The sequence below is a fragment of the Nelumbo lutea genome, chromosome 5, assembly GCF_056320005.1.
Source record: "Nelumbo lutea isolate HS-2025 chromosome 5, American lotus-T2T, whole genome shotgun sequence".
NCBI lineage: Eukaryota > Viridiplantae > Streptophyta > Magnoliopsida > Proteales > Nelumbonaceae > Nelumbo > Nelumbo lutea.
In genome coordinates, this window is record NC_142688.1 from 55,420,388 (window position 1) to 55,492,476 (window position 72,089).

The 72,089-nt window shown below is 36.9% G+C and overlaps 2 protein-coding genes, 2 non-coding genes and 1 pseudogene across 4 annotated transcripts; 4 read left to right on the plus strand and 1 right to left on the minus strand.

Annotated features, from left to right (window-relative positions):
- Positions 1–9,456: 9,456 nt before the first annotated feature.
- On the plus strand, positions 9,457–12,111 carry LOC148852518 (NAC domain-containing protein 30-like). Its single transcript, XM_088946977.1, has 4 exons — positions 9,457–9,583; positions 10,639–10,817; positions 10,928–11,199; positions 11,292–12,111. The coding sequence occupies exons 2-4, from the start codon at positions 10,658–10,660 to the stop codon at positions 11,799–11,801; spliced, it is 942 nt and encodes a 313-aa protein (XP_088803103.1). The 5' UTR covers positions 9,457–9,583; positions 10,639–10,657; the 3' UTR covers positions 11,802–12,111.
- A 25,415-nt stretch (positions 12,112–37,526) lies between these two features.
- On the plus strand, positions 37,527–38,453 carry LOC148852519 (25S ribosomal RNA; annotated as a pseudogene; the record flags this gene model as incomplete).
- A 7,546-nt stretch (positions 38,454–45,999) lies between these two features.
- On the plus strand, positions 46,000–46,660 carry LOC148852520 (large ribosomal subunit protein eL27x). Its single transcript, XM_088942506.1, has one exon. It carries the CDS (start codon positions 46,066–46,068, stop codon positions 46,471–46,473), a length of 408 nt encoding a protein of 135 aa, XP_088798632.1. The 5' UTR covers positions 46,000–46,065; the 3' UTR covers positions 46,474–46,660.
- A 1,901-nt stretch (positions 46,661–48,561) lies between these two features.
- Positions 48,562–48,715, plus strand: LOC148852521 (small nucleolar RNA snoR145). Its single transcript, XR_016100135.1, has one exon. It is a non-coding gene; the product is annotated as a small nucleolar RNA snoR145 (small nucleolar RNA).
- A 9,988-nt stretch (positions 48,716–58,703) lies between these two features.
- Positions 58,704–58,777, minus strand: TRNAI-AAU (transfer RNA isoleucine (anticodon AAU)). The gene has a single exon. It is a non-coding gene; the product is annotated as a tRNA-Ile (tRNA).
- Between the last annotated feature and the right edge of the window lie 13,312 nt (positions 58,778–72,089).

Sequence of the window (72,089 nt, forward strand, 5' to 3'; positions counted from 1 at the left end):
TTCAATATGAATATAATATCTTTAATTCTATTAATTAAATATTCGAATTATCCAAATTCAATTCGATTATGTCGAATCTCGAATTCAAAATTGTACTTTCGAATATCATTGACAATATGAGGTTTTAATCTTAGATAAAAAAAAGACACAAAAAACAAAGATCCCAACTTTTACCAATGGCTTAGTTGGTAGGTCCTCTGAGTTGTTGGAATAGAGACCTCAAATCAAATCCAACTAAGGGAGGGTATGGGCTACTCCCATTGTGTGGCCTCATGAAGTGAAAAAAAAGAACAATTGAATAACCCTCTCATAAATTTTATATATAAGAATTTCTAATATAATTTTCTTATTTTTCTATGCTTGACTTGAGATGAAGTTCAAGTCAAGAGCTCATTTATCACATTAATTTAATTACAAGCATCACAAGTATTTTTTTTATGCCATCACATGTATAAAATAGAGGAAGATAAAGTATGACTTCTCTAATTTTTTTTTTTACTTATAATTGTGTAATTTACTTGATAATTCTATATGTTTTCAAATTTTCCTTTTGGAATTATATTTTATAGTTTTTTTTTTGTTTTAAGATAAACAATCATTAAGGACAATTGTAAAGTGACATTCATTATTTTTTTTGTAGAAGTAGTGTGATTAATATGTTAAGAATTTTTCCTTATATTTGTATTTTGAAAATTTCCTTATATCTAGATCTTATTGTATGAAGATATTTTTTAATACAAGTTATATAACGACCCCACTGGCGAAAAAAAGAAAAAAAATAAAATTCTTGGCTGCTTCTCTGGCTCCGAGAAGAGCAATAATTGATACTTCTTTGATAGTAAGTAGGTATATGTATCTAAGCCATATGCTCAAGTGTTCATTGCGTCTGTTCGGCATTGATGCCATTGCTCCAGAAAAAGGCGATACATCAGCATGACATCGGAAAAAACTGTGATTCTAGAAACATTTGTTTGTTTGAAACCGTTTTTCCATAAAAAGCGGTGCTTTAAGTCATGTCTTGGAAATTGAGAAGGCATAGCTTGGAGCAATGCCAAATTTGACGTTTCCTGGAGCTAAATCTCATTGCTTCCAACATAGAAATGAGGTGACAGTGACAGAGACATGACGTGGCACTGGATAATAGGTACTAGTGTTAAAAAAACATTTCCTGGAGCATTGGTACCAAACAGAAACGTTGCTATTGCTCCAGGAAACGTCCTACCTAACAACAATGTTTCCAAACAAAAAAAAGACACTATTTTCTCAGAAAACGATACTTCCAACCCATACATGACACTAGATAATAAATATTAGTGCTAAAAACATTTCCTGAAACATTGATACCAAATAAAAAAACGTTGCTATTACTGTAGAAAACGTCCTACATAACAGCAACGTTTCTGAACAAAAACAAACACCGTTTTTTCAAAAAACGATACTGTATTAAAACGGTACTATATCTGAATCATCGATGCCAAATATATACTAGATTTATCAAACTGCTAAAGCCTCATCGAAATAATCGCAATAAGATACTAAAATCCTGGTATACCTGCTAGGTCGTTCTTCTGTGTGACACTTGTGACTCCATGGTAATTATGATTTCTCCAATAAGCATATAATTAATGAACCAACTAAAATTAGTTGTGTTAGTCACTAAGCCTAAAGTCATGAATAGCCTTTACTATATCTCTAAATAAGAGAAACTGTCAGCTGAATGTAGTCAATTTAAAATCAACCTTGTCTATCCTAAAATGACAACACATTGTTTTGGTAGGTTCTGTGCATGAGTTTTAAACCTAGTAAGCTTTGAACTTCACTTATTCAATTTGGACAGAACAGGAGCAATTGTTTTAATCCAACAACTTTCCATTTTTCTCTCTATCCTCAACGGGTGGGCCTACCCTCAAAATTGGGCTCGTTATGGATCTGGGCTACCTTCATCAGCTGCCAGGTGCCAGCACATAGAAGCCCACGCCATGATAAGTCTACATCAAGATCCATGATAGTGCAACCTACTATTGTGGTTTTATCAATCAGTTTGTGATTGGACCGATATTTGGTTTTGGAGCCTACGATGTGGGCCCTACCAAGTTGGGGAGACAACAAAGGGTTGGTTGAAGGGACAAGTCATTATCGAGACTAGTAAATCAAGCCTCTAGAAGCCTGAGATACAAAGCTTTAAAGCGTTGTTCACAAAAGTGCACAAATGGATATTATGAAAATGGTTAAAGATACCGTTAAATGTAGTGGGTCGGAGCAGACCTAGCCCCACAAACCGCCCAAGCCCCACTTACTTAAAACACACTATTGGTGCTTACAAAAGCAACCAATCCAGATAAAGCACCCACAATTCCATACACCCAAGCTCTATCGTCCTCCATTCACCCCACATAGAGACCACCCATTTAATATTTCCTACTCTTCTGGCCCACCCAAGAACTGACCCATTAATCGGAGGTCAGGATTAGTCTATCATCATCATATTGGAGAAGAAGGTTCATTGATGATGATGGGCCTGATGCTCACCATAATGTTCACATATGGATAGGGAAGTTGAGACATTACACTTATTCTGTCCCACCCAAGAACAAATCATCAAATGAAAGGTTAAGATTGGCTCATCATCTGACGTGGGGAGAAGGTTCATTGATGATGATGGGCTGAATGCTTACCATTCAATGCTTTATGCTTGTATATGGATAGAGAAGTAGAGACATTATAATACAGATTGCACGTCAAGGTCGAGCAGTCGCCTTTGGTCTATTTTGAGAATCCATCTAGATCCTATGAAACTCTTTTATCACGCGACTCATGAAAACGTGTCTTGTGTGCTAGCCAAATTTGGCTGCATTTTTTAGTTCCGGCCGGCTGCACTCAATGGCTTGAGTGCTTCCTTTTTATTTTATTCTCTCTATTGATCGATCTTCTTCTCCTAGTAATTTTTTTTTTTTGTTTCCATTCTCTTAATTGTTCTGTCATTTCGTAGTTGAATTATATGCTGTAGAATGATTATGTGGATTAATGTCTACTAAATAATGATTGTGCTTATCTGACCAGAGAGCTCCAAGTGTACACACCAAATTGGCTGTTTGGTTCCAAGTTTTACTTATTGATGAACAAATTGCAGCACCCTTGCCGTGCGGTGGCTTGACCCAGAACACTAAGAGGCTTTTCTTTTGGTCTGAGAAGGAAAAAGAAATAATAATAAATCAGCACATGAAAATTACAACTTACAATCCTCACATCCCTTCTTTCAGGCTTTTAGACCCCGTTTGGTTTGCGGGAATAGGGGTTTGGCTTTGTTTGGATAAAATTTTCCTTCTGAATTTTGGACTATGGGAATAAAAATGAGCCAAAAAGTGTTTTTTAGCGTTTGGTAGAAGTTGTTTTCAAAAGCAAGACAATTTAAAAGCTACCCCCGCCCCCTAAGAAAAAAAAAAGCAAAACTTTTAAGTTCTAAAATTAAAAGCCTAAGGGTCCTTTTGGGAGGGCTGAAGTATTGGTTGAACTGCTTTGGAGAAGCCACTAAAAGAAGCTTCAGTGAAAAGTCATGTTCAGATTTCAAACAATCATTTTGGGCTATTTGAAGTTTCACCAAACATGACTTATAGGCTGTTCAGGTGGGACTCACCTTGTAAAACTAAAAACCGCTGTGTAAAGACCTCCCAAACAGGCATTCAAGTTGGGGCTTAATTTGTGCTTTTGGGCTTTAAAAGCGCAAATGCCGATGAAGCAAATCCAAAGGAAACATAAAGATTTTTCTACTAATAACAACATTATCTAGGTACAACCTCAGCCCATCAGGGCCCAAATTTAGCAGGATCTTGTCTCATTCCATTTATCTCCCATTAATGGTGAAGAATACCATCTGGCTTTGTAGGATTGAGTGGCTAAATTGTGTTGAGCATGGTTTTTGAATCTCAGTTGGTTTGGACAATCGGATCACTCAGCCTGGAAACTGTTTACACAATTGATTCTGTTTTACCTTAAACCTGGTCCCTAGTAAAAAAACCATTAAATCAGTCACTGATCAGTTGGTTTGGGCGGTTAAACTGTCGGCCTATTGATTCATTCAACATTTTTTGACTGTTTTTTATTTTTTTGTCAAAACGGCCATTATTTAAACTGGACAGTTGAATCATTGGCCCGAAAACCAGTGGTCAAAATGATTTTATTTCTGGATATTTTTTAAAACCATAGTGTTGAATTCGTTATGAAGGCATAATACTTGTTATGGAATACACATCAAAATGCCTTGCATTAATTGCTTATGGGCAGCCAAACAAGGAATTTGCTTTCATGTTAGAGAATACATAATTCATTAAAAAAATCTGTTCCACTACTTTAAGATCAGCAACGCATGCCTACAGACAGAAACAGCGTGGAGACAGAGAGCCATAACAACCGCCTCAACTCCAATTTGTTCGTCTTAATTGGTTGAGAGATGTAAAGAATGCATAGTGAGACCAATGGAGCAAGTGGTCTACTACCGACCTACCGACCCAAATCAGTACTGAAGGGAAAGGAACGTTTTGTCATTTAACTAATTAAACATAGATGTAACGTGCCCTAAGTGGATTATTGTCAAAAGATTCCTAGGAAAATGACATGGTACCCATCTTATCTAATACATTTATTACTTCCAGTGGGCGGTGATTTGGGCAAACCTTGTTTTTGATAAATGAGCATACCCCTTGTTGAGAGACAAAAGATACCTCTGTTTATTATCAGACATAACTCTTGTATATGTAGCAGTGTGTGTACCCAAATCACAATCTTTACTTTCCTTATAACTTTCTCTTTACTTGCTTTTTCTAGAGGTTCTTAGGGTGGATCTCTGATACATTTAATTCCAATCTGATAAGAAGACAAAGACACATACGGTTTATCAGAAGTCCAGAACCATCTTTGTTATTAATTTATCTTATTGGCTCTAACTTGATACAACTTGATTATAATTCATAGGCAAATTAAGATTGTTAATAGTGTTCTTGTTTTCTCTTCTCAAATCGTATTATGTATACCTTATAAAGTTAGGAGTTCTAGACATCTTACTACATACTTACATGAAGTAATTATAGGTAAACCATAAAGAAGATATATAAAAAGTTTGGTATGCATGTTTATGTTTGTATGTATATATAGTCAGGTCTGGAATTCCACCCCAAACCCTAGAGATAGAGACTGATAAATGATAGTCATTAAGAACTACTCATTAAAATTTTATCAACAGTTTTCATGATATTTAGGTTCATTCTACATTTTATACTGTGTTTGGTTGCAGTGCACATTTATGTGCACTAGTACAAATATATGGGAGTGCAAATGAAAAAATGCAAATAAGAATTAATTTTGTTTTGGGTTTTACTTTATTCTGCTCTATGTATTTATTTATTTCATTTGTACTGAAATCAAACAAAATAAACTAAAATTTGAAACAAAAATAGGTCAAAATTTGCACTCAAATAATTTACACTGCCATAGGTTTGTTACAGTGCAAATTTATTTGCATTGCAACCAAACACAGCCTTAGGAAGTCATTCATAAACAAAATTGAACGGATAGAGCTTCAGCAAGTCCCTACCATTTTCTAATTATATTTCAATAAAAGTATTTGTGTATAAGGGGTTATTTGCCAATATGCAAGATTTTGCTTTTGAAAACAAAAACAAGTGTTATATTAGAAAAAAAACAAATTATTTTTTTATTTTTAAACAAAATCATGCATGTTGGAAAAAAAAACCTTATTTGTGTATGTATACCATACAACAATGAGAAGTAAAGAAGTAATTGATGACTTTTAAAACCTTAAATTAAATATTTATATTCTTTTCAACAATCTCAATAGATTTCCCTATTCCCTAGGAAGGTGTTGAACAATATCATCAAGAAACAGACAGTACTGTTTTATATTCTCTATGTTGACAGAAAAGAACAACTTTCAAAATGCCTAGCCATGAGCTTGCTGTAGAAGACAATATATTGTTCTATTTTCTCTTTAGGGTGGTTAGCTGAATTGCAAACCCTGTATAAAATACAAACATCTAGCTTTCTGTTTTGATAGAAAACCAGTCAGTTGAATAACTTGTCCTTTAATACAACACGGCTGAACTCTTTTAATAAACATTTATTTATTCTATGTCCTAGTGTGGCCTTAATCTATTAATATTTATACTGCATATATATATATGCTATACTGGCATGCTTATACTTGTCAAAGACTCAAAGATTTGCTGTGTCATAATTCATAACCATTTAGCCTGAAGTAGCTCCGAAGTATACCATCTATTGATTAACTTAGAGGGTGTTTGCCAACATGTATGATTTTGATTTTCTATATGAAAGCAACTATCACATTTTTAATAATAATAATAATAATAATAATAATAATAATAATAATAATAATAATAATAATAATAATAATAATAATAATAATAATAGTAAATAGTTTTGGTGAGGTATGTGGCGGTTGTTTTTGTTTGAAAAAAAAAACAAATCATTCGTATTGGTGAACAATTCCCAAGTTGACATTATTGACATTCTAATGGGTAGATTGGATTATCCTTGGAATTCTGTTTACATTTTGCATAGGATTAAAAACTTAGTGCAGAGAATGAATTTTAGGTGGACCCATATCTTACTAGAAGGAAATCGTTGTGTTGATCTCCTAGCTAACAAATGAATTGATGAAAGATGCACGCTTAAAGTGATCAATGGTAATTTTCAAATTCTTAGAGATTTGGTTCGTCTTATTCACGAAGATAATTTGGGTTTTCCTATCTTTAGAATTAATTAGGTTTTGCTAGGCCTTTTTTTTCTTTGGTGGGTCTGAGATGGTGAGGGAGAGCTATGTATGCTTGGGTAATGGGGCAAGGCGGGCGGCTAAGTCCTCCCCTGTTAATACAAAATTTCCTTTTGAAAATGGTTAATAAAATTTAAGATGATCGCCCCTCCACCGGGAGTAAAGTTTGGGGTTAAAAAAAAAATCCCAAGTAAACACATCACTTGATGGTACGTCTGGTAACAGTAGTACAGAACAGTAATGTGTTTATTTCTATTTTTGGCTGTAATTTTGTTTTTGGTTAAAGCCGTGAAAGTAAATCTTGAGGTCTACTTAATCAATGATCATTAATTTCATATAGGCATCTTCCTTTGGCACCATTTCAAGCAAACCTTCACCTACAAGCGCCTCACAAAATCTCTCTTTGTTAAGTGGAGAAGTTCTTGCAAGCATGATTGCCAAAACTAACTAAAAATGAAGAAGGATAAGTGGTAGTAAAAAGGGGTTGTCATAATTGTATGATCTGAATGGAAACATTCTCCTTTACTCTTCTTTAGTTTTTAAGGGGTGGGGAGAGTAGAGTGAGGCAAGCCTTTTATCTTCTTGAGCAATTCCTTTTCAATCACATATACTCTGTAGTTATAATAAATAAAAGCTAATGTCTATTATATTCCGAAGGAAGGGATTCTTTTATTACTTGCTTAAAGTAGAAACTTAATGATGTTATGTATATACAAATTAGATAAATAAAATATGTAATGTCTTTATACACATAGAATACACTACTCCAGTATATAATAATCAGCATAGAATTTCTTTAGCACATATGCTATTAGTTATATTTATATATCAGATAATAATGTAGTTAATTATAATCTGTGGAGTCAAGTTGGTACTTCAAAATAATATTAGATGTTAGGGGTTAGTTGTTTTTTTTTTTTAAATAGTAATCATAGAAATCCTGTGAGTTTCTTTTCTTTTCTTTGTTGTTTCTGTTATTAGAAAGGCTGGCATGCATGCATATACTGATACACAAGCCTTTGGTTCATTCCATTTCTTTATCTCTTCACTCCTTCATGAGTCGTATCCTTGAAACAAAGGGATTAATTTTCCTGATCAATTCCAACCTAGTGGGTATTGCATCAATTATCTTGATTGAATACATGTAGTTGGACCACAGCGTACCCTTGTTCTAACTTATTTACATTATCTTATAGAGAAAACAAAAGAAAGAATGAAAGAAAAAGGCCAAACACAAAATGTTTCTTTAGGCTATGTTTGGTTTATAAAGGTTTCCTTACCTTTTCTTTCCTTTTCTTACTTTTTCTTCAAACCAAACACAACTTTAGAGTTTAGGTTCCAAGTGCAACTTCATTTTAGGTTGATTATAATTTCTAGGGTTCAGATAAGCTGGTATCCTCCCCCTTCCAAACTCCAACTCCTCAATGGGGACGTAATTTGGTTTAAGAAAAGTTGGTAGACATTTTTGAATATTTGCCAACTATCATCGTCAGCATTCTTGGGCGTAATGGTAATTACTGTCCATAATTTCCATTCTATATGTTTTCATGGATTTAATCATTCAAAATCCGATACTTGTTATCCGGCCAAAAATGGGAAGCCATTATGTACAAAATTGCAAATGCTGAGACACAAGGACAGCTTCATGAGGAAGAGAAAAAGCTGACAAGGACATTAACTCAACTCAATTAATCCTTATTCCTCCAATTATATGGGGTTGGTTACATAAGTTGTGTTATGCCTTTCAGCCATTCCGCCCTGGCAAAGGATGGATGCACACTTTCTAAAAAAAAATTGCAGATATGGCATAGTAATTAACTTTGCTTGGATCTGCTACCAATATAGCTTCTAATATGATCTATAACCACACACACATCTCAAACATGTTTCGAACTTGTATGATGTAAATGATAGGGTTATACTTTTGAAATGGCAATCATGTTCGATTTGTGTGGCTATAGATCATGTTGGAAGCTGTGTTGGTAGCGTCTCGTTGATAGCAGATGTGGACTCTAATTAACTAGCCTACAGAATTTATAGTTGAAATATGTCACTATACTTACTTCAATGCATGCAGGAAAACTACATAAAACAGATATCTTATCTTTAATTTTCTATCCATTATTAACAGTTGCATGTGCACTCCCACTTGTATCATAAAAAAGGAAATTGTCATTTTATTAATTATTGGGATTTAATATTTCTAATCTTGCGGCGACTTTAGCCGAGCCGAGCGAAAAACTAAGCCTAGCCAAGCCATGTAAAAAGGGTGGTGCCTTTTGTGGGGTTCATGAGGGAACAAAAGAAGTAAACTTGACATGGGCAGAAATGATTGGGTGTATGATTTTGATGGGTGGAATTCTGACATGGCATCCAAGTGTCAAGTATCAGCGGGCAACACATGGCAGAGGGCGGCGCACCTAACTCAGAGGAGCTGGATTGTTGAGATGCTGTTGTGTAATTGTATGTGGATGGCCTCTGAATGTGGAAAACCTTGAGACACAAAATATCGGTGGAGGGTGGCGTGAAAATTTGGTGTCACGCCGTCCAAACAACCCTTTCCTTTCATCCTTGCCACCCCACGCGTAATTGATAACACCCTTTCATCTAGTCGTCCCCTCTCCCCTCTCTCTATATCTTGCGTTCACCTTAAAAGCCTCTCCCTCCATAACATAACAAATCAGGAAAGAACACCACAAAGTCACTCATATACTACAATTCTCTCTCTCTCTCTCTCTGAGGCAAGAAGAACATAGCTCGGCCATATTGAATCTTCGGGTCAGTACTATATTATTTGTATGATTTCTTATACTATTTAACATATTATCATTTATTAGTGATATCAAAGCTTTACTAGCTAGAAGAATACTAGTGAGTGGTATCTAATTTAACTTCTTTCTCTACTCTCTCCACGCTACCATGAGTTATAGGAGTTAGAACAAGCACTAGCTATACTAGTTAAGGTACTTTTGTTGGTCAGTAATTGAAGTTTTCATATAAGAATATATCCCATCCTATAGTTCAAAGGTTTCTAATGGAAGACTGTAACAATTGTTGATTGAACTCGTCCTTCAAATTATTGGGGATTCAGACCATTTACTCAAGACAAGAAAGGATTCTATGGGTGAGCAATCAATTGAACTCTTGTTCAAGTATTTCAATCAAGAGGTGGTTTTCAAATCCACCCAACTTCTCTAACCAAATGTTTGTTTGAAATCCTCTTCTCAATTCAAGGCCGGGTGTATCTGATCAAAGAACTTTGAGGTCATAGTCTAGGGTTAACACATAAATTTGGATAGTTCGGATTGGTGAGCTCAGAAAACATTAATTGTTTATTATTGTTAATGGGTTGTTGTTTTCTCTTACGAGCCTGAAATATTTTCCGGCTGTTGAGTGAGAGGTCGTGAAGTATGGTGGGTGGTGAAAATGGCTTCCACCACCATAGACAAGTCATGGAGTGCACTCCACTCAACAGAAAACAACTATGCCTGTGCTTTTTAAAGTCAATCTTTTCGGCCCCTCTCCCCCGTTCGATATATTTTAGGCTAAGCGTAGACAGCTAGAGGCAAGGTGCAATATTGCTGAATGCTGATATCCTTGACAGTTTTGTCATGGAGAAGTCTGTCCCTTTATTGGTGGGCCCCACTGACCGTCCTGCCAATTTACATATATATAGACCCAACATTGGTCCAGTTCAGATTTGAAACTTACAAGAGAATCAACAGAACTTTTACGTCATCTACTGTTAACAAGTTGATGAGTTAGTGACTGCCTCACTGGCACGGCACTCTCTCTCTCTCTAACATATATATTTTGTGGGCTTTGATTCTCAGCATCAGTGAACATCTAGAAATGGAACTGGAGTCGTGTGTCCCACCAGGTTTTAGATTCCACCCAACAGAAGAAGAGCTTGTGGGATACTATCTGAAGAGAAAGGTTAACTCCGAGAAGCTTGATATAGATGTTATCATGGATATTGACCTCTACAGAATAGAGCCATGGGACATCCAAGGTATTATTACTAGCTATGAGTTACACACACAACACACTGACACAGAAACATGTTCAAGCAAAGGTGGTTTCTGATCTCAGGCATGTGCTTTTAAATTTTAATCCCTACAGACAGATGCAAGCTTGGTTATGAAGAACGGAACGAATGGTACTTCTTCAGTCACAAGGACAAGAAATATCCAACTGGAACAAGGACCAACAGAGCTACTGCTGCTGGGTTCTGGAAGGCAACAGGAAGAGATAAGGCTGTGCTGTCCAAGAACAGAATTATTGGGATGAGGAAGACCCTAGTCTTCTACAAGGGTCGAGCACCCAATGGGAGAAAAACTGACTGGATCATGCATGAATATCGACTCCAAACATCTGAATTTGCACCTCCTCAGGCAAGCTCATCGTGCATCAGTTTCTGTACTTATTTTGACAAAATCACTATATCGATATTTCATTACTAATATTGGTTAGTTTGAGACTGCAGGAAGAGGGTTGGGTCGTGTGCCGTGCATTCAAGAAGCAGGGTCCAAGCAGCCACCCACAAAGCTTCCAGACGTGGAATCGCCCTTATTATGCAAAGGATCATGACAATATCGGAATTCGATCTTTCTATTCAGATATTACAGTTCCTACACGGGCAACTGAAGCTTATCAAGGAACCGATTTTCATTATCAGGCAGTTAGTTATGAGCAGGAATTTGGATCCAAGAGTGCTTATGTAGATCATCACCAACTCATAGAACTCCCACAGTTGGACAGTCCTACACTGTCCGCTGGTTTGGCTACCAAAGAAGGTCTGGAGAATATGACCAAAGATGACTATGATAATGACAGGAACAGTCATGGAGGGAATTTGGTTGACTGGAAGACTCTGGACAAATTACTGGCGTCACAACTGAGTGAGGCAACATCATATCAACAGTCAAATTTGGCACTATTGCCCCAAGATTATGATGTAGATGCTCCTCTCGTGGACTGCTTTCCTAACTTGTAGTGACATAAGGATGAACCTACCACAGTTTATTCTGGATTATCTACTGAAAATTAATGGTCTATATGAGAGGACCCAGTTTAATTTGCAGCTGGTGAAACATTTTGACTATCTAGAATTAGGGAAAAACTGATTCCAGAGTTGAAGAAAGATCTCTTTTGAAAGAATCTCCATTCAAACTTGGCTTTTAGGTGGAGTAATATCCCATTGTCCTTTGGTTTTTATGTCAGCCTTTCAATTGTAAATTGTTCATTGTCAGGCACATTTGTATCTTCGCTTTTTTTAATGGTCAATAACATGATATTTAGAAAATACTTCTTTCTTTCTTTCTTTTTTTATTTATCAGGTTGTCTAATACTGTAGTATTAAGGGCTGTTCGATATATAACGGATGAAGTGGCTGGATGAACTGGATGATTTTTACTTTGTCTTTCGAATAATAATTAAATATATATACAATAAAATATCTGGTGTATATTAATCAACCAGTTTCAGCTTCAGCAATTATATATGGAGCTTGCAGCCTCCTTAATAAGTCATTCAGTAAAAGACAAAAAGTAAGACATTCAGCTTCAGCCATCATAATATATTATACATATCTACCATGAGGCCTTGGCGAGCTTAATTACAACTCTGATTTATTTTTCATTTCTGGCACGCATAGAAACATTGCTATCAAGATCAATTGTAAAAATATTCCATTGTATAATGATCAATGGAAATATGTGGCTTGTTGTATTCACACCTGAGCCACGATGATAGGTTCTCTTTATTGGAGATAGAGATAGATAGATAAGAGAGAGAGAGAGAGAGAGAGAGAGAGAGAGAGAGAGAGAGAGAGAGAGAGAGAGAGAGAGAGAGAGAGAGAGAGAGAGAGAGAGAGAGAGAGAGAGAGTGCAGTTTCTCATGCCCAACCATATATTTTTAGGTCTTCATTTCCCATGGACATACTATGCTTCATCCTAATTAAATTATTGGTTTAAAAAAGTGTAGTTTCAAACAAGACCTGAAAATAGTACTGTTTTAACTATCAAACAAACCACTTGTATGCATGGTTTAAACATCAAGGTGTTTGGTGAGTGAATCAACAAAGGGATCCTTACAATTGCATTCAATGACTTCTCAAAAGCCCAATAGTTTTCCCCTTTTGAAATCCCTTTCAATTTCCCCTGGGTCTTTTAGTAACCCTTCCAACATTTAAGCGGGTGTTGGCCAATGTATATGGTTTGTGTGTGTGCATGTTTTTTTAATCCCTTGAGCTCAGTTTGGAAGGAGTACAAATACAAATTCAAATACAAATTTGTACAATACAAAACCTTGAATTTTTTTTTTTTTATCTATTTGTATTTGTACTTCATCCAAATTGAGCTGTGGGCTGAGTTTGGAAGGAGTACAAATGCAAATATGTAGAGTGCAAAATCTTCTATTTTGTATGTATTTACACTGCACATATTTGAATTTGTACTCTTTCCAAACTGAGCCTTGGAAACAAATTAAAAACAACTTCCATATTTGCCAAACAACATCCAGACTATTTTGTTGATATGGCAGTTGATGTTGTTTTCAGAAATAAAATTAAACTAAACACAATGGCCAATATCCCTTAAATTTAGGGGTGTTCTACAACATGCATGTTTTTGCTTTTGAAATTGCCAAAAAACAAGAATGCATTCTTGAACCATTTTTTGTTTTGAAAATTAAAAATAAGTTGGTTTTGTTTAAAAAATAATACATGTTTTTGAAGCCATGTAAATAATGTTTTTCTAAAAACAAAAACAGACTTTACAGTATAGAAATTATATGATTTATAAAACTTGATATCAAATTAAAAATAAGTTGGTTTTGTTTCAGTTTTAGAAACCAAAAGCACACACATAACCAAGAACATGTTTTTTGTGATTTTGTTTTAAGTAACCAACTAGAGAATAACCTTGTACTAAGTACAAGTCTAGTATTCTGATTTTTTAATTCACTTTGTTTCATTTATTCTGAAAGTTTTTGTTTGACACTCATTTTTTTTGTTAAATAATTTAAGAGATTAAATCAAGTTTTATTACTAAATAATAACCCACTTTATGGATCTTAAATCATTTGAATTGAGATTTTTTTTTTCTTTTCAGTGGAGGTAATTACCATTAACCTTATTGAGAGTGGAGGTAACTACCATTGAAAGCTCATACTTTTTTTAATGGATCTGAGAGTGTTAATAACCACTTTTAAGGTGCTCTTTCTTGAGAACATAAGATGCCACTTGTTTGAATAAGGAATTATTTAATCTAATATATATTAAATTTTTTTCTAACCATTTGCTTGTTTTGTTTTGCTTTTGGACTAGCAACAAGAAAAACAATTCACATTGGTCAACACCTCCTTAGTGATTAAATAGATACCCTAAATAAATAGTATAGATCTACTACTACCAAAATACCACCAATACAATTTCCAAGATGATCTATAGCAGCACATGTCAAGCATGATTCCCATCTTGCCATGTAAAGGGGTGTTCAACAACATGGTAGGTTTTTGAAAACACAAAAACTTTCATATTAGAAAAAAGCAATAAAATTTGTTGATGTAGCTACTATTTTTTTTTTGGAAACAAAACCAGCCATGTTGTCAAACACCCCCTAAAAGTACTACCCTTCAATGACAAATATAAATACAAAACATGCTTGAATGTGCAACTACAGGTCACGTTTGAGTCTATCTTTGTAGCAGATCTAGTCTCCAATATATGCATACTAATGCATATTAATGGGAAGGATTTATATGGTGAGCAAACTATTTGAGCATAATGGCACTACTTCTACCCAATCATGGAAACAAAAACATTCAGCTAGCACTTGCTAGTTAGTTTAGTTTTTTTATTCAATTGCGAAACTAACCAGAACCCAAACAAAGTCTAGTGGTAAAGTCTCCCATAAGCACCCACTAACAACGATAAATCTATTTTCCTTGGGGGGACAAGTAAAGAGGCAAAACACAAATGGAAGAAAAGGAAGTGTTCGTGCCTAACTCTAGAACCACCTCCAGAAGTTATATATTTATACTAGTGGGAACCCGTGCGATGTACGGGTTTTGTTAAGCCAAAGTTAAACAATAGAATACATAGGAATATATAATTGTTTTGTATTGTAACTTTTTAATAACCAATCCAATTAAACTCAACTTGAATTGGTCGATTTTCTAGTATTTCAGATCGGTTTTGGTTTAGCAATTTTCCAACTCGACCAAGTTAGATTAGTTTCAATTTGTCCATTAGTAAACCAACCAAAACTGAACCGACCCGATCATATATATATATATATATATATTAATATTTTATATTTTAAATATAATTTTTTAATACAGAAAAGTGGAAATTTCTCATATTTCTTAGTCTAAAATATTTTATATAATAAATTTAATTTTTTAATAATACCATTGTAATTTATTAAATTTAAGTTTAAATTTTAAGTTTAAATCTTTTGAACAAATAAACCAAATCGAAAATAGACCCAAACTGCTACAACCCGAATTGACAGGTTTTGACTAATGGTCAATTGTTTTGAGTGACAAACTCCCAACCTAACTAGGTCAATTTTGTTAGAGAAATAGCCTACAATCGAATTGAACCAATTCTTGAACATTCCTAATTTTAGCATAATTAATAGTCTAATCTCAAATAAATAACAATAGTTTAATCTCTTATAATTATTAAAAATTTATAAAAAAAATACACAATTATTCAATATAAATTTATAATGAAAATACAATAGATATCTAATAAAAATATAATAATTACAAAAATACAATAAATACTTAAAACATATTAAATTAGTCAATAAATAGTGTAATCTCAAATTATAGTTTATTCTCTAATAAATATTAATAAAAAATACATAATTATTAAAAGTAAATTTATAACAAAAAATACGATAAATTAAATTTCAAAAGTTAAATAATAGTTGTTTAATCTCCAATAATTATTGAAAATAATAGTTGTTTATATATATGAATATAAATATATAATGAATGTACACTATTATTGTAAAATTATTACAAATAAATATTATTTTTTTTGAAACTTATTTTCTATAATTATTAATCGATATAAGTGAAATTAGTTATTTACAATATTATTTAGTTATTTAAATAATATTTTTATTTAAAATTATAAAATATTAATTATTTATTGAATTTAATTAGGCATAAAATTATAATTAGTATTATTATTACATAATTTGTCATTAATTTTGTAAAATATTAAATTATTATTAATATGAATATTATGAAATATATTATAATTATTTTTCTAATTTTAAGAACTTTTTAATTTTATTACATAATTTCTTTATTTTAACTATTTAAAACTTATTGATGTTATATTTCGTTATTTAAATATTTAAATAATATGCAAAATTTTTCATTATTTGAATTTTATTTATTTAATATTTTTACGTTATATTAAATATTTTGATATATAATGTTTTAACTATTTTTAATGTTTTGTTATTTAAGATATTTAGTTATTTAAATATTTAAATAATGTTTTATTTTTAATGTTAAATTTTTATTATTTGAATAATTCATAAAATTATAATTTATATACTTTCTAGATGAATTTAAAAAAAAATATATAGAATTATTAATAATATGAATATTATTAAATCTATAATAATTAATTTTTGTGTTTTGAATAAATATTTTAAAGTTAGTATATAATTTCGTTAGAATATTTAAATAATTCTGAAATATTTTTAATTGAAAGTTTCTTTAGATGGATGTAGATAAAAAGTGGGGTGAGGATAAATAGGAATTAGAGATAGTTGAGGAGTGAATCTCTCTACTAAATTAGAGATAATTTAAGAGATAAATATTTAGAGATAATTTAGGAGATAAATAGGAATTAGAGAGAATTTAGGAGATAGTGGGGGAAGTGGTGCACTTGGCTAAACATTAGAAAAGCAAATCCCTCTTTCGTTATGATTGTTAGAAATAGTTAAGCCTTTGCTATTTCCTTACTGATTTAATGGATAATTGTGTGGAATTAAAAAAATATAAAATTCGTTAAAAAAGGAAATTAGGAAGGGGTTTGGAGGAAGGAGAGGCATGGTGACGTGGACTGTTTTGCTATATATATATATATATATAGATAGATAGATAGATAGATAGATAGATAGATACTATGATATATGATGTACATTAGAACTTTGGGTACAATAGGAAGAGTAGAGAACTACTATGATAAGAGGTATATCATGATAGAGATGCATTCGAGGTGGAACTCTTGCAAAACTTATCAGTGGTTTCGGATGTAGCTTCTTTTGACATGTCAACAGGCCCCCTCAAGTGAAACAACCCAGAGTGGATAGTGAGCTTGGACCAAAGAGTAGAGAACCTATGAGAAGGGAGGGGCTTGGTAAATATGTCAGCTATCTAATCTAAAGTGGAAATATGCTTGAGAACAAGACATTTTTGAAGAACCATGTCACGAATGAAATGGAAGTCAACTTCCACATGCTTCGTTCAGGCTTGAAACACTGGATGGTTAGCAAGGCAATTGGCCCAATATTGTCACACTAGAGTGTTGGTGGTGAAGCTTGAATGTCCAAGTCCTTTAAGAGAGCACCAAGCCTAAGTAATTCAGTAGAAGTAGTGCTACCCAAGGCATGAAATTCAGCTTCTGTTTTGGATCTTGCAATTGTTGGTTGCTTCTTGGTGCTTCATGAACGAAGATTCAACCCGAGGAAGATGGCATAGCCGTCAGTGGGTTGGTTATCATCTGGGAAACCCACCCATTCTGCGTCAGAATGATGTTGATTTTAGAGAGGAGGAAGAGGTAAGTGTGAGACCATAGTCAAGTGTGCTCTTCTAGTAGCGCAAGATTCATTGGAGTACTTGGACAGTTTACAAGAGGAAGCCATGGGGGTGGATATTGGTTTAATGCCCTCAAGTTGATGCTTGGTAATCAGGTCCACAACATAGCGCCTTTGAGATAGAAAAAAGGACTAAAGGGGAGTTGAACGAAGGAAATCAATTCCCAAAAAGTAATGGGGGTCACCTAAGTCCAAAGTGAGAGTTCAGCATTGAGAGTGGCAATGAGGGAAGAAAGAGCTGCATTGCTATTTCCAGTGAGAATGAAGTCATCAACATAAACGAGAAGGTATATGTGGACACCATCTTTTTGGAGAAGATAAAAAGAGAAGGATCTGATGTAGAGGCATGGAATCCAAGAGTAAGCAAGTGGGAACTGAGACGATGAAACCATGCATGGAGGGCTTGTTTCATGCCATGTAAGTGTCTTCATGAGTAAGAAGGTAATGATGTTTGTTTGCTGAATTGGCCAGTTGTAAGAGACATGGTGTGAATGGTGACGGACTTTACAACCAGCTGAATATTTCAAAATATCCACACATGGTTATTGAGTAAACCCTTAAGCCACTTAACCTAGCTTTATAAGCCATTAGCATGTCGCTTAATGTGATAAATCCACTTGGAGCCAATTATATGCATTTTGGATCATATGGCACCAAAGACCATCTTCCATTTTGAATGAGAGCAGAGAACTCTTGGGACATAATAGCATGCCAGAGAACAGATTTTACAGTTTTGAAGAAGCAAGTTGGTTCAATGTCATCATAATGATGTCTCTTAGGACATGTTTGGTTCAATTCTCATTCTTTCTCATTCTTATTCATGATGAAATTTTAAAATGAACAAGAATGAGTAAAAATGGGCAGAATGAGAAAATATTGCTATGAACCAAACATTTTTTTTCTAAGAATGAATTCTTTTCTGAATGACAAGTGTCCTATATTGCCCATTTTCATTCTTAAAAAGAAAAAAAATCTATGCCAAATTGCCAATATTCATAAACCACTAGCCAATGTCTCTAAAATTGTTGGCATAGATGTTTACTGGTCGGTTAGCATAGATGTTTTGTAAAAGTGCTTTTATAGAAGCACTTCCGTAAAAGTACTACCACAAAAGTGCTTTTACAAAGGTACTTTTGTAAAAGTACTTTAATAAGTACTTTTACAAAAGTGCTTTAATGTAAAAGTACTTTTATAAAAGTGCTTTTGTAAAAGTACTTTACTTTCGCAAAAGTATTTTTCATAAATTTACTTTTATAAAAGCATTTTCACAAAAGTTCTTTTATATAAAAGCACTTTTATAAAAGTGATTTTGTAAAGTACTTTTGTAAAAGTGATTTCATAAAAAGAATGTGGCCAATGAGCAAGATGGGGCATTATTATTTTTCATGCCATAGATTAATCAATTTTTGTACTATGGGGCTAATTTTTCATTCTAAAAAGAATGTGGCTAATAACAAGAATTTTGTAACCAAACACTCTAATGCTATTCATTCTTACCCATTCTTGCCTAGAATGAGAAAAAATCAAAAGAATAAAGCCTAAAATTGAACCAAACATAGCCTTAATTGCTCCATTTTTCTCATGCACGTGTGGGCACATAACACAATGAGCAATTCCAAAATTGTGTAAGAACATTGGATAACTTGCAGTACTCTCCACCCCAATCGGTTTTCATCCTTGTTCTTGGAAGCAAACATCATTTTCAAGATATGGCATTCAAAACATAAGAAAACATGAACCCCATTTCAGATTTCTTAGATATAAGAAACACCCAAGAGAATTCGATGAAGTCATCCATGAACATAACATAGTATCTAAAGTCTTTTTTAGAATAAACTGATTGGTCCTCATACATCAGAATAAATAATTTAGATCAAGTGAACGATTAGAAGTAAGATGAGAAGAAGTGAAAGGATGATTGTGACTCTTAACCCTCTGACCTGCATATTCTTGAGCTTTCAGTAATGAGTATCTCCTTTATGTAGAATGAGACCTCCACACCAACTTCCCATCCAGTCGCAAATGAGACCTCCAGTGGTGGCATCTCTGGCGCTGCTTCTCGCTGCACTATCAATGTTGAGTTTGACCCAACCTTCAAGGTGAGGGTTCCAGTTAATGTTTTCCTAGATTAGGACATCAATGACACCACAAGTAGCATCAAATAGCATAGTTGTTTTAAATAATTTATTTAATTATTAGTCTCATTAATTATTCTATGATAAGCAAAGTTTGTATTTTGGAAGAGATGTTTGTTCTAGATTTTCTAGATAAACCAAGTAGCATATAGCAAAATCAAGATCTCCTGTCAAGGTTGGGATCATGTCAAAGAATGAGAGCATTAACGAAAACCAAAGATTGAACCTAGAATGACTGCAATGTCACAATTATGTCATAAAATCTCAATGTAGAAGGGGTTTCAGGTGTCTTATTCATCAACAATTTCCAAAACTACAAGCCACTTAAAATAATAAAAGAGACTTAATTGCAATACCGAAAACGCCACTACGAACCCTTGACCCCTTCTTTTCTGAATAACATCATATATAAGGAGATGTACACCTAGAATTAATGGTTAGTGGTTTAATCAACCACAGGGCAGTTGAGGTGTACATGTGAGGTGTATAGCTTGAGGCGAGGTGCACAAATTTTGCCTGAAGGCTGAAGCTTCACAACTTTTTTCAGAATGAGGCATCTTAAAGCCTCAAGTATTAATGGTTACTTAGTCATCTAATGTAGAAAAATATATATTTATACATTTTTAGAGTTCAAAATATATAGAAGAAGCACTTCAACAATTATGGACAAAAAAAAGTGTAAAAATGAAAAAAAAAAAACAAATAGGGAAAATCAACTTCTATTAGTTTTTTTTTAGTATTTTAGGAGAGTTCAATGCAAAAGGGGCCAATTAAATTCTTAGTTTCTATTGATTTTTTTTTTTTTTTTTGCATAGATCAAATCAGTCAAGTTGCTTTATTTCTTCTAATATCAATTATATGGATGATTCTTCATAAGCTTCCTTTCTTCTAATTTGGTCATTTGAATAATTTGATAATTTTGCATTTTGAAACATGAATTATAAAATGTTCTTAATTTCTAATTGATTAGTTATTTTTTTATTTAATTCTTAAATGCTAAATTTATTATTTATAAACTTCTATTTTATGGATATTTGCCTTCTATCATTCTAATTTGATATATTATATGTTATTTTTATCAATTTATAAACTTTAGTTATTTTTTTCTTAAGCTTTTGAGGCTTCTGCCTTACAATGCCTTGCTCACCTTTTTCAGTCATTATGCCTTAAGCCTTTTAAAATCTTGCTCAGACCTTTTAAAAAAAAATGTCAAAGTTTGCAATGAATATCTTATGAGTTGCCCAAAACCATGGTTATGAAGGCAAGGCCTATAAATATATAATAGTAATATAGAAAAGATTATCTTTGGGCAATGATCTTCTTATAGAGAAAAGAAGATGGTGTAAGCTCCTTGGTTGGTTAGTTGGACTTACGACTATGGAAATTCCAAAGGCTTAATTTGAGAAGATTGCAAATACAGGGCCTAGAAATACCTTATACAAGGTTTTGTACTGAGCATATTTGTATTTGCAATCTTCGATCCAAATTAAGGTTTAATTTGCTGGTGGTGCAAATTTTATTCATACTGGTGTGAATGCATGAAAGTGCAAATATGCTGAATGAAAATTTTGGTTAGATTTTGCTTCAGATTTGACTTATCTTGTTTATTTGTAAGTAGAATGATATTGTCCCCACCTTATATGAAAGAGAATGGAAGTAAGATGAGGGTATTTCTTTGAGTGAGGTTGGAATTTGGAAGCAAGATCATGTGGTCCCAACTTAATATGAGGGAGAATTGAGGTAAGAGGAATGGGTACGCATTTTGCATGAGTTTTTGGGATGCAAAATTTGCATGGCTAGTGAGTGTAAATTAGATATAAGTACAAATTTTGCATTAACTAGGTAGGAGTGCAAGCTCTCATATTTAGAAACAAATAGATGTTAAACCGATGTATATGGCTTATACATTTCAAACAAACAGCCCAAGGGATGAGTTTAGGCTTTATTTGGTGGCTTGGGCTAATCTAGGCTTAATATTAATGCCCGTTAAATAAATACTCATAAACCAAGACTCCAACATTTTTATTAAAGTAGATATTTTTTTCAACAGTCATTTTATATACACACCCCCTATAATTTTACATATTTAGGCCATGTTTGGGAGTGTTTAAGTTAAAAATACATGCTTAAAAATAAGTGCTTATTCGAATAAGCACTTATTTGCATTTGGCATGTTTGGTAGTCTTTTTCTCCAATAAACACTTAAATAAGTAATTGTGATTATTTTGTCCTTTATTTTCTTTCAAAATTTTAAAATATACCCTTATGAAAACACTTTTACTAAATTACTTTTATAAAAACACTTTTATGAAAGCATTTTTATGAAGCAATTTTATGAAAGCACTTTTATAAAAGCACTTTTGTGAAAGCACTTTTATGAAAATACTTTTACGAAAGTACTTTTATGAAAGCACTTTTATAAAAACACTTTATGAAAGCACTTTTACGAAAGCACTTTTGAAAAGTACTTTTATAAAATTCAATTAGGAATAATTTTATAAGTGGCATTTTAAAATTCAACTAGGGTTGATTTTGGAAGAAAAATTTTAAATAAGTGCTTATAAGCACTTACAAAGAGCTAGAAATTTGGGCGTAAAAATAAATTCTTATTTTTAAAATAAGCCCTTATGTCAGGCTTATTTCACAAAAAGCAATAAGTGCTTAATAACCCAAATAAATACTTATTTTTAAGCACTCTCAAACATGACCTTAGAATCATTTATTTGGTGTACGACGAATGACCAGATGATCTTTAAAAATGATTGGAAAATGTAAAAATGGCATGGATTCAGCGTTTCTCCTATTCCAAAATACCCTAATCCTCACATCAATCTTTTAGAAATAAAACCCTATCCCCTCACATTATAACTTTGTCTATATAAGGCATGGAGTTCAGGTGAAATAAGAATTGATGGATATTTTTGGAATATAGAATCATGGACCTATTCCCTTTCACATTCTCTGTTTTAAGTGGTCATGTGACCATTCCGCTAGGCAGAAATAGGAACAGTTTTTAATGAAAGGTTAATTAAATAAAATAATTATTACAAATTATAAGAGGTATTTTAATAATATGCAAATTAGAGCATAGTTTTAATAAATATATAAAAGTATAGGCGTGTCTAAGTAAATGACCCAATTTTTAAATTAGTGGGAGACAGCCATAAAAAAAGAGGATATAAGAATCTATAAGTATAGCTTCACTTCGTTTCTGATGAAAAGCTGAATGGCCAACGGTTTCCAAATAGTTGGTCAATCCATACAAACATTTGAAAAGTTAGTCCATTCCAAATGTCTCATCATCACTTTCTAATATTGATGCATTCCTTAATGTCTAAACAGTTGAACAACACAAACCCAGTCAAATGGATGCGCGTGGTTACATCAAATTCCCTGTTGTGGCTTAAATAAATGCCATCTATGCTGTGTTTGTTTCAACATGAAATGGAAGTTTCTTGCGTTTGATTGTAGTGTAAATTTTAATTAGATAAACATTTTGCATTTAATTCAGTTTTGCATCTGTTTATTTGTAATTATGATTTGAATCCTTATCGCGCATAAAATGTGTATTTTTTGTCTCATTTACACTCACTCTGTAAATTTTGTATTTCAAAAACTGATACAAATTTTGCACCACCTTTTTCCTACCTCAATTCTCTCTTATATAAAGTGAAAGACCACATCATCATATTTCATGTCTCATTCTCAAACAAATAACCCTCTTCCTACCTCCATTGTCTTACATACATGATAGGACCACACCATTTAAGTCCTATTTTACTTTTGAGAAACAGACAAGGTCGAATGTGAAGCAAAAGTAAACCAAAATTTGCACGCACTCAGCCTATCACTCCCATGCATTCAACCAAATTCAGCCAAAATTCAAAGTTGTGTTTCTTGCCATTTACAAATTAGGAGGGGGTGGAAAGCAAAGTAATAACTGAAAGATTTCATTTGTTTAAGGAAAAACAAACGCAGCCCTATTAATCTTATATGATGTAGACACTTTGCCTAGGCCTCACGTCAAGGCGACACTCAATTAGTTTTTATTGGGTAGTTTGGTTCTAAAACCACCCAACAAAAGTGCTGGTCTTTCACCAACCCAACAAAACCCACTCAAACCTATCCACTTTCGTGACTCCCTACCTAATCTTCTTTCCTGCTGGGTCATGAAATCAGTCAATGGATTCGAGAATGTTAATTAATTAAGATTACTATACTAAACCCGTGTATCAGGAAGAAATTCACCTCGGATCATTATGCTGAAATTGTCGGTTAATAGGGAGTATCAGTTTATTTGAAAATGATAGATCCAATCTTCCACCTCGGAACACTATGCTCATATGGAGAAAGGAGTCTGGTACTATTCCGGTTAAAATTGTTCTGGCCATGTCATTCTGGTCGACTGGTCTGGTGAATGGTGATGAATCGTTGGAAGTTGGAACACTTTTTTCAATTGTCAGATTTCTAAACTGGTCTAGTTTGGTGCTCTTCCATCTTTTGATTTCCACAATCCATTCTTGACTTCAATTCTTGGCTCCTTTAGTAGGGCTGCAAATTGAGTGTCCCTAACCCGAGCCTCACTTGACCCAGTCCATGATTTAGTACGGGATGAACCAGAATTTTCAGGCTGTGTGGGTTGGGCTGGGCCTGAAAATTTGGGCTTGGGTAGTTAGAGCCCAATCAAATCCAAATCCACCTAAATAAATCAATATATTATACATACATACGTACATTTTATTTATATAAAAATATCCTTTAATTTTCTCTCTATAGTATAAATTGTTTGGTAAATTAAATTTGTGCGTAATCAATTCCATTCTTAAATTGGGTGATAAAGTTTAATAAAATGTGGCTATACAAAAATATGTTCATAAATTTTTTCAAAACCAACCAATCCACCCAAATCCAATTAAGCATAGCCGACTGGCGGGACCCAACTGGAGAAACTTTGTTGAGAACATTTTTGCCAATGCCATGTTACCATAAAATGGGGTAAAATAGTAATTCCTCCCTACTTTTTTAACTATAATCATAGATATGGGCGTGAATTGGTGAATGCGTCCAGTCTAAAAACATTCTCAAAATGTTAAAGAAGATGGGAAAAACTTTAGCTGTTGGGGCCCAACAACTTATGCTGTTGAGAGAATTTCTGGGAGTGCCACGTTACCATGAGAATGGGTAGCGTGAATAGGTGAACTGCCCAGAAATTATCTCAACAGCCTATGCTGTTGGGCCCCAACAGCCAAAGTTAAGCCAAGAAGTTAGGTTCTATATACAAACTAATAATCTTCATAGACCTACCACCTTACAAACAAAAAAATGAAGAACAAAGGGAATCCTATTTTACCAGTTATTTCTCTTTCTATGCTAAGTGGCTCTCTCTCCCGTCATAGTGCAAGCCTTCAACCCTTTGTTTCTTCCCTCTTCCTCTCCTCTCCTTTTTCCTGTCTGCACTCACAATGAAGAATGACAGAAGAGTCATTGAAAGACATATCTAAGCTTCTTCTTCCTAAAACAAACACCCCTGTGTTGAAACTATGTTGCAAAAATAATAAAGAAGGCAGAATGGAAATTATCGATAATCGCTTTCCAAATAGAAATTGCAGTGCTGTGATGTTGTTGTAGAAACTCAGAACTGGGAATTGTAAGGAGGGAGGGCTGAATCGTGTCCTTAAAACCGCATTTGCCCCCTATGGTGCAACCTAGTGATCGCAAATCGGTCACCAAGATAAAACAGCCCATAGGCTACTGGTAGGCATGCACTCGCTTACCAGAACTCTGCGAACCACAGAAGACTGTGTCAAAAAATGTGATTGATGAAAACTGGGTCTTCCATCACTCATTTTATAGAGTGTTCTCAAATCTGAATGGACACAAAGGTATCCTTTCAGACATGAGCCTCTTCAGAACAGTGCACCTGTTCGAAGAGGCATAGAGAGGAAGAGACACAAACAAGGAAAGAGAAAATGTTTTAAAACATTAAGTTTGAAATTTGAACAGACACCTGTTCGAATGGACACAAAAATGTTTAATTCGAAAATCAAATCTGGTTAAAAGCAAAAAACAATTTGGTGTAATGTGCATGCGTACATGTACACGTACACGTATCCGCACCAGCACCCTTGCACAAAACTACAAATATAATCTACTTCCACTCCTTTCCCAAGCAATGTGGGACAGGGAGTCTTCCCATGCACTCAAGAGTGGGAAGAGGAAAAGTCAAACACAAGAGATGGAGGAAAGAGATTCTTGAAAATTTGAATCTCCCTCAAACAATCCCCTACAAGATTCAAAGTTACAAGAAGATTGAACAATTTGAACATCGTAGTGAGAAAAGTATTCGTGGTGATGTCTTTTGGACTTCAATCAACACTTAGGTATGATAGACTATGTTATAGAATACGGGTGGAGTCAGACTCCTTCAACCTTTCCTCTTTGTCGTAACTAGCTAACCAACCAACCAACTCAACTCACCAGTTCTTTAGTGGTCCTTTTGTTTTGGAACATTTCGGCCTCATTCCCCTCTTGGAATCATGAGTGTTTTAGAGAGTCAGCCCTAATTTTTCTTAGAAGTAACCACACTTCACACTCACTTAGGTCAGTTATTAGCGTGCAATGCACACACCATTCTTAATTGATTAAGAGCCCCATGCTCAATTTCCTCAAATTGTAGTGACCACTATCTTACCTCGACATCTGAAATGGGATACAAATTGATAGTGCTTTCCCAAGTCATCTAACAACTCGTTTTTACCCATTCAACATAATTCTAGGGATCTCATTTCACATAGGTTGGGTGTCCATCACTAATGACTTATGTAATGGGCTTTAGCCCCATTCCTATTGATGCCTCATAAACCACCTTAGAAGTCTATGGTTTGGTTAACGAATCTACAAGGTTCTTTTCAGACCTTACAAAATCTAGAGCGATTGTACCTTTGTTGAGGTATTGTCTTACCAGGTTATGCCTTAAGTAGATGTGCATTCTTTTACCATTGTACGTCTGGTTCTTGGCTCTAGCTATTGCTACTTAGCTATCATAATGGAGAGATATGGATGGAATCGGTCGTGGACAAAGTGGTACATTTACTAGTAAGTTCCTTAGCCATTTTGCCTCTAACCCCGCCAATTCTAGTGCAATAAACTCAGCTTCCATTGTTGAACTTGTGTTGCATGATTGCTTTATTGATTTCCACAATACTGCTTCTCCACCTAGAGTAAACACATATCCACTGGAGGAAGTACTATCCTTTGAATCTGAAATCCAATTCGCATCAGTAAAGCTTTCTAAAACAAGAGGAAAATCTGAATAGTGTAAACCAAAATTTATGGTTCCTTTTTAAATATTTTAATAATCTTACTAGAGCTTTCCAATGTTCATTTCTGAGATTATGAGTATGCTGACTTAATTTTTTCACAGCTATAGTCATGTCTAGTCTTGTACAGTTCATTAAGTAAGATACAGATCCAATTATACTTGCGTACTCCTTTTATTAAATAGATTCTCCTAGATGTTTCCTTAAGTGAATACTATAGTCAAGAGGTGTTTTAGCCGGTTTACAATCATAGTGTCCAAATTTCCTAAGAATACTCTCTACATAATGTGATTGGGAGAGAATAAAGTTTCCTTATTGTTTATGGATTTTAATCCCCAAAATTACATCAGCCTCACCCAAGTCCTTGGTATCAAATTTGGACATTAAAAATTGCTTTGTTTCTGTTACTACCTCTAGACTAGTTCTCATTATTAGCATATCATCAACATATAAACAGATCATTACTCCTTTATCATTTTCAAATTTGCTATAAACACATCTATCAAAATAATTTCTAGTATATCTATTAGTTACTAACACATTATCAAAATTTTCATGCCATTATTTGTGAGATTGTTTTAAGCCATATAGAGAATTAATTTACATACTTTATTTTCTTGTCCTGGCATTATGAAACCTTCAGGTTGCTTAATGTATATTTTTTCTTCTAATTCCCCATTTAAGAAAATTATTTTCACATCAATTTGATGAACAACTAGTTTGTAAATGGATGTTATAGCAAATAAAACTCTAATTGTTGTTAACCTTGCAACCGGGGAGTAGGTGCCAAAGAACTCTACATCTTTCTTTTGTTTGAACCCTTTAGCAACTAATATGGCATTGAATCTATCTATTGTACCATCTGATTTTAGTTTTTTCTTAAAAATCCACTTACAATCCTGTGCCTTAGTTCCAGGTGGGAGATCTACAAGTTCCCAGGTGTGGTTAGTGACTAAAGAGTATATTTCACTTTTTATGGCTTCTTTCTAAAATACTATATCAGGCGAAGTTACGGCTTCCTGATAGGTTACTAGGTCATTGTCTACAAAAAAAGTGAACATTTCGTCACCTTGAACAATCACTTGTTCTTGGTTTCTAATTTGGTGTTGGGAATGTTTCCTATTTATTGTTTATTTTCTCTAAGAAAAGATGTGTTCAAAGAACTCTACATCTTGGGATTCTATTGTTGTGTTGTTTTTGATAACATTATCAATTGTTTTAATTATAAGGAACCGATAAGCTGCACTATTTTGTGCATATCCAATGAACACACAGTCACAAGTTTTTTGTCATAATTTCTTTCTTTTAGGTTCAAGTATTCCAATCTTTGCTAGGCAGCCCCAAACTTTTATGTAGTTCAGATTAGGTTTTCTGTTATGCCAAAGTTCAAAAGGTATTTGTTCTTTCTTCTTGGGTGGGCATTCTATTATATACGTGACAAGCCGCTAGGATTGCTTCCCCCACAAATTCAGAGGTGCACCTGAACTAATCAACATTGCATTCATAATTTCTTTTAGTGTTTTGTTAACTCTTTCTGCAATTCTATTAGATTCAGGTTGATAGGGAGTTGTGGTTTCATATATAATTCCATTTTCTTCAAAGAATTTTCTAATAATTTGTCCATCATACTCAATTTCTCTATCTGTTCTAAGTCTTGTTATTTTCTTTCGTAACAAATTTTCTACTTTAGTTTTGTAGTTTATGAAAGTTTGATTAGCATCATCATTTGATCTAAGTAGAACTACTTTTGCATATCTAGAAAAGTCATATGTAAATGTTATATAGTATCTTTTTCCTCCTCTAGCTTCATGACATTTAAGGTCTCCTAGATCATTGTGTATAAGTTGTAGTAATTCAGTTTCTCTTTGTACACTTTTATGAAGTTTCTTAGTGAATTTTGTTTCTACACATACTTGGAATTTTTCATTTGTAAAATTAATAGGAACATTCAAAACTCCTAACTTGCATAATAGTTTTAAATAAGGAGCACTATGATGTCCTAATCTAGCATGCCAAATATCAAATATTCAACACTATAAGCAGAAGAAGAAGCAATTTTATTCATAGCATTATCAGAAATATTCAGTACATACAGTCATCCAACATTGTATCATTTTTTAATAAAAGCATTATTCTTAGTTAACATGGCCTTGTTTGCTTCAAATGCGAGCTTCAGTCCCACTTTGTTGAGGAGTGCTCCCGATATATACCAAGTTCCGTCAAATCTCTGGCACATGCTGCACCACTCAGCATTAGAAATTTTCTTGAAGTCAGTTTCAGAAGCACCTTTCCTTTGCTGATGACCTACGAAGTGTGTGAGTTTCTCATGAAGACTTGCTCTCCTTCAAACTGAGTTGCATACTCATAAAAGGAACTATGGTCCCCACAGATGTGCTTGGTAGAACCAGTGTCCAGTACCCACTCCTTCGGCTTATCAACTAAGTTACCATGGTTGCGATAACATCTTTAGTCAAATTGACTTTCAGTTTCCCAGAGTCCTTTCGGTACTAGCAGTCCTTCTTATAATGTTCGGGTTTGCCACATACATAACAATTTCATTTCTTGTGTTGCTTCTTGAAATTTTCATCATTTTTCACATTCAAATTCTTTTTGAATTTTCTAGTCCTTTCCTCCACCATATTGGTTTTAGAAAACTGGTCCTCATCTTTTTTTTTCCATTCTTTTCTTCTATCTTAATTCGGACCACTACTTGGTCCAAAATAGTGTCATTTCTCTTATGCTTCATACTAGTATTGAAATCATTCCATATATGTGGCAGCTTTCTCTATGAGAGAACCGGAAATGACTTCAGCTGGTAGTATCATGCCTTCCTTTGCTAGTTCCCCCACAAGAACCTGGAACTCATCTATTTGGGCAGACACATCCATGTCTTCTTTCATGGTGAAGTGCAGGAAGTTGGAAATTACATACTTCTTATTTCTAGCATTTTCCAAAGCATACTTATTCTCCAAAGCATTCCAAATTTCATAGGCATAATTGTAGGAAGAGTAAACATTATACTATTCATTGGACAAGCAGTTTAGGATATGGTTGGTGTATAGGTGGTCAGTTGTAGTCCGGTTTTTTGCAATAACAGACCGGGCTAGTTCCTCCATGTTTGATGGGTTTGGCTCAATCAAAGCAAAGGCTACCTATAGCTGTTCTACAGCAAAAAGCAGGTTCAATCAGGGATAGGTTCCATAAATGCGGTTTTAAGATTGTTGTAAAAATAATAAAGAAGGCAGAATGGAACTTATCAATATTCGCTTTCCAAACAGAACTTGCAATGTTGTGATGTTGTTGCAAAAACTCGGAAATAGGAATTGTAGGGAGGAGGGCTGAGTCGTGCCACTTGGTCACTCTCCTTAAAACCGCATTTGCCCCATACTGTACATCCGGGTGATCGCAAATCAGTCACCAAGATAAAACAGGCCACATGCTACTGGTAGGCATGCACTCGCTTACCAGACCTTTGCGAACCGTAGAAGACTAATGCTCAAATATGCAGAGAAGACAGAGAGTCAAAAAATGTGATTGATGAAAACTGGGTCGTCCAACACTCCTATTATAGGGTGTTCTCAGGTCCGAATGGACACAAAGGTGTCCTTTCAAACAGAAGCCTCTTCAGAATAGTGCACCTGTTCGAAGAGGCATAGAGAGGAAGAGACATGAACAAGAAAAGATAAAACGTTTTAAAACATTAAGTTTGAAATTTGAACAGAAACTTGTTCGAATGGACACAAAACCATTTAATTCGAAAATCAAATTCGATTAAAAGCAAAAATTGATTTGGCGTAATACTCATGTGCACCCGCACTGGCACCCACGCCCCAACCCAGCCCAGCTCAGCTTGGCTCAGCGAGCATGTGAAAGGCACCCCCAACCCCCCTTCACATGCATAGAATATATATAGTGCTCTCTTCCTATGGGTCCCTACCAATGAAGAGAGCAAAACTACAAATATACTCTACTTCCACTCTTTTTCCAAGCAATGTGGGACAAGAAGCCTTCCCATGCACTCAAGGGTGGGAAGAGGAAAAGTCAAACACAAGAAAGGGAGGAGAGAGATTCTTAAATATTTGAATCTCCCTCCAACAAGCTAAGGCTATGTTTGGTTTGAAGGAAAAGGTAAGGAAAGAAAGGGAAACATAAGGAAACCTATACAAAGTTTGTAAATGTTTTCCTACATTTTCCCTCCTTCCCTACTTTTTCCTTCAAACCAAACATAGCCTAAGAGGAAGATTCTTCCTCAAGAGATTCTTGGTAAAGGCAACCAGCCCATTGTCACGGTCTTCACTGATAAGTCTATTAAAAGAGGTTGGCTTAAAAGAGATGATAATCAAAGCTTGGAAGGTCCCGACCTTTGTCATTCAAAACTTCACAGAAGACTCGTTTCTTGTGACCTTTCCTAATGCTTTTAAACGAGACCAGATCCTAGAAAAAGGTCCATATATGGCTCTTTGAGGAAACCTGGTCATTTTTCAAAAGACAGATCCCCATAAGAAGTCGAGGTCCTAAACATTCACCCATGCGAACTTATGGATCCATCTACCACTACTTGAAACATTAATTGGACCGAAGATTGGTAAACCGTATATATATGCCATCGTCAAGAAAAGTTATTAAACAGAGACAGTTCATTTAGTTGAATATTTTGACGAATGTATCTGGGTTTTTACCACAATCCATCCCTTACAAATTGCTGAATGGAGACACTATAAGGTTTGAGTGCATTAATACGAGTGTCTCCCCAATTATTTCAATTTTTGTGCTCACATTGACCATGTTAGTATGAATTGTTGCCTTTAATAGAAACTCCAAATGACCATTGAAGTCTGTACTTATTGGAGATACAACTCCATGTATATTCCTTCTTGCTATAGAACTCTGTTAATAATTGTTATCCTAACTTGTTGTAATCCTCTTAGCTTCTTATCTATGTAAAACTCCATCTTCGATGGACTTATTATTGTTGTACAACTCCTTAAATTATAAATAGAATGAGGTCGATGCATTCGTCCTTGATCCTCAACATTTTGTTCAATCTTTTGTTCTAACTTGGTATCAAAGCCTTCTTTGACTCTCATGGCCTCCAATGGTTTCAATTCTGGTTCTCAAAACTCAACGGGTGTCTCGGCCACCAATAACACCTCAAGTTCAAACTCAATACAATCTAATTGAATACATTATCCCCTTATCAAGCTCAACAATGATAATTATTTTCTTTGGAAGGCCCAACTTCTACTGATTCTCTACACAAACTGATTAATGGGGTATCCAGATCCGAATGAAGGTGGTTGGATGATTCTTAATCCAGCATACTCAGATTGGTTTGAGAAAGATCAATTGGTGCTCTCATAGATTATTACATCACTCATGGAGAACTTGTTCGCACAAGTGGTTGGACATTGCTCATGTCGCGATGTTTGGAATGCTCTCAGCAAGTCCTTCTCCAACTATTCCCACTATAGATTGCTTCGTACAAGAGACAACTCCAGAGTCTCAAGAAAGGAGGATGGCTATTTCTGAATATGTTTGGAATGCTCTCAGCAAGTCCTTCTCCAACTATTCCCACTCTAGATTGCTTCGTACAAGAGACAACTCCAGAGTCTCAAGAAAGGAGGATGGCTATTTTTGAATATGTTTGAAAAGCTAGATCTATAGCTGATAGTCTGTCTGCAGTTGTCGAACCCATTAACACTAGTGACTTAATTCTTTACATACTTATCAGATTGGGAGTTGAATATGAATTTGTTGTGAATGCAATTTCTAATAAGTCCGATATAGAGGACCTTGATGTTGATGATGTTTTAGGCATTCTTCCTGGCCATGAGGGCTGGATAGAACAGAATGCCACTCCTATTGACTCCACAACCCCCTCACCCGCCCCCCCCCCCACGGCTAATATTGCCAATTTCAAAAATAAAAATTTGAGTAACAACATCCAATACACTACTCCTAGGAATAACCGTGGTAGAGGTAGGGGGTGTGGTTCTTCAGACAACCGTACAAACAATGGAGGAATAGGGCATGGCAATTCAATTGTCTACCAACTATTCAATAAACCGAGACATGGGGCTATGAAATGTCATAGGCACTATGACCTGAACTTTAAGAATGAAGAGATGGAATCAACCGCCTACAACAGTAGTACCACTTCTACCCCTTCTTCTTTTGATCTAACCTGGTATCCAGATAGTAGTGCCACGCATTACATGACACCCAATATTGAGAATTTGCATATTCGGTTTGAGTATGGAGGAACCGATTGAGTTAAAGTGGGAAATGGTTCAGGTTTGGCAATTAATCATATTGGTTCATCTGTTATTAACACTACTACTCATCAGTTTGCTTTAAACAATATTTTTCATGTGTTAGATTTGTCTAAAAATTTGTTATCCATTCACAAGTTTGCACGTGATAACAACTTATATTTTGAATTTCATGGTGATTGTTTTATTGTGAAGGACTATATGGGGAAAGCACTACTGCGAGGGCCCAGTACAGATTGTCTTTATCAATTTCTAAGAAGCATGACTAGTATGAATAAGTCTTCAGCCTTAGTTGGTGAACAAGTTTTTGCCAGTGGTTGGCACAAGTGACTTGGACATCCAATTATGCATGTTGTGAGGCAAGTTGTGTCACAGTTTGGGTTACCATATGAAGGTCAACTTAATTTCAGCTCCAATATAGTATGTAAGTCTTGTCAAGTAAGCAAAAGTCATAAGTTATCACTTCCCCCTCATCTATAGTTAGTTCTGATCCGTTAGATTTGGTCTTTTCTGATGTATGGGAACTAGCCCCAATTTTATCTAATGTAGGGTTCCATTATTATGTAATTTTCATTTATGCTTATAGTAAAATTTCTTGGTTGTTTTCTTTGCAAAGGATGTAAGATGTTTTTTATGTATTTTTGTCATTTAAGCGTCATGTTGAAGTTTTATTCAATACTAAAATCAAAGCCTTGCAATCTGATTAGAGTGGAGAATATCATAAACTCTCTACATATTTGGACTCCATCAGCATCACTCACCGACTCGCTTGCCCTCTTACACACAAACAGAACGAGAATGCTGAAAGGAAACATCACCACATAATGGAAGTTACTTTGTCTCTATTGGCCTCCTTGTTGCTCCCCTTTTCCTTCTGGGTAGATGCCTCCCTTACAGTAGTATATTTAATCAACCGGATTTTCACCAGCACTCTCCGTGATAAGTCTCCCTTTGAGGTTCTTTTTGGTCTCCTCCAGACTATCGATTCCTTAAAATTTTTGGGCATGCTTGTTACCCATTGCTTCGACGATACAATCGACACAATTTTGACTATCGTTCAAAGCAATGCATCTTCCTCGGCTATAGTAACAAATACAAAGGTTATCGGTGCTTGCATCCTTTTACTGGATGAGAATATATTTCACCCCATGTTATTTTTTATGAACATAAATTCCCCAACATATCTACAGTCTCTACATCAAATCCGATTCAGCCAACCAGAATTTATTTACGGTCCCCCATCTCATCTAGCACCGCTCCTAGCACACCTCCATTCTTGGTTCCATCATCTTTACCATGGATTGACTCTACTTCAAATTCCATGACTTTTGACAGTCCTAGCAATACATTGGCACCTTCAAATGGGTCCATCTCCCTCGACATTGAACCTCGTGGAACACGTCCTCTTCAAGATTTTCTTGATAATATGGTCCCTATAGCACCTCAGAATTCTGCAATTTCTTGCCAACGCACTATGGTTACTCGGTTTATGGATGGCTCTCTGCCTCCTCGCTCTCATCTAACTACCAAGTATCCTTTAACTCAATCATTGTTGGCTCAATTAAATGATGAGAATGATGAACCATCTAGCTATTCCAAAGCGGTAAAATCTGCTCATTGGCGTAAGGCTATGACAAAAGAGTTCAACGCTTTCATCAATAACGGTACTTGGAGTCTTGTACCATACTCCTCTCATATGCATGTAGTGGGAACTAAATGGATCTATAAGGTAAAATGGAAGGTTGATGGCACCATTGACCGATACAAGGCTTGTTTGGTTACACAAGGGTTTACTCAAGTTCCCGGTGTCGATTTCACCGCTACTTTCAGCCCAGTTGTGAAACTGGTAACCATATGTACCATTCTTTCTCTTGTAGTCTCTCAACAATGGTGCATTCATCAAATTGATTTTGACAATGCCTTTCTTAATGGTGAACTTCAAGAAGACATATATGTCAAACAACCCAAAGGCTTTGAAGATCCCTCGCAACTAGAACCTCAGGCCTGGTACTCTCATCTCACTTGTTAACTAATCAAGATGGGTTTTTGGGTTTCTATGCTTGATACTTCCTTGCTTGTGTATTGCTCGAAATTCATCACACTCTATCTTCTCATATATGTGGACGATGTGTTGCTTGTAAGGAACTCTAAAAATTCCATCAACAACTGCATTATGAAAATCTCTCGTCATTTCTCTCTCATGGGTTCATTGCATTTAGCAGTGAATTCGACCAAGCCTTTTCACAGAGGCTAGGCCGAACCCATGTGGACTTATGTGAGGTCATTATGGGGTCCCATGCCATACAAATAAGGCCTAAGTTGGCCATGCAATACCCTTGGTTTGTTAGCCTTATAGTTGATGGGCTTAAGGCCCATAATTAATTTGACTAATTGAGTTGCACATGACAGATTAATTTGTCATGTGACATTGAACAAATATGGATTTGGATCCGGGTAAGGAGCACCTAATCTTATAAGAAGATAATGCATATCCCTAATTAGAGCCCATATCTAATTTAGATATGGATTATCTCCTAATTAGATTAGGAGATAGCTACATAATAGATTATAAAAGAGGCAGGAGCGAACCAGTCCAAGACAACTTCATATTTTTGCAATTTCCGGTTCTCTCTGCACCCTTTTGTCTCCCAGTTTTTCTCAATTCAACCTCAGCTATCTAGGACTGATATAGATAAGTTTTTCCTCTAATTTTTGCAAGAAAAATTCAGGGGATTTCAATCTCAACTTCCCTAGTTTGATCTAAGCAGTTGGGTTACAGTTTTGTTGAAAATTATGTTGATAAATCAGTTTCACCTAAATACTACACCATATTCAGTGGAGGCTGATTTTAGGATTGATTTGGGCGTGAACTTTCACCTTAGGATCTAAATTTGTGGTATCCGTATAAGGATTAAATCTCCCTCTTTGATTGGTCTCAAATCTGATCCGATTTAGTGCAAAATTGATCCTAAAAAATGTTGTTTTTCAAAACATAGGGAATTCGATTCCCAAAAGGATTAGGAAATTTTTGAAAATTTGCCCAGACATCTAGCATGGTTTGTCCATCCATATAATGGATCCTAACCCATCCAACAGTGGTATCAGAGCACTAGGTTCAGCCCTTGGATTGAACCAAACCGGATTTGAATCAAAACTCAAATCGGCAATAACTAGTCCAACCGATTTGAGCAATTAGTAGAAATATCTAAGAATTCGATTATCATAATGGGCCAATGATCTAAAATTTTTATAAACATATTCTGATATATTATAGAATTGTTCTATTATGGTTTTTTAAAATCTTGGGCTGAAAGTGTAACGGAGATTAAACTTTTGATAGTGGCAAGATTTGTGCACACCGAATTTATTAATTTGATTATTTGGTCTATAATTAATTATTTTTCATTTCTAAAAAGAATGTATTAGATTTTTCTTATGTAAACAATAGAAATTAGGGTTTTTCTATTTTTTTACATCGGGGAAATCATTGGAACTTGCGGAAGAAGACAAAGATTGCGGATGGAGATCAATTTGCAGATTACAGTTTCACGGGGATGCAATTTTTGTCTAGATTGGATTCAGACCATCACACTATCAGCCCTAGACATTTATTTCTAATTATTTTCTGATTTTATTGTGAATCATAACTGATAATTTCAGACCATTACCTATGTGAATTGATGCATGATTTGAACACCAAACCTTAGGTCGATCTGACCTAGATTTGGTCCAATCTTGTTGGGACAAACCTATGGTTCTTTGGAGTCTAATCATAGCCCCTTGGATCACTTTTTGAGTAACCCAAAATCGATTTTAGTCCAGGGGTTTGATGGCCCATTGTGTGGACCAATTAGGTCCATATTTGAAAAACTCTTTTGTGTTAAATTAATGCAAGACTAGCCCATTTCAACATGGACTGCTATATGGGCTGAACTGCTTTTTGCAGTTTAGCCCATATACCAAGATAAAATTATTAGATAATTTGGTCCATTGATGAGCTGATCTTGTGTTAATTTAAATGGATATGCGTCTTACAAGTTTTAAATTGGTTTAGATCAATTATGTATGTTTATGTGATGTTTTGAATGTATGTGATTTGTTCATGGGACATAAGCGCTTGGCCCATGTATTAATTTATATGGCTCTCCATGATCATCATTCTTGAATGCACATCATTTCCATATGATGCCCATGGATCATTACATGGCTAACTGGTAGGATCCCTGTGTAGGTTGCACGCTGATTGAACTAGATCTTCTGAGAAGGGTTCGAGTGAGAGCATGCTTGTCGGGACTCAAAAGATGGTGAACTATGCCTAAGTGTGGCGAAGCCATAGATAACTCTAGTGGAGGCCATTTGCGATACTAATGCGCAAATCATTCATCTGACTTGGGTATAGGGGTGAAAGACTAATCGAACCATCTAGTAGTTGGTTCCCTTCGATGTTTTCCTCAAGATAACTGGAGCTCAACCCCCAGGTGTGAGTTCTATAGGGTAAAGCCAATGATTAAAGGCATTGGGGGTGCATTGCCCTCAACCTATTCTCAAACCTTAAATAGGTAGGATGGTGTACTTGCTCTGTTGAGTTGTGCCACGGAATCGAGAGCTCCAAGTGGCCATTTTTCATAAGCAGAACTGGCAACGTGGGATGAACCGAAAGCCGGGTTATGGTGCCCAATTGCACACTAACCTAGAATCTACAAAGGGTGTTGGTCGATTAAGACAGTAGGATAGTGGTGATGGAAGTCAAAATCCACTAAGGAGTGTGTAATAATTCACCTACCGAATCAACTAGCCCCAAAAATGGATGGAGTTGAAGCATGTGACCCATACCCAATCGTCGGGGTGATAGCCAGGCCCCAATTAGTAGGAAGGCATGATAGTCTTTGTAAATCCCAAGCTGTGAGCCTAGGCGGAGCGACCATCAATGTAGATCTCGGTGGTAGTAGTAAATATTCAAATAAGAAATTTGAAGGCCAATGAGGGAAAATGTTCCATGTGAATGGCACTTGTAGACATTCTAAAATGGATAAATTCCAAAATAGTCACAGCCCCCACATATCAAACAAGACTAGATTGCAAGATTCTTTATTTTATTCAGGCTGATATGGGACATGCAAAATGAAAAACTTCACAAACAAAGCATGATAGTCCAAGGAAAGTTGTGGAGAAAGCTGATGACTAGATAGGATACATAGGGCATAATAAGCAAGATGAACAAAGAGAGGTTTTCTCACAACAGAAGTAAACAAGCATATTAGCAAAAGAAGAAAATTAAAAAGAACTATTTTTTTTTGGCTTTTCCATGGCAAACACTTCGAACCAAAGGGACTAGCCAATAGTAGCAAGATCATCCAAATATGGAAAAAGGGTGAATTAGAATTCTTGAGAATGCATTTCTGTTTTCCTGAAGAGAATTGGTCCTCTGCACCTAATGCATAATCGTCACATATCATCTTTGACAATTTCTGCTTTGCAATGCCCTCATACTCTATAACATTGGTTGTCTTTGTCTCAATCTAAACTATTATCAATATAAGACATAAGAATAAAATCAGATTCTATTGATATTGATCTAAACTCAAAAGCAATAACAAAGACATTGAGATCATAGTTTGCACAAAGCTATCAAAACTGATTTGAATTCATTTCTCGATTATTAACTTGATCACATTAGTTGTCCAGTCAAAAGAACAGAAACATGAAAGGCAAGATTTACATGAAGTAAGAGATTAAACAGAAGGCCAGATTTGGCTAAACCCCACGAGATAAAACAAGAATTTGAGTGCAAAAGCTAGCATTAATATGATAATATCTATTGATACTAATCCCCTGGAAGGGATGCTATGCTAGATCTCAAATAACTCATATGGTCAAGTTGCAGAAAAAGCAAAGGAGAGTAAGATTAAAAAAATGGAAAATCTGAGAGAATGTTCCACTGTGATTCAAACATGACTCAAATTCACTATCACAGTGAACCAATGGAAATTTTAGTATGTTGTAAGTGATCACCGCTAGATAGCTTACAATCAATCAAATTCGCAGAGAAGAGAAACCTTACCTGATAATCAAATTCTATTTAAAACCAAGTCTAGAAAAGAAGTGAAAATTTAAATCCTAGATAAATCCCACTTCATAAATATATACATCTAGAAAGTGTAATTTGTGTCTGGGAGGAACAGATGAATGCAGCCTTATGCTTGATAGGCTGAAATTGTTGCCTTGTAAATGCTAAGATTGACATCATTTCCCCTTGCATCCTAGCTAAGATAGGAAGGTTACAACAACTAAACAACTAAGATGGATTTTAGAATATATAGGAAATTTTCATCAACTACATAATTTTTTTTAAATAAAGATTATTCAAGAAACCGTAGTAATGGTGGTTTCAGCCATTGTCAGAACTTGGTCAATTCCTGGCACTGTTGTTGGTTCATTCAAATATGTTCTTGGCACCATTGTCAGTTCCTGACACCATCATGGCAATGGTGTAGCTCTTTAGTCACAAGGTAGAAGACAATGAACAGTATGTTATTTCAATGGTAGTTTTGATATTTTAAAAGTTTTAAGTGGCACATGTCATCACGTGATATAGATAACTCACGGACTATTAACAACAAAGATTCTGAAAGTTTGGGATACTGCATAGACATGTTTTGAAGTTCGGGGATTGACTTGACACAACCCCTAAAGTTCAGGGTACCGATCAGGAATTTTTCCTAAATTTAAAGCTCGTTTAAATAAGTGGAAAGCAACATCCCTCTCATATGCTGGTAAGCAAACCCTGATTAAGACAACTCTTCATTCCATTCCTATCTATTGCATGAATGTCTCAAAATTGCAACAAAAAAAACTATTAATGTGCTTGAAAAATCCCAAAAACATTTTTGGTGGATTGAAAAAAAAGATCATAAGCATCTCAAGTGGGCAGCTTGGAACAAACTGTGCTCTAAAAGATATGAGGATTAGGATTAGGCAACTTATCCAACAAAGATGAAGCTCTTCTGGCCAAATTGGCTTGGTTATTCCTTTCAAGGTTCTAAAAGGAAAATACCTCTCAAGTAAGAGAAAGATCCCTAGGAAAGCCCCTGCTACGACTTCCAATACCTGGGAAAGCTATAGTGGAAACCCTTCAGAGTATAGTGCCTGGTAGGAGTCAAAATATGCAATATCTCAAGTCTTGTTGCTTGAGACTTCCCTTTGGATTCAAACAAATGGAAGTTTCTAGGCTCCCTATGGCCCAACTCTAAAAGAACATACATTTATGTACACCAAGGAGCTAATAAATCAAAGAAATAATATCTAGAATGCAGATAAAATCCAATCCTTGTCCTTGGACTATAAAGATCTCATTTGCAACACACCTATATCCAGTGATCAATTTGATTCCTTTATCTAGACTAGCACTCGAAATGGAAAGTTCTCAACAAAAAGCAATTGCTCCTTGTGTGATAGTGCAGTAGAGAACTCACTTAAATCGCCTTTTCTTGGAATGCCCCTTTGCTAGAGCAATTTTATTTGCTAATCCTTGGTTGGTCTCCTTCCTTATGAGCATTCAATCTTTATTTAATGCTCTAATTTATTTGGATAGAAAAGTCAATAATAAAATTCTGTTAGACAAAATTCTCTAATGGCTTGTGATGAGGGTGGATTTGGCCCTCCAATGATCTTGTGGCACCTGGCACCTCAAAACAATTAGGTGACACCCGAGACCACTTTGGCAACAACTTGCCTTTGCTAAGTTAATGGTGTCCCACTAGGCGTAGCCTGGTACAGGCATGGCCTGGCACAGGTGCAACCTGGCCCTGGCGCGACCTGGCCTTGGCACGAGCTGGCAGCTTGGCCCAGGCGCGACATGGCGGCCTGACTCAGGAGCCAACCTGACAACCCCGAGGAGCTCACCACCGTACCCCGCATTTTACGGGATTGTGACTGGTAATGGCTATATTAGCTCACCCACTCCCCGAGTCAGGCGGAAATGGGCAACCTTACCAGTTGGTGGCTTTATCCCCACCTAACATGAAAGCAGGTCTCATCACAGCGGGAATCTAGGAACTGCTCCACCTAACCCATGAGGAATCCAATATATAAAGACCTCACCCCCTAGGGGCGAAAAAGGATGGGTAACCTTTGCTCTCTAGCTCTCTCATTCTCTAATATCATTCTTAACTCTCTACTAAGTGCTAACTTAGGCATCGGAGTGACCTTGCCGGGTTAGCCACCCCGGGTCCTCTGACATTTGGTTTCTTGCAAGCCTCTGAAAGTGCAACAAAGCTCATCAAGTTAGCTCACCACCGGGCAACTCATCAAGGTAGCTCACCTCCAAGCAACTCATCAAGGTAGCTCACCACCAGGCAGCTCATCAAGGTAGCTCACCACTAGGTAGCTCACCTCCAAGCAGCTCATCAAGGTAGCTCACCACCAAGCAGCTCATCAAGGTAGCTCACCTCCAAGCAGCCCATCAAGGTAGCTCACCACTAGGTAGCTCATCAAGGTAGCTCACCTCCAAGTAGTTCATCAAGGTAGCTCACCACCAGGCAGCTCATCAAGGTAGCTCACCTCCAAGCAGCTCATCAAGGTAGCTCACCACTAGACAACTCATCAAGGTAGCTCATCTCCAAGCAGCTCATCAAGGTAGTTCACCACCAGGCAGCTCCACGTCACTGGCCACTTGGGAGCATACCAGAAACTGTTACATCAGATTGCTATAGCTTGGTACTTCATTTTCAGACATGAAATTAAGGATGTTTCATGGACTCTGAACCTGATTCAGACTAATTTCCTTGGGGCCCAATCTTTCTCTGCTCAAGAGCAAAGGTTAATCTCTTTGATGAGTTCAAATTTCTTGCTTGCTGATGCATTAGTGGTGAGGTTTTGTTTAAACAATTAAGTTGTTGTCTTGGTGGTTTTTCTATTCTCCAATAAGCTTTTACATTTTATTATTGAACAAATAAAATGAAAAAATTACAGTTACGACTTACAACTATGTTTTCTTTCTCATGGTGGTTTTCTCTCTTTTTTTTTTTTTCTCTCTCTCTCCCACTTTCAAAACAAAAATTCTCTCTTTCCTCTCTTGTATTTCTTTTTCTAGTTACCTCTTTCTTCACCAACAATCTATGTTTTATTTCTCTATCGAGTGAACTCTTCCATCACCTGTAATCTCTATTTCAGAGGTCTTGGGTTTACTTGTTCAAAACTAATTCATTTGAACATCTCTAGAAACCATGGTCTATGGAATTCATAACCATGATATGGGATCCATCATCATATATGTAATCCTTGATATTTGTTTCAGGTTTTTAATACTCTCTGCAAAGAAATAAAACTCCACACTTTTAACAAAACATTTGATCACAGCAACAACTTTCTCTTTTTCAAGCTTGGTCTTTTCTTAGGCCATGGCTTCCATTTCTACTACAACCTTTGATTCTTTTACAATAGGTGGTCTCCTTGATTTGTTCAGCAACAAGAATAATGGCTTTTAAGAACCTTGGGGGTAATTTCTAGTAATTTTGAGGCCCCTATTTTTGTTACATCATAAACTGGTCGGATTTCTGTATTAGCCAAGAAATGAAGATGAAACAAAACCTGTGCCAAGATTAGAGATGGCAATTTGACCTATACCCCAGCCTTGGGGATTTTGGAGCAGGGTTCGGAGAAACCTGAAGTCTTGGGCATCGGGGACGGGTGGGGATGGTATTTGTCCACCCCGCCTTAACCTTTACCCCCCGCTCCAATTATATTATATTACATAATATATATAAAATTGTTAATATTTGTTAATACATATTAGATTATAAGTCAATATTGTATATTATATTATATTATCCTATATTATTATAATATAGTTCTACTCAGGTTAAAAAAATAAAATAATAAATTTACAAGTATGCAAGTGGGAATGATTAGGGTGGGTGGGGCAAATCTGGGGATCCTCATTCCTACGGGGATGGGGATGGATTGGGATTTCTAGCCCTGATGGGGTTCGGGGCATGGACAGGGCAAGGCATTTAAGTTTGGGGTTGGGGATGTGGAATGCAAAACCCGGCCTTGCCTTGTACCATTATCGTTCCTAGTCGAGATTTTCCACCAAACTGGACAATACAAAAGAAGCCCCCAAACAGTCAGTTTTTTTTTGCCTTGAATTCCGAATTGGTTGTAGTATAGAGAGGTGGAGGAGATAGAAAAAATGGACTTGCTATTGGGTTTTGTGTTGAAAATTTGAAGAACAATGAGGGGAAAAATTGACCACAGATAGTTTTGAAATTAAGAAAAATTATACAAAGTGTGTGACATTACATGTAAATGGGTTGTAACGACACACTAATGGTAGGGGTTAATTTTGTCAATTGTTAAAAACTTAAAATACTTTTAAGTGATTATTCAAAAATAGGGTAAGTTTTAGTCCATTTGCTAAAACATAGGGTTAATTAGTTGAAGTATTTTATCTTTTTTTAATAGAGAAATCCAGGATGCAACTTATTTTTCTCTCTTTTTGGTGCTTTAAATACAAGATAACATCAATTCATACTTTATTTCTTCTGCAAATATGAACACAGTTTTTATTTTTTATTTTTATTTTTTTTGATAAAAAGGAAGAGACAAGAGAACTAGACAATCCTGGCAAATGGGCATCCAATACTACACGCTCGCAGCAGAATATAGCTAAGCTCACAGGTAATATGAGAGAGGTTCTCAACTTGCAATGAACATCCTTAGTTTGCTATCCAACTAGTGAATGACCCGTACTAAGTACAGGGAATCAATAATGTTAGATTTATATTATGGAATTAATTTTGTTAAATTTATATTTATTAATATTTTAAGTAATTATTAAAGTTTCAAGAAGTATTTATTTCAAAAAATAGCTTTTCAATAATTATTAGAATATGGATAGGATGTGTGTGTGAGGCTGTAGCCTAAATATATATATTTAGAAAAATGAAAAGGTCATGTATCTGAATGGTGGGGGCTGTAGCCTAAATATATATATATATATATATAAACACAGATGCATCTTATTTTAAGACTTTATTCTCTTTTTTTTTTTTTGGTAAAAAGACTTTGTTTTCAAGCAATATGGTTGCATTCTCCCTTCATACTCGCACATCTCCATGTAGTCAAGGATTTATCTTACAAAACTTCAATGATAGGTTTTGAGTGGTGACTGTATTGAAGTCATGATTTAAAAAAAACTTGAAAATGAAACCGTTTTAACTACTGGTTTCCAGGTTAGCGATTCAATTGTCCGAATTAAATGATTGGACCCATTACATTAAATTTTTAAGAAACAAACCTGTATTAAATTCATGTTTTAATTTATAATTTTTGTTCCAATGTATTCTATTAAAATTGATGCTTAAAAAGGCCTTAAAATCCTATGTATAAATTGTATTCAAAGATAGGGGACTAGGGGTTGGGTCAAAGGTTAAATTGAGTTAGGTGACAGAGAGAAAGAGTGTAAGAGTTTATTATTTAATTATTTTAATTGTATATGAATTAAATCTGTATTAAGACTTAATTATTGGGATGATTGGGTGTGACTTGATTAGACTTTATTACATTCGACATCTATAACTGCCAATAATATAACAATTGGGAAATTCATTTTTCATAAATAAAAACGAGAGTAAATAGTAAACAGTCTATGTATTGATAAGACAAGTATTTTTTAACCAAAAGGATCTTATATACTATTTATGAAATTTATCCTTTTAAACATAAAGCATAACAAAAATTATAAAAAAGCGAAGAGAAGATTTGGTTGGGGTCCGTTTGGAATAGAAAAAAAGCAATCCCAACCAATTATTATTTATTGGGATATAAAGCTCAGAACTAGAACTTATAAGTCTGATATAATCGATTCATTCGGTTTGGTTTTATTGAATAGACCTGACCCAGGGGAGACATAGCCTCCTTATGGTCCGGAAATCTCCATTTGTAATGCAGTCTTTCTTGTAAAATTTTCCCCTCCACTACTCTCCACTCAATGGTTGATTCCCTATGAGTCCATTTATATTTATTACTTCCTTCTTCAAATCAACTTTAGATTTTGGCCCCTCATAAAAAATTTCTAGTTTTGCCCCAAACCTGAGCCAGACCTGACCCATTGACAGCTCTAAATCAAAGGCCCTGCTAATAAGAGTTCACATCTCTGCCCCCTAACCCCCACAGTAAATCCTCCCGCGTATTGTAAACATCTCCCGATGATAGGATGTGTGTGAGGAGCATATCCGGTTTCGTCCCAAGCCTAGTGTGCTTCCAAAAAAAAGCCGAGAAAAATGGAAATTTGTAGCGGCCATATGGCATGTGTTTAACTGGCATGCTTTTGGGTGGGTTGGGCCTGTACACTTGAACAGTTGCAACGGGCAACCTGGGATGAATTTGGGTCGGGCCTGTACAAATTGCACGCGATATGCTTTTGGTTTGGGCCTGTGAGCTAAGCTTGTTAAATTCAACTGTTTGGGCTTGGGTTGGCCAAGCTCAGCCAGTGCTCTCGGATTCGGTCCTATTCAATGTCCAAACCCAAATTTTCCCGGAACCGGATGGCCAATTGGTCATTTCTCATTTTTTTTTTCAGTTTCTTTAGCCCTAGTCGAAACCCTAGGTATATAAGACTCGCTCTTCTGGATTGTGCAGAGTAGCAGAGTGAGGGAGAGCGTTGGGAGAGCGGCAGCGGCGAAGATGGTGAAGTTTTTGAAGCCGAACAAGGCCGTCATCGTCCTTCAGGGGCGATACGCCGGTCGGAAGGCGGTCATCATCCGATCGTTCGACGAGGGAACCCGAGACCGTCCCTATGGGCACTGCTTGGTCGCCGGGATCGCCAAGTATCCGAAGAAGGTGATTCGCAAGGACTCGGCTAAGAAGACTGCGAAGAAGTCCCGAGTGAAGGCTTTCGTCAAGCTTGTGAATTACACCCACATAATGCCGACTCGCTACACCCTCGATGTCGATCTCAAGGACGTGGTCAACCTCGACGCACTCCAATCTCGCGACAAGAAGGTCACGGCTGCGAAGGAGGTCAAAGCTCGGTTAGAGGAGCGGTTCAAGACTGGGAAGAACAGGTGGTTCTTTACCAAACTCAGGTTCTAAGTAAGAGGCCAAGAGAAAATTACCTCAGCTGTTATATCGATTGTAGGATTTCCCATTTTGTTAAATGATAGGATTTTAAATTGGGTTCTGAACCCATATTTTTGGATGGTGTTGAGAGTTCATTTTGGTCTTGATATTTCTGTTTGAACAGTCTATATATGTTGATAGTTCGCTCTGGATTTCTTAATTCGTTTTGCATTCTTATGTGTTGGTGTTCCAAATTGATAGTTCGCTCAGATGACGGAATCTGAGCTGATTGATGTTTTATTATTGTCTTGGTTATTGATGAATTTGAGCTCTCGTCCTTCAAGTATAATGTTTCTTCAGAGATTTCTGAGATGCTATAATATGAGCCAGATTGCTTATTCATATATAGATTGGTTCTCTGTTTTGGCTTAGTAGGATTGAGGGATTTTACTGTAGTCTTTGATAGAGTGCAACCAAGTCTGTATCACTGTCAGTGTTCGATATGGGTACATGGTTTTGTTGTTCGATATGGGTACATGGTTTTGTTGTTCTAGTGGTTCTCTTTATTTAGGTTAGTTTGCCCCTTTTTTTGGCAATCCAGAAATCCCATTAAAACCAGATAAACAGCATTCAACAACAACCAATAGCGGTTGCACACAACACCAACAATAAGCCAAGGAAAACTAGTGGCAATAAGATAAAAAACCAACAATAACAGCAAAAAACTACAACACAGACCACAACTAAAACAGAAATCTGAAACTAGGAAGTCTCGGCTCTAGCACTCTAGGTCTTTAGAGCCAGCAAATATTGGTGTCCAGCAAAAGTCCTGAAAAAAAAGATAGACCCTTATGGCTGCAAGACGAGCAGCTTCACTGGTTTGTCCCCTTTAATTAGTAATAAAGTCATGTAGAAAAAGATACCTCGGTAAAGAATAAGAATGACTTATAGAGTTGAGAGTTCCAAAACTCACTAAATGTTCTTTTTTCTACTTATATTTTTTATATTGATGATTTTAGTTTTTGTACTCAGAGATGCAAGAAATGTGCCTCAGTTCAATCACTCCATCCTTGATTAATTCAGGGTTATGTAGCCTGACAAGTCTTTGCCTTTATGTGAGTCTGTCTAATGGCTATTGCTATTTTCAGTTAGTGGAGGGGTACATAACTTCTTACGAAATATTCATGGTCTAGGACTAGTTGGGAAAGCTGTATGGAATCATGAATCCAATATAAAGTTTGACCATTCTGAGATTTCATTTATGAATTACAAATTTATAACGTGTTACCTGTGGTAAGAAATCCCCAACTCAGTGCCTCTTTTACTGCTTCACATTTTCCCTATTCTTGTATTTTTGGTAGAAAATAAGAAACGAACAGAAAGTTGGGAGAAAGTTCTTAACAGAATTGTTAAATTAGAACTTTCCCTCAGCTTTCTGCCTACCCCTTTTTAATCTATCAAACCGAACACAGCCTCAAAGAGATGCTATCAAGGTTCTAAATATCGACACAGGCTGGTGTATCGGCCTGTGTTGGTACCTTTTTTAAGTTCTATTTATTTTTTTTGAAACCGGTTCAGAGGGGTCGGTTTGAGGCCCGGCTACCCTCTGAACCGGTATCTGACCCGATACAACCCCTGGAGGGGCATATCTGTAAGCCATCGGCACCATATGTATCGGCTGATACGGGCCGATACATATTGATACTTTGAACCTTGGATGCAATGACGAGAAACAACATAGAAATCATGGATTGTGGGATTTTTTTAATCCTGCAAGATGTATACCTCTTCTGGTTCGTATTCACTGAGCATCACTTGAAGTATCTTTTGCTGTTTGCTTTCATGTTTTTATTGTTTGTTTTTTTGAATGCTAAATCAGCTAAGAACATTGATTGGGTTTGAACCGAAGGACCTATGGAGGAAGCGCTTTGAAATATATGCACTTTCTGCCAAGTTTGCCTTCGAAAAGTCTCTACATGAATGTGGATCGCCGGAACTTATTTGGTATATGTTCTAATATTGTTTCGGTTTCTATCTAGATCTAGTTTTCATACATGGAACCTGGCTAGCAATTATTAATTGTGTTTTTTTGTTTGTTTTAAGTAGAGTGAGTAAAATAAAAAATGAAGGTCCCAGCAGAGGGGTATGAAAGTCAAAATAAGATAACTCTCTAACACTAAAATACCTTTGTAGATTGATATGTATTGGCCGATTCGTAGGACGCCCAAATGCTTCTTTGATTTTTGCAGCGTCTGGAACCCTCGGCTACATCCTAATCTTTTTATTTAGTGCTTCCTTTTAAATTTCTTTGTTACGGGTTTTCTCCATCGAAGTCCTTTTTTATCAAAAACAATGTTGAACTATGTTTGTTAATAGAGATTCAGGATGCAACTTATTTTTCTGTTTTTTTTGTGCTTTATACTTAAAAGTAAGATAACATGAATATATATTTTATTTCCTCTTCAAAGATGAACACCTTCAAATCTCTTCCTGTATCATACCTTTGCCCTCATCATACATGTTCTCTAAAAGCAAATGTGATAATTTTTTTGGCATGTGATTGTAATATTTTACTGCCCATATCCCAGACATTATTGTGTTAAAAAGGGTTAGGGTCGTATTGGGTAAGGGCAAGCTTCAAAACATCGATATGCTTGATACCCCGGTAGGGGTGTATTGGGTTTTTTGATATATTGTTACCTTTTATTTTTATTTTTTTCAAAACCAGTTTGTCGGGTTGGGGGCAGTTTAGGGCTCCACCCTCAATTGGTTAGACCCCTCGATACACTCACTGTAGGGGTGTACTGATGGAGTCTTGGAACGATACATATTGGCCAATATGTTTGCTATGTATCGATACTTTGAACCTTGGGTAAGGGGAGAGGGTTAAGAGAGAAGCTGTTGCTACTCTCTGTTAGCTCCTCCATTAAAATTTTTTGTAGATGTTTTAGGGTTTCTTTGTTCCAAGTCATTAGATCCATTTAAGGTTTTCTTTGTTCCAAGTCATCAGATTTAGTGTTTCAAGCCACTTGCCATTGAAAATTTTCACAGTTCTAAGGGGAGTACAACTCTGTTGGTTTTGCCATCGAAGCAACCTATTGAGTTTGGCTAGGTATATCTTTTGACATTGCTCATCTTCTTTAAAAGCTTTTTTGAACTTGGTGTTGAAGATATTGGGAATGTAGGATTCGATGACCATCTCAGTATTTACAGAATGAGATTTTCTGCATTTTCTAATATTTTCTGGTATTTTCCTGCATTTTTCTTCATTTTTTAGTATTTTCTGTATTTTTTTTGCATTTTTTGCATTTTTTTCTATTTTGTGGTATTTTTCTCATGTTTTCTGCAATTTTTGGTATTTTCTGGTGCTTTTCTACAATTTTTTTGGTAATTTTCTGCAATTTCTGTTTTTTTTTTTTGCATTTTTGCAATTTTTTAGTATTGTCTGCAATTTCTACTATATTTCTGCAATTTTTCTGCACATTTATGCAAATTTCTGCTATTTTTCTTCATTAATGCAATTTTCTGGTATGTCTATTGTCTACATAAATTTTGCAATTTTCTGTTATTTCTCTGCATTTTTTGTAGCTTTCTGGTATTTTCTGCATAATGTTTGCAATTTTTTGTTATTTCTGTTTTTTTTTTTTTGTGAATTTTCTGCAATATTACTGCCTTTTTTGCATTTTTTGTAAAGTTTTTTTTGGTATTTTTTGCATATGGGGTACGTTTTTGTATTTATAGGTGAGGTTAGGTGGACAGTATGGGTGAGGGTGGGTAAGGGTCAATATAGTCAAAAAAGCTGTAATTTTCACCCTACCATAATAAAGGTATTTAGTGAGATGTTTCTATACAACATGGGCTTTTTGCAAAAAAAAAAAATAATAATAATAATAAATAAATAAAGATGTTTAGACTATTGACAATTTCAGTTAGGTTTAGAAATTAATCACAAAATCAGTGAGCGGAAAGAAGAAAAAATTCTTAGGGATCAAATTACCCCTGTATTAAGAAAAGAACAAAAATCAAAACACAGTGTTCGTCTTCTCCATCGGTATCCTTCTCTTTCATTCTCTAGTTCAGTATTTCTGATGCATTCTGAGGCTAGCAGAACACGCTAATTTCATGCTACTCTGCGCTTGTTCTGTTCATCTTCGTGTTTCTCAGCTCTATTAAAGAGGGTTGTTTCGCATGGGAATTTATGAAAGAGAACCATCTCCTCGGCTGATAACGTGATGAGATGTACGTCGTTAGAGAAGTCAAGACCCTCCATATCATCAGCCACAAGCGTGGGGATTCTTTTTTTTCAAACATTACTTTAAAATATACATATTTTAACTAATTCCTCCGGCTAGTTGCAAAAAGCCAAAAAAAACATTCCCTTAGCCACGTGGGAGGTGTGTTACAAAGTTCAAAATGTTCTTTCGTAAGCCACTGCATCTGCTAGATTAAGAATTCGTGATATATATGAAAAATTACAATATTCAAAGCTTGCTTCCAATTTTTTAATTAAAACAAAATAACCATTACCCAACCAGCGGGGATTCTTATATCGTGGAAAAAAATCCACATATCCATGACCCATATGATGTATTTCCTCAAACCCAAGTTATTGAGGTAGTACAAGAATATAGAGAATTTTGGTATCATTAGGAGCTTTTAATTTGTTACACGATACCTTATATATACTGGAGGAGATAGTCATGTTTAAAGAAAAGGATAATCACTGTTGTGATTTTCTCAATCTTATTTGTTGTATTGCAATAAGAGGAAATGATCATCGCAGTATTGATGTCCTTCATTTTCAATTCAAATCCATAATGTATCGCAATTCCAATAAGCGTTTGTTGGAATTTTAATGAATGATTTTTTAATTTTTATTGCGCTAATAAATAATTCAAATAAGTATTGTTTTTGGGTGGTTTTCTATTTTCATCATTCTCTTCATGAATGAAGGAAGAGAGAGAGAGAAAGAAAACACCTTTCACACGATGAGCAGCGGGAGATGAGGTTCGTCTGATGGGACAGAATTGAGCAAGGGACTTTTTGGTCTTAAAAAATGACTTTTTGGTTCTTTCACCGTTTTTATAATTTATTTTAAAATGCCACTGAATCTGTCAATTTGTTAAACTTTATTAATTTTTATGGAAAAAGTCCATAAAATATATGAAACGCCATTTTAGAAAATTTAATAAATTACATCTTCCTCCATTTCATCAATGAATCAATCCATGATGTTTAGTCGAAATTAATACATTAGTATTCCGCCATTTTAGGATAAATCTCTTAAACTATCCCTACTATTCACAAAATTGATAAACTATATTCTTACTGTTTAGATATTGCTAGTTGTGTGACAATTGACCAGCTCTAACCTGTCATTAATATCCGTAAGTGTTTTTAAGTTGTCTGACAGTTGACTAGCCCAGCACTGTCATTAATATCGCTTAGTATTCCGTCAAAATTCATACCACGTAATGCATAATTTTTTTTTCAAAACTCAATTTTACCTACATCCCTCTCCCTTCTTCTTCACCATCCCTCTCCCCAGCAACTGTTCCATCAGTCTCTCTGCCGCCACTATCGCCGTTTGCGATGGAGGATGAAACCAACGTTGAGACGACTGCACAATCGCAAGAACACAGACCTAAAAGTGAAAGTGAGACAACCGGAGACGGGGGTGTAGTCCAAATCAAGAGAAAGAATTGCCCAGATCAAGTTGGTTGATGTTCAAGCGAACGGTAGCAGAAATTCGAGAGAGAAAGAATTACCTAGTGGTGCGGTCGGTGGCCCGGTGACGGTGGAAGTGGGGTTAGGCTTGGAATTTGGGTCTTTCTTTGAACAAGACTGACAGAGAAATGGAGGAGCTTCAAAGAGAAAACTCTCCTCCCTGGAGCGCCTCCTCCTTAGCTTCTAAGATTGAAAAACGAAACCTTTAGCTGTCTTCGATGCTTTATATACGTTTGGAATTTACAACTAGGGTTTCTCCTTAAAGCTCAACTGAATTGCTTAAAAGGCAAAACCATGAAGGGGCTTCTTAGTAGTATGTTGCCCGTTGGGGTTCCGATCCCTCATAGTCGGCTCAGATATCCAAATCAATGCTGATTAAAAAGAAAAAAAAAAAAATCAACGAACAACTTTAAAAGCGTCTTCAGATCAAAGCTCTAATGGTGTTGCAGATATGGCCGAAGTTTCCCCAAGGAGAGGCTCTGAACGCACAAGAGTAGTTGATCCTTATTTTGCAGGTGATCCCTTGGATTGAATCGAAGAAAAGGATCGGAAGAAGATGAAGTTGCCGCAGTTCCTCGAGCAGCAGATTCGGTTGAAAGAAAAAACTTGGACAGGGGTTTCCAAGATGTTAGGGACTTATTTTGGCCGGTTTCTTTGTTGAAGCCGAGTTGCAACTTAGGAAGGTGCATATGTGTAGGGTAGTCGAAGCTCTGCCATACAATCTTTCCGTTATCATCTTTAGGACTAAGAACCAGATTTCCATTGTCTAATAGCTTGGCGACATATCTGTTGGAGGGAATCGAAATGATATTGGTCGACCACAGAGGGGGACCCTCCTGATTTCGGTCGATGATAACAAGATTTCCTTCTCGGTTGATCTAACTCCGGCCGAGCCTTAATTGGCTTTTCTCTGTTACTGTTAGCGACCCACACTGCAATACAATCTGTTTTGAAACGTTATACCATATCCCGACCTACAGGTTACTACAATCTGTTGCCTGTTGGGGTTCCGATCCCTCACAGTCAGGATGAGGTCGAGTATTCGTTTGCTATGGATTATCACGGCCCTCCTGTTACCTACGATCTCCCACGTGCTGTCCCTATCGACATCAAACGGATTCCTACCGTTGCTGTGGTCGCCTCTTCCTCTCTTTCGGATAAGCTGTCCTTGCCGGTTGTCCAGCCACTCCTTGCTCCGGATCCTTCCGGCAAGAAGCACCCAAAAGAACTAATCCAAGGCTCGCGCAAGATTGTTTCTCCGACCTCCGTCATCACCATTGACAAGAGAGATAGAGATTGTCCTGGTTGCGGAGGGCAAATCTGACATTTCGTTTTATTCTACTAAACTTAATGGTACCGCAATACAATATGTAAATAGGAATAGTTTAAGAGATTTATCCTTATTATAATGTATTGATTCAAGATCATTTTGATAAACGAGGAATACTTTCAACAATGATATAACGAAATACCAAATTTAAATCCAAATGAGTCAACCCAAGATGTTCAAATTTACGAAATACAAAAATGTAGAAATAATAAATTTTAGTAGAAATTTTGACACATCGTAATATTAAATACTCGTCATATAAAGAAAACAAGTGAAATAAATAAGAACCAAAAAGAACAAAAAAACTGAATGACGGAAACCAAACCGAAAAAGCGGTTAATTGAACTGGTCGGTTCGGTTTCGGTAAACCTTTTAAAAACACCGATGGTTAATCGAACTGACCGGTATATACTAATGATATACACATATATATTATTTAATGTAAAATTTATGTATTATATTTTCTAAAATCAAATAAAGGATTCGATTTTAACCTAATCGCCCTTTCCTCTTTCCCTCTCTTAGTTCTCTTCTCTCACATCTCTTCTTCCCCAATGGACTGATGGCCTCTGGGCTCTGATCGACGTTCGACAACCTTCGGGCTCTGAGCCTTCGACCGACACGTCAACTGTCTCTCACTTTCAAACTGTCAGTCACTTTCTCTTATCTCTTTTTCTTCTTCCCCAACGGGCCAAACTAGCTGACGGCCTCCGGGCTCTGATCGACATCCAAGACCTCTGGGCTCCAAGCCTCCGATCGACACACCAACTGTCTCTCCTCTCAGTTCTCTCTCTTAGACTCTTGGTCACTTTCTCTCATCTCTTCTTATTCTTCCCCAACGGGCCAGACCAACCGGCGGCCTTCGGGCTCTGATCGACATCCGAGACCTCTGGGCTCCAAGCCTCCGATCAACACACCAACTATCTCTCCTCTCAGTTCTCTCTCTTAGACTCTTGGTCACTTTCTCTCATCTCTCTTCTTATTCTTCCCCAACGGGCCAGACCAATCGGCGGCCTTCGGCCTCCGACCGACGTCCAACGACCTTCGGGCTCTGAGCCTCCAATAGACATGCCAATTGTTTCTCACTCTCAAACTCTCTGTCACTTTCTGTCATATCTCTTCTTCTTCTTCCCCAACGGGCCAGACTGACCAATGGCCTCTGACCTCTCAATCTCTCATCTCTCTCAGTTCTCAGTTCTCTGTTCATTGTTCTCAGTCTCTCTCTCTCTCTCTCACTTCGACCAACAACCCCCTTTTATTTAATTTTGAGTGCATAAAAAAACCTAAAAACCAAACTGCGATTAACCGATTGCATCGGTTTGGTTTTGGTTTAGATAATTAAAAATAACCCCAACCGAACCGTGAACACCCCTAGATAGCAGAAATAAGATATAAAATTTAAAATTATTTGAAACTTTTCATATAAAATAATAAATAAAATATATAAACACTCAAACTTTTTTACATCCAATCCCAGTAACGAGTTGCCCACGTCTGATGGTCTCTTTTTAGAACCATGTTACATCTCATTTCTAAGAAACTGGATTTAGAAAAATCATGTTGACTATGAAACCAACTTTTTTTCCTATTATTGCCATGATCAAAAGTTCAAACCATCTCTTCTTTCTGTATCATATCGGATGAGATAGACCAATTAATAACCGACTTTCTATTTCGGTGAATGTGGGTTATCGCAGGTAACCGGTTTCAAAAGCAACATTTAAAATCACATTTGATAACAGAAAATCATTTGAAGATAAGAAAGACGTTAACGTTTGCCATTAAACGTCACCCTCCCTCTACTTTCCTCTGTAAACAATCAACCTACTCGGTTGCCTCTGTAACCTCATTTGCGGAGAGCAATGACTTCAGAGAAGAAGCTCTCGAACCTAGTGCGAGAGATCCAAGTTCAAAAATTAGTCCTCAGCATCTCCTGGGTGAAAGTGGAGATCGTTTCACCAGAGCTGCGAAGGTGTTGGAGCAGGTGAGTGGGCAGACCCCCGTTTTCTCAAAGGCTAGGTACACCGTTCAATTTTTTGGTATAAGACGTAATGAGAGATAATCCTTAAAGTAGAGTGCTTACTAACCCATAGTTCCTTTGTTATTGTAGTAATTGAAAGCTAATCCTTTCATCATTGGAGATGATAATCCAAGCACCATGGTCGGAGTATCGGCAATAAAATCTTGCTCAACCCATCACTTCTTTTCCTAGATGAACCAACCTTTGGCCTAGACTCAACTACAACTCTTAGCAAAATAGTTCAAATGATACACAATATTGCAAAGGTAATAAACCACGACATTTCTTATTTTCTTTAATTTAGAGAACACCCTTCCTCGAATTTCAGTGTGGGGTTTTGTAGGCTGGAAAAACAGTAGTGAGTACAATTCATCAGTCATCAAACAAACTATTCAACAAGTTCGACAAGTTAATTCTCTTGAGCAGAGGCAATTCATTGTAATTCGGAAAAGCCTCTGAAGCTATGCTATATTTATCTTCAATTGGTTGCTCTCCTCTGATAGCTATGAACCCAACGGAGTTCTTAATTGATCTTCCAAATGGGAACATAAATGACAAATCAATCCCATATGTTCTGGAGTAAAATCTTACTTAGAAGCCAATTTCCTGAAAAACAAGATGGAAAGGCCATCCCCTGTGGATGTCCAAGAGGTTATAAATTGATCATAAGGCTAATCTTATGTCTGTTTATTTGTTTCTTTTACTTTTTCATGGAATTCCTTCAAATATATCTACATTCTGCCTTCTCTGCAGTATCTTGTAGGTGCTTATGAAACAAGGATTTCAAACATAGAGAAGCAGAAGCTTCTGAAACCTATGATGGTTGATAGTGAGTCAGAGATACAAGGAAGGTCACATTCCAGAGATTGGGGAGCATCCTGGTGGGAGCAATATTCAATTCTTTTCAGGAGAGGTCTAAAAGAGAGGCGCCATGAATATTTAAGCTGTTTATGAGTCACCCAAGTTGTACCCACTGCGATAATAATAGGACTCTTCTGGTAGCATTTTGATGCTTCATCTCCTAAAAGGCTGCAAGATCAGTGAAGTATATATTAAAAGTATCTTCCTTGTCCTATTCTACTCTAGATGCTACTCTTTCAAAGTTGTTCAGTCAATAACAACCAAGAAGGCTTGCAGATTGGGTTATTGTTCTTCATTTTTGTATTTTGGGGATTCTTTCCTGTATTCACAGCCATCTTCACATTTCCACAATTCAGTAATTTGTAATTTAATAGACATATGGACAATTTCAATTGAGTGAGAAGGGAGAGAGGACAACTGCCGGATGTTTGATTGAAGAAGTTCGACTAGAAGAGTGAGGGAGACGAATAGCCTCTTGTGAGGGAGAAGAAATTCGACCAGAAGAAGAAGAATATACATGTGATAGAGAATGAGGGAGACGACTAACCTCTTGGATGCTGATTGAAGGCATTATGGATTTACGATTTCAAGAGGAGAAGTTAGGGAACCGGGAAGAAAATAAGAATATAACGGAGTATTCGGTTAACGAATAAGTTAAAACTCTTTTAAATTTTAATTAACATATAAAAAACCAATTACCGGTTACTTAAATAAACCCAATAACTGCTGTATACGTGGCAGCAGCACAGGTTTTAGATATGTTATGGTTTTCTACACATTTCGCATACCGGGCTCTTTATATTCTAATTTCCCTAATAATCGACTTAGACTAGGGAGCTAAGACGGTAATGGTAGTAGACTTGCCATTTTGGAGAGCGAAGCGTGTTGTACTTGGCTGTTCTGATGTGCTGCCGGATTGCACCTCCGGCTGTACTGTGAAATATGCGCAGAGTCGTCGTTGACGCAAAGGTTCTTATAATGCATTACTTGAAACAAGCGTAGTAAGAATAACATAAGACAAGAAAAAACACAAAGAACGTTAAGCTAGGCCAAACTGTGAAATAGCTTCAGATTGGCTGTTTTAAATTGTCAACAACCATATAAGATTTTGAAACTTAAATGAAGATTCAATCTACCCAAAAGGTGAAGATTCAAAAATGTATTTGTCAACGTTGTTTGATGCCACAGTGAATGATCAAATAAGAGAAAGTGATCTTCTGAGTACCAACTTCTGTTACCCAGAGATTGAAAGGATTGAAGGGTGTATCCGTGAAGCCGGCCGCCGCTCTTTGGTTGTCGAGTTGGGAAAGAAGATGAATAGTTCTTCTCTTTTTCATTTTTTAATTTAAAAAAATGTTTGACAAAATTATAAGAGGACAAAGTTCCGTTTAATTTTTTAATCTGGACTCATTGATTAGTCCGTAGACGGCATAAGTTTGAAAGGTCACTCCAAAGAAGAAGAATGGTCAGAAAATGTACCGCCGGATGAAAGCACTCTCGCTGCCGGTGAGTCGGTGATTTCTGAGTTGTCTGACGCCGGTGTGGGATCAACTCTGAGTGAAACTTTGTTGGATTGAAAAAATGTGTACATTTTATTAATAAATGTACATTTCTTACATAAATTCATAGCATATAATTAAAATGAAGAGTAGAAAAATCCATTATAACAAAACAGGTATAAACTTATAAACAGCATCTCTGAAAATCCTAGTGCCCTGTACACCCAAAACTCAGTCTCTTGATCATTCTTTGTGAATTGTGCTGTCAAACCGTAGAAGCAGTTATGGGATCCATATAAAAACGGGTCAGGTTCATACTGCGAGAGATCAGCCCCTGCACAGACCTCAAAGAATTTTCTTCCCTTTTGGGTTCTCTACAAGTGCTGGGTCGGGTCATGGAGTGATCGACAACTAGGAATTCAAGACACAAAAACGCAACCCTTTGATATCTACCATGCCCAGGCCACTCCATACTTTCCTCTAACAGCTTCCTAACGGCTCCAATCCCCACCTCCATTTGCACCATGACTGGAAATTGTTTTCCTACCACCGTCGTAATGACAGATCGGGAAGCTTTCAAACCACCAAAAGGTTTGATCTGCAAGATCATCAGTGTTAAGAGCTAGCTAATGGTCAAGGTTATGATTAAATTGATCAAATCGACAATAAGGTTAAAAATGTCATTTTGCACTTAAGTAAATAAAACTGGTAATAAATAATACAATTGCAAAGTATAGATTAATAGACAAATTATAAGATAGGTTTTAACAAATATGCAAAATTACAGGGGTTATTTTAAATGACCCTTTATAGACAAACATATCAATGGCCCATGCAGGTCTCGAACCTGCGACCTTCGCGTTATTAGCACGACGCTCTAACCAACTGAGCTAATAGGCCAGTTGATCTTACTGTTAATTAGACCTAAGAAATTTGATAACTATCGGCAATATTAGTTTGCATTTTCCAATCTTTTAAAAACTCCCTTTCAAAACAATATTACTTTTCCCTCAGTTGACTGGTCATTAGTTCAACCGTATGTACATATTTATCTTTTCATGATGCTAACAACTTAAAACTTGAATTTTGATAATCAATATTAATATATATTTACAGAATGGGGATGCATGGCCGCCTAAGCGTAGAGTAAATGGAATCTACACGGGCGGGGCATTAAGTCATGCAAAAACATCAATACTCGTGCAATTCTCACCGGTGGGGTAATTAGACAGCTTGGGTTCAACCTAAACCCACTTTAACCCAATCCTACCTGCCCAAACTCATTAATTTTACATTTATGTAGTTAAAAGAAAACACTAACTCCCTCTTGACATAAGTTAGTCATAGCTTGGTGGTAATAGTAATTGTTATTTATACAAGTGGTGAAGGTTTAAATTACATTACATGCATGTTATTTTTACACAAGTGGCTAAGACATTTGACTATGTTCAGGTTTCGGGTTTGACCATACCACTTAGGTTCAAGCTGGTCAGACCAATTTGAACTATCTAATTGGATTGTCTTTGTGCTAATCACATCAAAAGTGGTTGAACCATTTAGATCCGGATTAGTCTGATCGGGCTAGACCAGACCGGTTTAGTCAAATGGCGGATTGACTTGGACCAACACATATCAGGTTTATGCATGGGTTTGGGACCGAACTGATTAGCTCGAAGCGAGTCGAGAGAAGTAACTTGGGCTGGTTCGGGTTTAGGTCGAGTTGTACAAATATGAACCGGACCAAGCAATCCAAACCGGGCAAAGCAAGTGGGGCAGATTTTGGGTCGATCTCGCTCAGCCTAGTTTTGGATTTGGGTTGACTAAGATTGGCTAGACCTGGGTTGGGTTCGGGCTGGGCTGATTGGCCTAAGGTTATTGGGTCTGTTCATATTTAGACCAAGTTGAATTGGTCCAAACTCGAGTCAAATTGATTTGGATTTATGTCGATTTGGGTGAAGTGTATTGATTCGAGACAAAACTAATTTTAATCAATAATTAATAGAAAATTAATATATTAATTATAAATTATTTTATTCAAATGAAAAAAAAAAGACTAAGAATTAATACTTATTTCTTTAGTGGTTAACCCAATGTTTATCCACAACCCAACCCAACCTATTTAAATTTATCCAATGGGTGATCAACCCATTGGGTGGGTTGGACGGTGGGTGAAAAATTACCACCCCTAACTCTCACACCCCGTCTCTCTCTTCCGTTTTTCTACCCCCTCTCAAGTTTGTTCCCCCTTTCTCTGTCTCATACACACACACTCTCTCTCCCTCTTTAGGTTTCTCACTCTGTCTCTGCCAACTCTGATTGACTGACTTTAATTGTTTCTCACCATCCCACGACGAGTTACAGGCAAGTGAACGCTGCTATTTCTAGTGATCGTTATGTCTCTCCCTCTCTCACTCTGTCTCTTGTTTTTGTTCCGCTTCCTCTATTACCCCGCCTCTCCCTCTCTCACTCTGTCTCTTGTTTTTGTTCCGCTTCCTCTGTTACCCCGCCTCTCCCCCTCTCACTTTGTCTCTCGTTTCTATTCCTCAAGCATGGTATTCTTGTCTCAGCTCTCTCATCTACTTCAACTGGATTTCCGCATGTCCGTAGTTGACCCCTCTTTGTTCATCTACCATAAGGATTCGATTACCACTTACATGCTGATTTAGCCAATGACATACTTCTCACTGGATCTTCTAAATCTGCTCTTGAATCTCTTGTCTCCTCTTTGTGCCGCACCTTCTTGGGCCGGTCAAATATTTTCTTGGCATGGAGATCTCGGCTCAACCTCATGGCATTGTTCTTACTCAACAGTGGTACATTTTGGAACTACTACATCGAGCAAGTATGGCTGAAACCAAACCTCTCACAAACCTCTCACTTCTCCCATGGCAGTGAACTCTGAACTGTCTAAGTTTAGTGGGACTTCTCTCTTAGATCCCTCGGAGTAGCATAGTATTGTCGAAGCCCTCCAATATCTCACTATCACATGATTGGATATTTAATTATTTTGTCAATAAAGTTTGTCAGTTTCTTTAATCTCCAACAACAGAACATTGGGCAGCCGTCAAATGCATCCTACGATACCTAAAACATACTGCCGATCATGGACTTCATTTCTACTCCTCCGCTCCCCTCACTCTTCAAGCATTTTTCGACGCTGACTGGGCTGGGTGCCTTGATGATCGACGATCTACTAGAGGCTATTTCATTTACCTAGGTCATAACCTAGTTGCTTGGTGCTCCTAGAAACAGCCCACTATAGATCAGTCAAGCACGGAATCTAAATTCCAGGCCTATGCCAATGCTATCACTGAACTGCTTTGGGTCCGTTTCTTACTCCTAGACTTAGGTCTCACACTATTGGAGAAACCAGTCATTTGGGTGTGATAATATTGGTACCACTTATCTCGCTGCTAATCTGGTCTTTTATGCTCGTACATGACACATCGAAGTTGACTTCCATTTTCTTTGGGATCTAGTGCCTAAACGCAGTGTCTCAATTAAATTTATATCATCTAGATATCAAGTTGTCGATCTTCTCACCAAGCCCATCAATGGCATTCGGTTCATTCTTCGTTCATCCCATGAGGTATGGACTGCCCTTGCAATTAAAATCCTTCTCAAGTGGTGTGATTATCGATACAGGTTATTCAGAGAATGCATGGGAATGCGGTAAAGAGGTGAAACAAGAGAGAGAGAGAAAAAGAAAGAGAAGGTAAAGAGTAAAGTTGTAGTCGGAAGAGGGGAAGAATGGGGAAAGGATTTGTGTTTGTGACTCCGATGGTGGTGCTAATACTGCTACTTTTCTATGCAGGTTCGTCGTGCATTTTCAGCTTCTTTCTTTCATATGCATTTCCTTTGTTGTATGAACCTGGGCAACGTTGTTTTTCTTTAACTGTTTTGAGCTTCCTATGGTTATGTTCTTTATGTTATTTGACATCAGTCCTTATAAAAATTAAAATCTGCAGTTCTGAACCTTATGTCTGACTTCAGATTTCAGAAGAAAAAGGGATTCTTTTTTTTTTAATCTTTCCCCCTTACCGGATTGTTGGATGTCATCCTACCTTCTTAAAGCTAATTTTATATGCATTTTGTTTGTTCTCACTCTGATTTGGGCTATTGTTGTTATACATTTTCTTCCATTTTTTTCTTCGATAAATCCTTACTTTGTTTCGACTCAATAGTCTTAAATTGCCTAGCTGTGGATCATTTGCAGAGAGATCGAAGAAAATGGAAATCCAAGGATTAAATACCAAGAGAGGAACTTGGGGAGTGGGATGATTAGATCAGATGGAGACGAAAGTGATGACCATGATGGTACAGAAGTAAGGCCTCATCCTTCCAGAGAATATAAATCTTTGATGTTTTCTCCTGTAACAATTCCTGCATGGCTTATCATGTTGAGGGACATAATAGATATTGTTGGAAAATGGGGTTACTATAATTTTGGAGGAGAAGCTTTGAGGCACGTCTGAGCTGCTGTCTTTAGAACGTTATTTACCCCCACTCAGTTTCACTGAGTTTGTTGTTGGGTTACAGGCAAATTCGTTCATAGGATACAACAGAGCATTGGTCGAGAATCTACAACCAGTAAAGTTGAAGAATCTCTGGAGAAACCTTCTGTAAGACTGTAGCAGATCGGACTGAGAGAGAGAGAAAGTGAATTTCAAAAATGTGTGTTTTTGAAGTCTGATTCATGCTCCTTAAATAGTTTATGAACAGGTATGAAAAAAATGTAGTTAATGACTGTTAACTTTGAGTTGTGCCTCTTGATCACACCCGATCGAATCATGACCGTTGATCTCATCAACGATGATCAACGGTCAACATTGCACCAAAACCAAAGCTACCCTTCGCGAGCCACGCGAGTGCGAGCAAAGTGCACCTCATTGTGTTGCACACACGTGCGCACACGTGTGCACGGTATTAAACCCCCATACACTCCTTTACTATTTCTAAGGAGTGTAAATCAGCTCCTATTAAAATACTAAAAACAAAGCTTATAATTTTTCAATGTGGGACAAGTTCAAAACTCGAATTTGTAAGAGAAAAGCTAATTTTTCAATCAAGTGTGTAGATACAATTTCTCATGTAATTGAGCAATCAAACCCATTGGATTTAATCTCTTATGAGATTAAAATCCAATAGATATATTCTGTATTTGGGTATCATGAAAAAATGTGTGAATGTTTAGTGCTAATACATGTTCTTTATTTGCTCTTAATTGATCACAGAATAGGCCTTGGCATAAAACCACATCTCAAATGTTGAAGCTAACAGAAACATCAGATTTTGATCTCTCTACCAAGTTTATTATATACACATGTATAACATTGTTAGTCTGTTACACGTCTACAAAATATTACTCTTAAATTATTATATTTTTGTTAATCACACGTGTAGCAATGCTATAATTGTCATAAAATACAATAAAATATTACTCTTAAATATAATAAAATATATAAATAATAATAATAATTATTATTATATTATCATTAAAATATATGTAAAACATTATGAACTTAAATTATATTATATTTTATTATAAGCTACAATTAATAGTAATCCACTATTCTAATTATAGATAATTAAATTTTTTTATTACATATGTTTATTATTTATAAATTTATATGAATTTTTAAATGTTTATAATTATAATATTATTTAAGCGATCCAATAACTAAATATTTGAAATAAAAATATTAAAAGTAGCTAAATAATTATAAAAATAGTTAATATTATGTAATAACTTTCAAAAAATAGTAATTACAATTAATTTATAAATTATGTATATTACAGATAATTAACATTTATAAATTTATAAATGATTTACATATAAATAATTAATTCTTCATTATATTTTTTCTTGTACATCTATTTCTAATAATTGTCATTATTTCAAAAAAATTAATAGTAATAATAAAACATTGCCAATATTTAACAAAAATTGTCATAATTACCAAAAGTTATCCAAAAAAATTACAAAAGTGAATTAACATTATTTCATATAAATAATTACAAAAATGAATTAACATTTTTTGGTAATTTATCATATTTATAGGAAATGATGTTAAATGGTTGCATAGTTCTGTAAACCCACAATATAAAAAAGTTTCTAAAAATCCTATAAGAACTGATGTTTAAAATTTTTTATTCATATAAACAAAATTTAATTTCTTTGTTAGCAAATCTGAATTCTAAAATTGCAATTACTTTGGATGTTTGGACATCCAAATTTAATATTAGTTATATTTGTGTTACCGACCATTTCATTAATGAAAATTGGCTTTTGAATAAAAGAATTTTAAGTTTTACTAGGCTTGATTGGCCACATAGTGGCCTAGTTATTGTTGCAAGTATTTTAAATACTTTGCATTCTTATGTAATAAAAAATAAATTATTTACTATTAGTTTTGATAATGCAAGCAATAATGGTTCTACAATAAATATTTTAAAATCTTAATTAAGAACATGCTTAAATGGTAAATTATTTCATATTAGATGTGCATGTCACATCTTAAATTCATGTATTTGAGATGCCTTGAATATTATTTCTACTCATATTTTCAAAATTAGAAATTGTATTATATATATATAAAAAGTTCATGGGGAAGAAAACAAGTTTATGAGGGCAGATTTGGCCCTCCAGTGAAATTATGACACGTGGCACCTCGTGACAACTAGGCGACACCCAGGCAATAACTTACCAAGTTGGTGTCCCACCCGGGCACCGACCTGGTTGGCCTGGCGCGACCTGCATGTGGCCTGTGCATTGCCTGGAGCGGCTTGGCGCGACCTGCACGCAGCCTGGCCGACCTGGATCAGCCTGGCACATAATCCGACCTAGCCGACCTAGATTAGCCCGACACATGATCCGACCTGGATCAGCCTGGCACACGACCCGACCTAGCCGACCTAGCAACCCATAAGACATGCCCACCGATATCAAGGAGCACACCAAGGAGCTCGGTAACTCACCAAAGAGCTCGTCAATGAGCTAGGCAGCTCTCCAATGAGCTCGCCAAGGAGCTTGCCACCAAGGAACCAGGCAGCTCGACAGAGCTCGCCACAAGCAGCTCGGCATAGCCCAAGGAGCTCGGCATAGCTCCCCCGGGCAGCTCGCCACTTGTAGGGTAGCTCGGTACAGAAGAGCAGTTTGGCGTATCACAAGAAGATCTCCTGCCTGACAACCGTACCTGACAGTTTTGGAGACCTGTGCCCACGTCTCTTGCCAAGTGGCGCCTTGCCTGGCAGAGCCGTACTCTGCAACAGTTGCCTGCACCCGCCGCCTCAGCTTTGACAGCGACGACTGTGGCAGAGAGACAGAGGCAATTATGCCTGACTTGACAGAGGCGGTCATGCCTGATTTGACAGGACACTGCTATATAAGGACTCCAACCCCCAAAGGCATGGGGAGAGAAGGAAAAAAATGGAGATAATCCCTACTCTCTAGCTCTCTCATTCCTCTAATATCATCTTCAAGCTCTCGACAATCAGAGTGCTAACTTAGGCATCGGAGAGTCCTCGCCTGGTAAATACCCCCGGGCCCCCTGGTTCAATTCTCGCAGGTTCCTCAGCTCCCACCACCTACAAAGAGGAGGAAAAGATGGAGTTCTCGCAGGTCCCTCAGCTCACGCCGCCTACAAAGGAGAGGAGATCACCTCATGCAGAGGGCAGTTGGGTTGCGCTACACCAGGGAGCTCCACCATCCTCTAAGTTACAGGCCGCCTAGGAGCAGGTCAAATGACGAGTCCCCCAAGGTAGCTCACCACCAGGGAGCTCAGCATAGCTCTCCCTCGGGTAGTTCGCCATCAGGGATCTCGGCATAGCTCGGCATAGCTCTCCCCCAGGCAGTTAGCCATTAGGGAGCTCATCACCAGGCATCTCACCACCAGGGAGCTCGTCACCAAGTAGCTCGTCACCAGGTAGCTCACCACCAGGGAGCTTGTCACTAGGTAGCTCACCACCAGGGAGTTCGTCACCAAGTAGCTCACCACCAGGCAGTTCACCACCAAGGAGCTCCACCATCCTCTCTTGGGAGCAGGTCAAATAACGAGGCACTTAGCCAAAAAGAATTGATACATCACAAAAAATGATATGTGACCAGAAACAGTTACATCAATTTTATATTAGATGTCAAAATTCTACCTATGCTATGTTAGAAAGTTGTATATCTCATAAACAAATTCTTTCTGATTTTTATAATTAAAAAATGCCTAATGATATGATATTTGAGGAAGATTGGGAAATGACCGTTTGTATAAGAGATTTTTTTTAAAACATTTTTATGATGCAACTAATGAATTATCTAGAATTTATTATCCAACTTGTTGTAATTTACCTTATCAATTAATGGTAATTAGTGATTGTTTAAAAAAATATAGAAATAATCCACAATTTCAATGTATTGCTGAAATAATGGAAATTAAATTTAAAAAATATTGGGAGAACATTTCTTCCCTTTATTGTTCAGCTACAATGTTAGACTCTAGGATTAGGAAAGATGGTTTAGATATTTTACTTGAATCATATTGTGAAAATATGAATATTGATATAGGAAATAAAAAAGAAGAAATTAATAATTTATTATTTAAAATGTACAGTTTGTATGAATCTGAAGTTGTAGGAAATCTGCTAGTTTTGGCCTTGAGCCCAGTAGTAGAAGAGAAAAGCTTTTTTATTTAATAAGTAGAAGGTAGAACTCTGCTAGTTCTACAACAAGTTCATTTACCGAACTTAATTTTTATCTATAAGCAAATAATTTAGGTAAAGGATCAAATAATTTTGATATTTTAGCCTGGTGGAGTGAACATTCAAAAAATTATCCAGTTCTCACCGCCATGGCACGTGATCTACTAATCTCTCTGGTGTCTACAGTTCCATCGAAATCTTGTTTTAGTGCAGGTACCAAGGTGCTTGATGACAAAAGAAGCTGCATGAACGATGAAAGCATAGAGATGTGCATCTGCTTCAAGAATTGACTAGATGCAGAAGATGGATTACAAGACAAAGGAGGGCATAATACTACACTGGATATTTCACCCGAAGTAGATGATGAATGATGATTCATGAATTTGACTACTTGTATAGAATTTTATTATTTTTTTTCAAATTATTATATATATATATATATATTAATTTTACTTAATTTATTTGATATTTTTTAAATTTTTTAATAATGTAATTTTGTATTTTCAATTAGTAACCATATTGTATTTTTTATATTTTATTAATTTATTCGATTTTCATATTTCATTCATCCAAGTATCCAATGATCCAATCATTGTATTTGTAATTTGTATCATTCAAATTTAAATGAAATAAAAATCATATTTTTCTTCTAATTTGTTATTCACATTAAGTCTTTGTCTCTTTGACTTCTTATTTGGTTAAGTATTTTTTTATTTCTTTGTTAGATTTTTTATCTTTTCAAATAGTTCCCAAAGAAAGTTAAATATTTTAGTTTTACTTACCAAAGGAAAAATAAAAAAGTCAGAAAAAACAAAAAACAAAAAAAGAATCAATCTAGCCCGGTTCGACCCACACCCAAGGCCCGACTTTTGGCCCAACCCGACACGACCTACAACCTACACGATCCAAGCCCGTGACACAAACCCGCACGGACTTGGGCTATGGGTCATGCTGGGCCAACCCCCCAAATTATCCTTAGGGAGGGTGGCATGGCCCAAAATGGCCTGTGGGTTGGCACAACAGGACCAGTTTTATACCTCTAATACATATATTTAATTTAAATCATCACGGTTAGGGTGGGCATTGACTTCACTCCACATCTCTGCTAAGGTAGTCTCTATCCCCATCTTTGCTTGGTTGGGGAGGCTAGGTGCTTAATGGGAATGGGAAATTGTCATCCTTACACTCATGTTGTGTAACCCCATAGAGCAATAAGTTTTAAGCCTTATAAGCTCTAACATCTTTTTTCCATGCATCGCACGGGGGGGATGGAAGGTTGATTGCAAACTATAGGGAGTGTTTCAATAAAATGCAAAGTATAGGGTAAATTTTGGTAAATCCATAAAATTATAGGGTGTTTTAGTAAAGGGTAAATTTCTTAAACTATCCATATTGTTTAGATAATTGACAAACTATACTCTTACTATTTAACTATTATCTTAGAGTACCCCCTAAGTTTTCTTACAATTGACTAACTCTATCCTTGCCCTTAGAATCCGTTAATGTTCGTCAATCCATATACACATGACACCATGTGACATTTTTTTTTAAACCCAATACTGCCTAGTAGGGCCTTACCAGAACAAAGAGAGAGAGAGAGAGAGAGAGAGAGAGAGAGAGAGAGAGAGAGAGAGAGAGAGATGTACCACAAGGAACAAAGAGAGGGAGAGTAATTTATAAGAAACACATATGAATCAATAATCTTAAGGCTTAGTTTGGAAGGAGTACAAATACAAATATGTCAAGTGCAAATCCTTATATTTGTATAATATTATATGTGATGGTGCACGATCCGGTCACTCCTAGCTGGCACTTACGTGGCTCCTAGAAGGTACCTAAGTATGGTGTGCACTCTTTATCTTTGCTTAAGCGATCTCAACACTTGAGCTATTAAAGCTACATACCCGAAGTAGGACTTGTCGATAACCGTTATTTCGGACTGTCCCTTAAATCATTCAAGGCATCTCTATGGTACACGGCGAAGTGGTTACCATGCGTGCCTGAACCATATACTCGTCGGTTATTCTTTAGTTTGACCAACGTACCGGAATGAGCTATGCTTGTCGATGTTTAAACCCAAGCTGCTCACGCTCTTCATACTTTACCCCCATCATCGAATTGGCTAAGCCCTTCTTGATGCCGAGGTGTTGGTTAGCTCGGTGCCTTAGGCCGTAAGCCGGGGGGCGACTTGTAGTCTACCCTTGAAGTTTGCCCACGTCATGGAGACAACTGGGTCTTGTTGTGCCGAGGTCATATTAGCTCGGTATTTTGGCCCTTAGGCTCGGGGAGTGGCTCGTGGCCTACTCAATTGTTACAGATAGTATTGTCTTAAGTTGACAATATTCCATGCCCGAGGTACTTGTTTTCCTTTGAGGGTTTTGAGCTCGTATGTTCCTTCCCCGAGCACTCGTTTCACTCAGTAAGGTCCTTCCTAGTTGGACCCGAGCTTGCCAGCATCGGGCTCAGGTACCATAACTTTACGAAGGACCATGTCGCCAATGCGGAGGTTTCACTTCTTGACCTTGGCTTTATAGTACCGAGCTACTCTCTGCTGGTAGGTTGCGGTCCTGATGTACGCGAGGTCCCTTACTTCGTCGAGTAGATTGAGGTTGGTACGCAGCTCATCTTCGTTCATCTGATCGCTGTATGCTTCTAGTCACAGCGTAGGTACTTCAATCTCTGCGAGGATAACTGCTTCGGTGCCATAGGTGAGGTTGAAGGGAGTTTCTCCCATGGCGGTCTTCTCTGTGGTCCGGTAGGCCCATAGGACACTGGGTAGCTCATCTGCCCACAACCCTTTAACTCGGTCTAATCGTGCCTTCAGTCTACGGAGGATGGCTCTGTTTGTGACTTCTACCTGACTGCTTGCTTGAGGGTGTGTGACTGAAGTAAAGTTTTATCGGATCCCCATGTCTTAGCACCAGTCTTGGAATTTGATGTCCTCGAACTGCTTACCGTTGTCAGAGATCAATACCCGAGGTAACCTGAAGCGGCACACAATGTTCTTCCAAAAGAAGTTTTGGACATTCTAGGCTATGATTGTTACAAGGGGTTCAACCTCTACTCACTTGGTGAAGTAATCCACTGCTACTACTAAGAACTTCCTCCCACCCGTTGCTGGCAGGAATGGCTCGAGTAGATCGATGCCCCATTCTGCAAAAGGCCACGGACTGGTGAGATATTTGAGGTTGGCAGCGGATTGGTGGTGAATATTGGCATGCTTTTGGCATTTGTCACATTTTCTAACGAGCTCAATAGCATCTGCCTTCAATGTTGGCCAATAATACCCCTATCGAAGTGCCTTTTGGGCGAGAGCCCTGCCCCCCAAGTGTCTGCCGCACAGACCCTCATGAGTGTCGCGGAGTACGAGCTCAGCGTAGGTCGCAAGCAACGCAGGTAGGGGAGCGTGTAGGATCTCCGGTATAGCCATTCGTCTATCATGACATATTTGGCTGCCTGGCGCTGCACCCTTCTAGCTGCATTGAGATCTACAGGGAGGGTCCCGTGTAGCAAGAAGCTCGCAAGTGGGTCAATCCAGCTCGATTCTGCTTGAACGATGGGAGCGACCTCCTCTGCCTCCCCCCCCCCCCCCCCCCCCGAGAATGCTAAGCCGAGGCAGGTCCCTTATGTACATAGTTCTCATGGTGATGTCGTTGGTGCTGGTTAACCTAGACAGGGCATCGGCCTCAACGTTCTCCGACCTAGAGATTTGTCTGATGAAGTATGACTAGAAGTTGAGCAGGGCCTCTCTGACTTTGGCTAAGTAGGCGACCATGGTAGGCTCGTGAGCATCGTACTTGTCGGTGACCTGGTTGACCATGAGCTAGGAGTCGCTGCAGATAACGATGTACCTGACTTTTACTTCTCTGGCTAAGGCTAGTTTAGCTATCAATGCCTCATACTCCGCTTCATTGTTAGATGCCGCGAACTCGAAGCGCAACGCGTACTCCAGTTTCGTACCACTTGGACCGTACATGACTATTCCGGCTCCGCTGCCCTGTTGGTTCGAGGAGCCGTCTACGTGAAGGATCCAGGTCTCCTCATCCCAGCTCGCGCTTGGCCAAACTAGGAGAGATGCCACACTAGCTGCTACCTCATGGGGCTTAGACTCAATCGGCCTGGGAGCTTCGGGCCCACTCGAACTAGGGACCTCGTGCTCAATCGGCTTGGGAATTTCGGAGCTGATTGTGCATTCGGTGATGAAATTTGCTAAGGCTTGAGCCTTAATGGTAGTTCACGGCTTGTACTGGAGGTCGTACTCGCTAAGCTCAACGGCCCATTTCGTCAACCGACAGAGACCTCAGGCTTAAGTAAGACTTTCCTTAGGGGTTTGTCGGTGAGGACAATAACAGTGTGAGCCTGGAAGTACGGGTGGAGCTTCCGAGCTGCAATTACTAGGGCATATGCTAGCTTTTCTATCTTCGGATATCTCATCTCTACTCCTTGCAATACTTTACTAACATAATAGATGGGTCGTTGGACCCGATCTACTTCCTTTATTAGTACCGAACTGACCACTTCGTCACTCGCCGAGAGGTACAGTTCTAAAACATCACCCTCCTCGGGCCGGGTTAAGATCGGCACACTAGCGAAGTATCTCTTGAGCTCGTCAAACGCGACCTGGAAATCTTGGGTCCATTTGAACCCTTTGCTCTTTATAGCCTTAAAGAATGGAAGACAGCGGTCCGCCGACTTGGACATGAAGCGGCTTAGGGCGGCTATGTGGCCATTTAATCTCTGAACCTCCTCCAACCTCCGAGGTGGTCTCATGTCTAAGATGGCCTTAATCTTATCCAGGTTGGCCTCAATGCCGCACCGGTTAAAGATGTACCCTAGGAATTTACCCGAGGTCACACCGAATACACCCTTGTTTGGGTTCAATCTCATATTAAACTTACGCAAAATTTCAAAAACAGAATGCAAGTCTTGTATTAATTCATGCGGAAATTGAGTTTTGACGACCATGTCGTCTACATAGCATTCTACTTTTCAGCCAATTAATGGTGCAAACAACCTATTTACAAGCCTTTGAAAGGTTGCCCCTGTGTTTTTCAACCCGAAGGGCATAACCTTGTAACAGTATAGATCGAACTCCGTGATGAAGGCAGTCTTTTCTCCGTCTTCCGGGTCCATCTTTATTTGGTTATAGCCCGAATAGGCGTCTAAGAAACTTAGCAACTTGTGCCTTGAAGTCGCATCTACCAAATGGTCAATTCTGGGGTGCGGGAATCAATCTTTCGGGCAGGCTTGATTTAGGTCAGTGTAGTCGACGCACATGCGCCACTTGCCGTTAGCCTTCTTTTCCAGAATGGGGTTGGCTACCTAGCTCGGGCAATGGACTTCTCTTATGAAGTCAGTTGCGTGGAGCTTCTCGACCTCCTCGTCGACCGCTTTCCACTGCTTCGGGGCTAGGTTGCGTTTCTTCTGTCTAACGGGCCTAACTACAGGATCATTATTCAGCTTGTGAGTTATAAGGTCGGGGTCTATATCGAGCATCTCTTCCGCGGACCATGCAAAAATA

What these genes read in the sequence shown, in the direction of transcription:
- LOC148852520 (XM_088942506.1), top strand. Translation starts at nt 46,066, where the DNA reads ATGGTGAAGTTTTTGAAGCCGAACAAGGCCGTCATCGTCCTTCAGGGG.
- LOC148852518 (XM_088946977.1), top strand. Translation starts at nt 10,658, where the DNA reads ATGGAACTGGAGTCGTGTGTCCCACCAGGTTTTAGATTCCACCCAACA. An exon ending in AGAGCCATGGGACATCCAAG is followed by an intron (nt 10,818 to 10,927) that starts GTATTATTACTA and finishes TAATCCCTACAG; the next exon opens with ACAGATGCAAGCTTGGTTAT. An exon ending in CTGAATTTGCACCTCCTCAG is followed by an intron (nt 11,200 to 11,291) that starts GCAAGCTCATCG and finishes TTGAGACTGCAG; the next exon opens with GAAGAGGGTTGGGTCGTGTG.